This window comes from Trachypithecus francoisi, unplaced genomic scaffold, assembly GCF_009764315.1.
Source record: "Trachypithecus francoisi isolate TF-2019V2 unplaced genomic scaffold, Tfra_2.0 Lachesis_group11, whole genome shotgun sequence".
NCBI lineage: Eukaryota > Metazoa > Chordata > Mammalia > Primates > Cercopithecidae > Trachypithecus > Trachypithecus francoisi.
The window spans coordinates 126,586,967-126,659,055 of record NW_022681456.1 but is presented as its reverse complement, the minus strand read 5'-3'; the positions used below and the strand labels follow the sequence as shown (position 1 = coordinate 126,659,055).

General features: G+C 40.4%; 1 long non-coding RNA gene across 1 annotated transcript; it reads left to right on the top strand.

The window, feature by feature from the left end:
• Positions 1 to 17,033: 17,033 nt before the first annotated feature.
• On the top strand, positions 17,034 to 45,676 carry LOC117091119. The gene is made up of 4 exons (XR_004440243.1): positions 17,034 to 18,440; positions 43,809 to 43,918; positions 44,888 to 45,137; positions 45,564 to 45,676. It is a non-coding gene; the product is annotated as an uncharacterized LOC117091119 (long non-coding RNA).
• The last annotated feature ends 26,413 nt before the right edge of the window (positions 45,677 to 72,089 follow it).

The following is a 72,089-nucleotide window of genomic DNA, read 5'->3' as shown; positions in this document are numbered from 1 at the left end:
GAAATAATGATTCTGAGCAGAGATAGATATTTTCAGGAATTTCTCAGACTTCTGATTAAAGTTAAAGACGTTTACAGAACTTTCTTCCGGATCAAGCAGGGAATAAAAGCATCCCCAGGTAAGAACAGCAGACATACTTGTCTACTTGGAAGGGATACTCAAGGTTTTGCATGGATGTATTTGTTAGCAGTAGGTGCAAAAATAGCCAAAACTGTAGACCTATAGTTAGTGAGGGCTGTGTAGGACATGCAGAAAGAGAGAGGGATGTTGAGATCGCTTTGCATTTATGCAAGTAGCTTTATAAAAGGCAACAACCAATAGACAAGCCCCAATATGGACCAATCTGAGATGCATAAACAGATTGAACTAAGCACTCAAAAAGAAGACAAGACTGGAGCCAGGAGACCCCCGGTTGTCTTAGCCATACCAGAAAGGCAGGTTTGCCATGTATTGCCGTAAACTTGCTAGATTTCAAACTGTGTATTGCTGCATATAAGCATACGCCCTGTTTGAAAAGTACCTTGCAAAGGGACAGATGCAGAGTCAAAATTAGACAAGAATTTCTTCCCTTTTCCCTAGTTCCTTTTTGGGAATGAAATTGTTAAAGGTAGTAAAAAGAGAAATAAAACAAAACAAAAACAACCTTTGAAGACCCAGCGGTGAAGTGGGAACCAATTCAGAGAGTGGCTAAAAATTGGCGATGCATAGTGAGTGTGTGAGCTGTTTTCGCTATCCAAATGTAGCTGATAACACGTGTTTCCAGGACTCTGCATATCTTCTAAAGCCGGAGTCTGGCAGACGAGCGAGCTTGAAGAATCGTCTTTATGCAGAATGACATTGCTTTGTTCTCCTTCCATGTTTTTTGTCTAATTCATCAACCATAACAAGCTGTGCAAATGCAGACTAATGTGAACTCTTAACTTGCTTGCCGTTATGCAGGCACATGATTGGCTTTCCATTTCAGTGTTTTGAGTGGTTCCAAAAGAAAGCTGCCTGAGCTGCTACCTCTTCAGGAAGAGACTCCAGACCATCAACACTGTTAGGGAGTTTGGAGAAACTCCATCTTAGGCATGTGTGTAAACTGGGAAACTTGCTCCTACAACCACAGGCTTGCAAACATCAGCTTCATTTGTTGCAAGTGTAAATTATTCTCAAGCCACTTCTTTGATCCGACCTTGTTTCCCAAGTCCCACAAATTAAATTGTGGAAAAAGCTATTTGTCAACAATACCAGAGACTCTGTGGTGATTAATTAATTGTCTTTTCCTTCCAAGTGCTACAAATTCTGTAACAACAACCGCAATAACAAAGACGACGATGATGACAGTGAGTAATAGTAATGTCATCTGCAGAAACCCACAATCAACTTGGACTGATGAAAGACAAACAAACAGCAAGTGCCATAATTTCAGAGGAAGAGGAGAAAAATACTGAAAGGGTGTTGAAAATGAGCCAGGAAATTTCCTATTTGTTATTTTCACTACTGTCGCCAAAGCATGGCAAGGTAGCTATTATTGATCTCATTTTACAGTGGAGAAAACTGAAAACAGAATGGTTAGCTAAATTGCTGAAGATGCTACAGCTATTCATTGGCACATCCAGGGATTCAGACCCAATTCATCACTATTAGATCTTTTTACCTGTGTGCCAGTTTCTGTCTTGTTCATCTGCCTTGCACCTTAGCTGCCCTGTAGACTGGAACCATAGCATGCATTTGGTCATTCCTTCCCAGAAAGCAGAGTGACTGAGGAGTCACTAATTGGGGCCTGGAGTTTTATTGGCTGTAGTCAGGCTACCCCTAACAGCAGCTGCCTGCAGCAGGCTAACCTGGACAACACACTGCTGGGGTGATGTGGATTACAACATGCTATGATTTGCTAATTACCTCGTGGGCTAGATTGCAGAGTTGTTACTGTATTGTTGAGACTTTGGGCTGGGTCTGTCAATAACTTGGTCTTCAATGCCTGCTTTATCCAAAATTCTAGACCTAATTCTGTTCTCTGTAATATTGTAGGCAAGACTGATATCGGCAGGTAGGCACTGGTATGTACATCAACATATAGATGGTATATAAAGCCATAAGACTGGATGATTCCATTCATCAGGGGAGTGAATACTACAAATTTATGTTTTATTTTTGCCTGTAATCAAATATGCACAAATAATGTGCAGAAATACTAAGGGGAATATATGAGAAGAATAAAAATGTTAGATTGAGGCATTTATACAGAGCTTCCTGGAAGAGACTTTAGAGATAGGAGGGTCAATGACCTGGATGAACTCTGAGAGAGAGCAAAGGTAGGTGTTAGGCAGAGTAAGTTCATGGAACCAAACCTGTTAGCCAATCACCAGGCTCATTCCCTAGGCCTTTCTCACCACAGTCCAGGTGAGTGAATTCTAAACCTCACTCACTAAAGCACACGTTTTCCATAAGACTTCCCGGGGGAGGGAGCATATCCCATCTCTTAGAAGACAGTGTGGGTTGCAAGTACTTAACTGGAGTGAGATTATGGAAGAAAGGGAATCTTAGGGAAGATAAAGAATGAGTGAGACTCCACATGATCCCCACATAAGCATTTGCCTGATAAAGCAAATTGTTCCAGCCTGCAAAGACCTTAGAATGTTTATTGAATGCGGGGATCTGTGTTTTGGTTTCTCTGTGGCTCTTGCTTTAGCCACAGTGGAACACAGCCATTTTTTAGTGTGAACTTTAGAGGATGAACAAGAAGACTGTATGTGGGACTGTGTCTTGTCACACATAGAAAGTGACAAGAGACTGAGATCCCATCCTAACAATGAGAACAAGCCTAATAAGGTGAAAAACATAGCTATTTGCGTACACCATCAGAGAGCTGAAATGCAAATTGTCTAAATGAACTAACTCCAGAAAGGATGAAGACTTCCTAGGAGAGAAGAGACCCATGGCTGATTTTACCTCTGGCAGAGCAATGGGAGAAAGAGGAATGTACCATAGATGGGGTAAGAAGAAATCAGCCAAGCTTGCAATGAACGAAAATTTCAGTGGCCATGGACTGGATCAAGGGATGAGAATGTAAAGGAGCCCCAGCCACAAAACGAGTCTACCTAGCCCCTAACTCTTTTGCATAGACATTTACCAAGTGCTTTGGGGGTAATTCTCTGCAGGCTGTGGATAAGGAAGAAGAGTTGAGAGAGATTCCTCCAAAGTATTTCAGACATCCACTGAGTATAATGCAGAGACCGTCCAAAGTTGAGGGTAGGGCATGAGAACTGAGAGACATCTCCGGAAGTTTCTCATGGCCATTACCAAGTGAAAATTGCAGTTGCCAAAGCCTGGAGGTAAGATGAGATAATTGAGAGAAATCCTAAGGCACCAGACCTTCACCAAATGTACCGCACTAGCCCTCTAAAAGCTAGAATGGGGACAGATCTCAGTCATCAGAATGGGGACAGATCTCCTGAGGTGCAGAAAGCTGGTAGAGAGACTAGAAAACATCTCGCCAGCCTGAAAAAATTGGCAGCTGAACTGCAAAGCAAAAGAAGCACTCCAGAAACTTGTAGGATCTCAGATCCCAGCCCTGATAAGGGAAAAGTCTGCATCCCATTCCCAGAAAATTGCAGAAAGACAAGCTTTTTAAAAAGTAAAACTATAACATAATATTTTGAAATGAACTAAGAGACGTTAATGTGATACAAGATATGAGACAGCAACGTAAATCAGACTTCAAAAAACTCAAGAAAAAGGTGACAGAAAAAAATGGATATAAATTTAAAAAATCATTTTAGAAATGAAAACTAAACTAGAAGATACACAAGAGCAAATCAATACAACAAATGATGACTTAAAAGAAATATAAAGGAAAAAAGGAAAAAAAGTTCAAATCAGAAAGAAATGAAGAGATTAAAAGTGTTTGAGAGAAAGTGACAAATATTAAAGATAGCTAAAGAAGACCCAACACACCAACGTTAGGTGTTTCTGAAGAAGCAAACCAAAGCAAGAGAAAAGAACAAATATTTTCTTGAAAATTCCTAAAATAAAAAAGCATTTGAAACCATATATTGAAAAAACACACAATGCACCTGAGAATATCAACACAGAATGATGATCACAAAGATGTATTCTAATAATATTACTAAAGTTTTTTTTTTTTTTAAATTATACGAGCATCTAGGCAAAAAGAGCATATTACTGAGAGGGATTAAAATATTATTTTATCATCAGACTTTTTATCAGACTTATACACCAGAAAAAAATAGAGTCATTTTACTTAGTGAAAGAAAATTGTTTTCTATGTTTATAAACTAACGTTTAAGTATAAATGCGCAAATACACTATTGTCGACATCAAGAATCAGAGATTTCTGTTCCCATGGCCCCTTCTTAAGGAAGTTACTAGAGAATAAGCTTCAGGCCATCAAAACGAGTAGAGAGAAATAGGAGAATTGGTAGTGATCATTAAATATATTTGCACTTGTAGAAAAGAGGTTAAATAAGCATAAAGCAGGAGAGATCTTAGTATGGAATGCACATATGCTTTGACAATGTAAATATAGTGCATTAATTAAAAAGTGGGACACTGAGGACAACATATATAAAAAATTTTTATCTACCTTGAGTAATAACAATCCGTGGAGGTAGTATAATACTGTTATTCTGAGACTCTTGTATGTGTAGTAAGCAAATAAATAATTAAGGGATATTCTAATTCCACCATTCCTGGTATCCTTGAGAACCAAGATTGTAAATATAAATGGGAGGAGATACATATGTAATTTAGAAGAAGTTAAGAGAATACCATGTAGTTATGAGTTTGAACTGAAAATATCAGTATGAATACAAAAATTCATTATATGTGTTTATAGGAGATTACAGCTATCTATCATCTATCTATTTACCTATAACACATGAATATGCACATATTCTGTATATACAACCCAGTAGCAATCAGTATCTCTGATGCCCTTGTGGTTTTGATAATACAGTTTCTCATTTTAAAATAAGCAAACAAAAGCAGGGATTCTCAAGAAAATATGCAAAATGGGTCTGAAATATCTTGCTGTACCAGACACTGTGAGAGAGTATTAGAGACACGTGAAAAGGACTTGGGAACCAACTTGAAAAGGTTCTCAGTTACCAAAGAGGGGACAATTTGAGATTCAATAAGGCAAAGGACTGCAATGAATTAAAACCCATCAAATATCTGTAAATCCACAGATGTATAATGATACTTGCAATTGATACTTGCAATGATACTTCAGAGGGTGACAGGAAACCAATTCATAATCTTGATTCAAGCATTTATCCTGTGTTTCCTATATAAGCTGTACTACTGAGTAACAAAATATTGGATGAGGAAAAGTGTTTCCTTACACAATTAGTGCAGCTATTAGATGAAACATGAAATAATAGGTTAAGATGTCACCAACTCCCTATGAATTGATGAATCTAAGAATCGAGCATCAATAGCTACTGACATCAAAAAAAGAAGAGTGAAAAACCAGACATAATGCTTTGAAAAAAGAACACACCACCACTGTCTTGCCAGGGGGATCACGTCTGAGTCTGGTCAAGATTCACATTCTAGCTGCTAATTTGCAGGAAACACAGAGGAGAAAGAGCATTGAGCAAAAGCTAGATGGCAGGTCAAATGCAAGGTGCATCAACAGATACGTTGCGAGAAAAAGAGCAAGACAGAAAGAAACGTAATGTAAAAGACAAGTCATGCTTTTAAAATATGCGAGATTAGGCCGGGCGCGGTGGCTCAAGCCTGTAATCCCAGCACTTTGGGAGGCCGAGACGGGCGGATCACGAGGTCAGGAGATCGAGACCATCCTGGCTGACACGGTGAAACCCCGTCTCTACTAAAAATACAAAAACTAGCCGGGCGAGGTGGCGGGCGCCTGTAGTCCCAGCTACTCGGGAGGCTGAGGCAGGAGAATGGCGTAAACCCGGGAGGCGGAGCTTGCAGTGAGCTGAGATCTGGCCACTGCACTCCAGTCCGGGCGACAGAGCGAGACTCCGCCTCAAAAAAAAAAATAAAATAAAATATGCGAGATTAAACTATAACATAGAGGAATGCACACTTGGGTGATAAAGCTATAAAGAAACACGAGTGCTAGAGCGAGAAATGGTGCTGTGACTGCAATGAGGCGTGTGGAGGGGGCCCCTCAGGTGGCTGCCAAGGCTCTCTTTCTTGATCTGGGTGGATTTAGGAGTGTTTGCGTTACAATAATTCGCTAAGCTACACATTTGTCTTGCACTCTTCTGTTTCTCTGCTTTATTTTACAATAAAATGTGTATCTAGGTAGGTGTATATATAGTAAACTGTATGCTTATTTTTCTGTATTTATATTTGTGTGTGCATCTGTACGTATTACGTATCTATCATCTATCTGTCTATTATGCTTTAAGTGAGATGTCTTGCAAGAAAAATATCTCCAACATTGAGAAATGGTCCCTAAATGATCAAAATAAACTTTTACATGCTGGGGTACAATGGCAGCCTCTACATCGATAAAATGAGAATGAAAACAAAGGCAGCCTAGAAGCTTAGACCAGAACCCTTGATAGTAATCTGTGACCATAGAAGCCATGCCTTGCTTCTGGTACTCCACCCTAATGTATTCCACTGGGGCCTGGCTCTCCCTTTGTCCCCAGCAATTAGCACAGTTTACACTTGAGTGATCATTGTTTTGACCCGCCCTAAGTCTCGGCATCCGGACTCCATCACCCACCATCTGTGCCCTGGCCAGGAGGACTTCTCAGCAGCTCTCCAGCAAGCACCGGAAGTGGGGCTTGGCTACAGGCCTATGGTGTGACGGCGGCCAAGGACAGAGTCTTCTGTCACTCATGGTCATGAGGACCAGAGCAGACCCAAACCAGGCACAGATTTAGTTGTCTGAATACTCTCTTTTATAATGAGAGAAGAGGAGACAGATTAGAAGAAAAGGAAAGAAGAGGAGAGAGACAAGAGGATGGTGAGAGGACAAATAAGAAAGAGAAAATGTAAAGAGAAAAAGAACAAAGGAAAAATAAGAGAAAGTAATTGGGAAGGAGGAGGGAAGGAAAGGAGAAGTTAGGAATGGAGAGTGGATGGTAAAGGAACATACACGGTCGGAGAGAACAAACATTCCTTCTGGAGAGGCGTGGCCATTGCCGGTTAACTTGTACTCTGTACTATAGCTAAAGACTTTCGGCACTAAATAAAATATACACAGTTTTTGAGGGGTTTGTTCCTCATCCTTATCTAAATATTTATTTGTGGAAGTGGTTTCCATAATAACCAAGAAACAACAGAAATTCCTACCAGCTCCACAAAAGACCAGAACAGAGTCACACTATCATTTTGAGATTCTGGGGAGCCAGCGGTCAGACTGAGGCAGCAGTGACATCACCATGCTGAGAAGGCAGCTCCAAACTTGGGGAGAAAAGCGCTCGGTCAGCACCTGGGCAGATGGGCTGGCTTTGGGCCTCTCAGCACAGGCACCAGCCATGGGGAAAAGCTGCTTTGGAATGAGTCTTTGGTTAGTGCCCAGGATGGGGAGAAGAGATACCTCAAACCTCCACAATTCTGCAGGGCCCTTAACTTCTCCAAAGCTAAATGCAGGGTCTCTATCACCTGAGATATCTTTACCGGGTCTCTAATCTTTCAGAATCTGCCAAGAGCAGTGAGAAGCTACATCAAAAGACCTAAGACCCTGCCTCCAAACTCACCCCCTAGTGGGAGGAGATTGGAGACTGGTGAAGATACAATTCTGTTACTAATAAGAACGCACTCATCTTTACAAGTGAGTTGTTTATTTCAGGTATAAATTGGAAATGATCCAAGATTATGCCTAAATAATGTCCCATTCCAATATTTAGTCTTGGGTGAGACAGAATACATTGACTGGGGTGAGGGTGTGCGGCTGAGGTAAATTAAACATTAACCCACTGCCTTTCTTCTTTAGAATTCAGCCTTTATTCAGAGTTTACCCTTGGAAATTTATGCGACATGTGCAAGTAACTTATTTTAAAAATTGACTGGAATATAAACTCCATGAGAACAAGGAGTTTTGCCTTCTTGACCCACTGCTAAATGTCCTGTCCTTAAAACAGTGCCTGGCTCACAGCAAGTGCTAAGCATGTATTTATTAGAAAACATGAATGCATACGCTCCATCTCTTATGCATGGATATAGAGCTGCTTTTTGGGACCTTGGCCTGGAAAATCTCTAAAAACAGAACTTGCCCAAAAACGCTTTCTTCCTTGGGTGGCTATGCCTCAGTCTCAAGGCTTTCAGATGTCCTGCCTGGTGTGTCTGCTTTTGTCCCCTTGAGTGTTTATCTGAAACCTCTCTTGACTTCTGGGTGTTGCCTCATCCTGCATTCTGACTCTGCCTTGACCCCCTGGCTTCTGTGTATTGCATGGATCTGAGACTGTGTCCTTTGTACTCTTTCCATCTTTCCTGACCTTTGCCGTGGCTCATGGATAGGTCTTCTCAGTACACAGAGGTTAATAGCAGGAGCCTGCAAAGACGAGAAGCACACGTTGGAGGAAGATTCCCTGGTGTTTCAGAAAGTGAGAGAAAATGAGAATTAGCTAACATTTACTTGGGTAGAGAGGGAGACTACTGTGTGTCAAGCATGGCCCCCAAGTTTTATGTGTGCTGATTAATCTTATCCTTATGTAAGAGTGTGAAGTAGATTTTCCTATCCTACCTATCTTTAGTTAAGGAAACTGAGGCACAGAGAAGGTAAATGAATTGCCCAAGGCCTCATAGTAAACTCTGGAGGTTTGCTGTACAGTTGAGACTCATACCTACTACACTATGCCAATGCAGATTGCAAGAGTGAGTTTTGCCTAGTTAGGGTGGGTAGAGGAGCAAAAGCACACTAGGATGGGATGTAGGTAGAGCAATGAGAAAGAACAGAAAACCTGACCTCTCTTCCATCATTAAAAACTACCACCAGTATAACACCCATCATGGACTGTTCACTATATGCCAGGTATAGACTAGGATTTTAATTTATTTTCAGAATAAGCCCATGAGATATAAGATTGGGCTTTATAGTTGTTCAACAATTTTTCCAAAGTCATAGGTCTAGAACTGGCAAAAGTAAGATTTGACTCTGGTCTTGCTCCAGGCCTGTGTTATAAAGCACCGTGTTTTACCACATCCCTCACCTCCAACCCTCCATACTCATTGTGAGGGTGTCGGTATATCCCTCAGCCCTCACCCACACTCTCCATGGCTGACTGTTGTCCAGAAACAGGGCACTAAGCTCTGAGATCTGCATGTTTTAGCATTTGTGTAATAGCGGCCAAGGAATAGGATGACTTCATTTCATGTCGCAAATATGGTTGATCTTGATCCGAGAAAATTTTTCTCAAATTGACCTAAAATACAATAAATGTGGTCTGAGCTCAAAATAAGCCACGTATAAAATTACTGAAAGTGGAAATACAGTGCAATGCTACAAACTCTCATCGTTCAGTCACATTATAGCTTCCCAAATGTTGCCTCTTATACTCATCCCTTGAGACTTAACAGAGTTTAACTAGATTTTCCTTGACATTTCTGACTTTCCCTGTAAGGCAAGTGTTTCCAACTGTGTCTATCTCACACCACTGGCTTTTCTGAGTTCTTTCCACATATTGTGACCGATGCCATTCAAGTAAATAAAATTTTATTAAGTACCTGCTGTGTGCAAGACCTGGGCTCAAAGCCTAGCAAAGGTAGGCAGCCACATAGAGTGAGAAGTTTTGTAAAAGCGATGTTGAGGTGGGGTTTGTGGCGGAATCTACAAAGTTCATATTGCTCTGTTCTTTGCACAATGAGAAGATGTTATGGAAGAGAAAAAATACAGTTTGTTGCAAAATTAGAGGGCACCATGATGAGGCCTCCCCTGGGGTATTGGGGAAACTCCCATGCTGAGAGCCTTGGCCCTGGTACCAACAAACATGCAATTCTGGGTAAGCCATTCCCTGGGCCTTTATTTTCTCATCTATACAATGAGGAGGTTACTGAATTGCCTTCCATGTCCCATATAACTTAACATCCTCTGAATGCGGTCTGAAGTAGCACTTTCTAAATCAGTTGGCCCATCCAGCCCATTATTCTGCCTCTAAATGTGTCATCCAGGAATACTTCGTGGTGATGACCAATTCATGGCATGGACCCCAGAAGGAAAGGACCCTGGGATGGAAGCTTACCCTGTTGTCTGCCCAGAGAGGTTTGACCAGTGACCAAAGTCTGGCAGCCGTCAGCAGGCAGATTAGGTCGATCACTCCTGTGCTGCCTTTTCAGTTCCTGGATTAATGGATGGTTTCTTTAGCTCACGACTCGTTCCCATTTCAGGTTGTCTTAGGACATCCAGTTGTGAATCCTGGCCTAATCACAGACATTTGCTTAAGGCTAAAGTAAAGACAGGTAGATGTAGGGTCATGGTGGCAACCGAAGGACATGATGATTCCCTTCAGTTTCCTATGCTTTGTAAATTCAAGAAGGGGGGGGTGGTGGTTTCTTAAAATGTTCTGACTATTCAGCAACACCTCCAGTTTGAAATTTGTTGATGAGTTTCTGCTGAATAACAGGCACATGGAATAGGCAGAGCCCAACAGGAACTTGCTGACAGCTCAGGTACACCAAAGAAGTCCACCATAAGCCAGAGAGGCTGAGTCAGGAAGTTGTGCTCACTTAGCTCCCAGGCTTGGCTGGGGTCTGACCCATCCTCTCACCCTTTGACTCCTCCTTGCCCCCTCCAGTCTCTAAATTCCACTAATGGGGGCCATCCCCATGCAAAGTGCCAAGGGAGTCTCCAAAGTCAGGGATCTGAATCAGGAAGAAGTGTTGTTCCCTTGTTCAGGCCTCATGGGCCTTTGCCATGGACGTGTCTCTGCACTGCAAACAAATACCAGGCAGCAGAGCGAGACAGCACCATGGAGGCTGCCAACGCTCAGGGCAGTGCATCCTTGGCTGTGCGTCTGCAGTAGTATAATGGATGAAATATTAATTATGATTTATCACCAGGAGAAAGGAAACTCGTAGGCGATTCTCTCCAAAGACAAGAGTGCAAAAGACTGTGCCTGAGGCTCAGGCTTTTATTAGTGGCAGATGAACATTGGACTACAGTAATAGAGATGATGTTTGATAGTTTTCACATCACCTTTCAGTCAAGCACTTAATAAGCAGTAATTCATTAATTTTCAAAACAACCTGTAAGGAAGGAAATATTATTTTTACTTCTTTTCCTTCCCACTATTTTAAAGGTTGAGAAGGGTAGACATTAAAGATCTATCTATCCCATTTCTTTAAAAAAAAATTCTAAATAAAATGTCTGCTGTCTCAAGTGCTGTTTAATTTAAGCATAATGTCACAGTTCAAACTATTTTATTTTCTAAATAAAAGGAAATGTTCATCATACCAGGAAATGTTTAAGACATCGAAGCATTTGTTTTGCTTCTGATTGTCAGAGCAAGAATGTTTGGTGACTCTTAGGAACTCGAATACTCCAACAGCTTCCCGTTTATCATTTTTCTAAAAACCCAACTTGTTAGAGATAATTTCATCATCTCCACAGCCCCAAATGTTGGTAAATGTTATCAATATGCTTTCTGGGAACTACCTACTGTATTTCCTAGAATTGAAAATTAATGAGCATTTGAACTCTGTAGAGATACTCAAGTTTTAGCTACTTCATTTTAAAGGCATTCGCCACTTACCTGACATCATGTTGGCTGGTGTAGAGCTGTGGAGGAGATGAGAGGAATTAAGGACCAAGATGACAAGTTCATATTTCAGTTTATAGTTGTCATCATCATCATCATCATCAGTATTACTTGTTTACATCAGTTTATTACATCATAATTTAGAACTACCTTCATAAAAATTGATTAATTAAATCTTTGAGAACCCTACAAGGTAAGTTTTGTGATCGTATCACAGACCTTGCCTCCAGAGAGGCAATGTAAAAAACAGTGACTTACTTAGGGACTTGAGGGGGTCAATCTGTAACACTCTTCTTTTCTCAGTCTGAATCCTGAACAAATCAAGATTTTTAAAAATATTTATGGGATAAAATGTTTTCATTGTTATTGATAAGTTGTTAAGGAACATGGCTTAGAAGTGTGGCAACAGTGGGGTTCCTAACACTGAACTCCTAGTCGGGCATTCACCTTCACCTAGGCACACACAGGATGGGACGGTCACAGTCCACCACCTCAGGGTAGGGGCTTTACTGCACGGCTCAGAATAGCTCAAGACGTAAACTGCAAGCATATCCCAAAGACGGATGAGATGAGCCACACAGGTTCAATTCTCCATCTTAAGCTCACCAACCAGAAAAGTCACTTCTCTTCTCTCAGGGAGGATGTTGGAAGAAAACCAGATGTGTTCTGCTAATGGACGTCTTTCCAGATGGAAGGACATTTCAAGAGAAGGGAACACCACCTTCCGCCAATCATGTGACTCCATCCATCTGAATTTTCCACTCTTTTGTTTTAGTGATGATGCTTAGAGATAGTTTTGTTTTCCGTGTGTGTGTGTTTTGTTATTTTTATTTTTGCCTACGCTCTGTGTTATGTTGACTGTTGTATTGGCTGGTGGGAGATAATTGGTCAGCCTGGGTCAGTAGAGACTGATGCAGGAAACTCTACCAATGCAAGGGGTTCTGGAAGGTTGTCCTGTAGTTTCACCCATGAAGCACACTGCTGTCCTTCTGTTACCAACAAAGTCACCTTTCCATGCCTCATTTTTAGAAATAACTAGTTAGATCTCAAAGCAGTTATCACTTGTCCTATCTCAGAGCAGTTCTCCATTCAAGTCAGTTGTTCATAGTAAAGAAGATAAAAACTGACTTTTTTTTTGGTCTCTATTCCTCCAAATCACCCTCCCCTGATATCAGGAGGAACCCCGTGCTGAATAACTCCTCTGCAGACAAATTTTCTTTATCTGTGTCTCAACCTTGACATTTAGATGTCTTTTCATCCCCATGTCCTCCTTTCTTAGGATCAACCATTCACATTCTTTTTCTCCTAGGAACATGAAGCTGAACCTTTTATATTCTAACGAGGTAGGGGGAAATTGGGGTTCCTTTCTAATATCAGGGATCTGGGTATCCTAAAAGTCCGGAAGTCTACCACGCTAAGAATTCCAAGTCAGGTAAGCAGTGAAGCAGTGGACCAACTGCAGAGAGGTGAATAGGCTGGAAGGAGCAGGTGTTGTCAAAGCCAACTGGAAAGGTGTCAAAAAGGTAGGGTCAACACGTAGGCAGAAGATGGAAGCCAGGCTAGCCCACATGATGTCAAGATGGACACTGATACCATGCTGCAGGTGCTTGCTTCCTGTCTTCATTTAAGGTCTCGGTTACCTCTGGATATATCACGAATTGAAAGGAATGTTAAAAGGCCAATAGGGGTAGCTAAGCCCAGTTTGTAGGCAGAGAAGATTCTTTTTTCTTATATTTGAAATAAATAAATTATAAAAGCCAATCTTGGGTTTTTCTTGTTTTGCTTCTTTGAGTGAAGCCTAATCTCATAGGTAGTGTTTTGCTAAAAATATTGTCCTTTGGGTCATGAAAAAAAGCAAAACATGCATTACAAGGCGAGGGCAGGTGAGGCATGAGATAGTCTACCTTAGGAAGGATGTAGGAGGAGGGTAATGCTGCCTGGTGGTAGTGCTGACATGTGGTCCATCCACCAACTCTGTGCTCCCTATCTAAAGTGAAATAACTACAGAATTTTCTGTGGTAAACTGTTGGAAGCCTTCTGAGAGTAAGTGCTTTAAATCCTTGTCAGAATATTGACAGATTGATTTTATGACTGTTGACTCTAATGACAAAATATTTGGTTCATATTTTTGTGGGACTGTTTTTCATTTTTCTAGTAACTTTTTTAATAGTATTTTTATTAATAAATAGAGGTATCAGCCCATGAAATGTTGTACATTTTAAAAAGGCTTTCTCTTGCTAGAGATAAATAAGGACTCTTCTACGGCACACTTTTCCAAACTGTTTTCTGATGAACAGCAGCATTTATTGACATGCTGGAAAACGTGTTGGTCAAATAACTATATGCACTAGCTTTTACAAAGTTAAGTTTCTTTACTGCAGGGCATCACTTAGCCTGGAATATATTATAGTTATTATTAATCTCCAAGAGTATACTACACTAAATTTTCTCAATTTTATTTGATGGGCTCTTGGGTTTTAAAAGACCGGAAAGTCATCTAGGCAAAAACAGTATTTTGCTGAATATCTTAATTCTCTTACTCCAAAACCACTGACTAGGGAGTATAAAAGGATGTCTTAACTAGTTCTTGAAACAAGACCTTCTTGCAACTTGAGAGTAAGATTTTGTTTTTAGCACAGGATTTGTTCCATTTTGGATCCTGGACCATCATTGATATTGTTCCCAGTTGATGGCCATCCTTTTGTGCAGTCTGTGTCTTTACCCTATGCCAACTTTGATGTTGATCTCAGTATCTCTTTACTCTTCCACCACCAGCTATCCAATCATATAATGGGAGAGACTGCCAGTTGCCTACCCAAATATCCATTATTTCCGTCTTCCTGTTGTCCCCAGTTGTAAGCTGAGCCTAAGGCCTCTTATATTAAAACCGACAGTTTTCATCCCCTCTTGCAGCTAGATGTAGTCACGTGATGAACCATTCCAACCTACACTCATGAACCATTCCAACACTCGGTCTAAGGTTTCACTTCTGGGAAACCTTAAAAGATAGCTAAGGCCAAGGTGGGCAGATCACAAGGTCAAGAGATTGAGACCATCCTGGCCGACATGGTGAAATCCCATCTCTACTAAAAATACAAAAATTAGCTGGGCATGGTGGCACATGCCTGTAGTCCAGCTACTTGGGAGGCTGAGGCAGGGCTTGAACCCAGGAGGCGGGGGTTGCAGCGAGCTGAGATCATGCCACTGCACTCCAGACTGGTGACAGAGCGAGGCTCTGTCTCAAAAAATAAAAATTAAAGAAAAAAAAAAAACAATAGCGATGAGTATCATTTGTTCCTTTCTTATTTGCTCCTTAGTCCATCCTGCCCTTGGAATGCCAATATAATAGCTGAAGTCTAGCAGCCATCTTAAGCTCAGAGGACATGGGCTACCCTAGGTATGTTACATGGAAAACTAGAAGGAGCCTGGATCTTATGTCCAGAGCTGTAATTCCAGTCCTGAAGTGTTTACCTCTGGCTTTCATTACATTGGAGAGAAATAAACTATCTTGTTTAAGTCCCTGTGTTGTTGGTTTTCTTTTGTTTTGTTTTCTATTGTCTGCTTTATTTTATTTAGATTTTCTGTCAGTTGCAGCAAAACGTAATTCTTTTCGATAAATCTACCAACAAGACTTTGCCAAGACTGGGATGTTGTATGTTTTAAGGCAGTCTTTAACACCCAACCAGGCATTTTACAGCTCTGTCTTAGCCTTCACTTCCTGCTTGTGTAGAGCCTCAAAGTCAGTCAGAGGTTAAAGCTTAAGGACTTCTCACATTTTCTCTATGCATGTACAGAAGCCTGTGCATGCATACGACCTTTTAGATTTTCAGGAGTATCTTTTGAAAGCCCTATTGATATTTCATTTCCCAGCTCCTCCCTTTAAGCTTCTGGTTAGTCTATACTTTATCCTAACTGTTAGCCATCACCTCATGCAGCTACAAAGTTAAAACACTTGCCTATAATTGTTCCAACAAGTGCTTTCTCTCTGTCCTGCCAAGGAAAAGGCTTTGCACATTCTGAATGAGCTCTGAGTCAATCTCATAAGTGGAATGTTCTAAGGAACCACCAAACAGGTAAAATAATAACAATTATTTGGGAGTGAATTGAAAAAGTTCTAGGTCTCTTCTGCTCCTACCAGTGGCTGCCATACTGCACTGGACATGTGGGCTACCATTTTTTTGAGGCTACAGTGGAGCTGCAGAGTGGAAGATGGCACTAAAAAACATTAAATGCCACAGGTCTTGCTGTTCTTACTGAGTTTCTGCTGGTTTATTTCCAGAGTTCTGAAAAACTCTGATTGATTTGGACCATTTTGCTAATTTTTAGTTACTTTGGAAAATGTTTACAAGTTCTTACTCTGTTATTTTTGCTGACATCCTTCCTCTTTCCCTTTTTAAAAATAAGGCAAATGAAGCCCTACCTGTTAAATGCCCAGGACAGCGAAATTTGCAACAATCTTCAGTTTTGAAGTTCTTCTCACCCCAATTTAAATCAGCCTCCCATAGCCTACATTGGAGGTCCATCATGGGAGGCTGAGTTTGCTATAGTAAAGAGGGTATTGGGTTAGAAGACTACAAATAGAGATTATTTAGGCTGGGGTGAAAGAATCTTCTAACTTGATGAAGATCCAAGATTGGCTATCCTGTGCAAAGCAACTCCATCCTCCTGTTACTCTTTAGGTACCACCTTCATCTCTTCTTGGAAACCACCATCATCACCATATAATCATCCTCTAGAAGCCAGACCAAAATTAGACCAGGTGTGGGAGAGGGGAGAAAAGGTGTGTGTGGTGGGTAATCATTATCTGTTTGATTTGCTGTATTGCCCCTCCAATAAACCAGAGACCACACTGAGTTGAGTACTATTCCCTCATAATATTTAATAATACCCTTCTCTGCCTGCATTAATTTCCTGGATAACCTTATTTAGTTCCATGGTCTTGAATCCCAATCTGAATGATGATGACTACCAAATCTGTATTGACAGACATAACCCTCCTCTGAACTCCAAACTAGGTGTTCAATCATCTGCTTAGAAGGTTCTTTTGGATGCTTAATGAGCAATGAAAACTTAACATGTCCAAATTCAAACTTTTGGTTTCAAGCCTGATACTCCTTCTTAGTGTTCTCCATCTGCATAGTGACATCTAATTCATCCTCATGATCTAGCAAAAAAAAAAAAAAAAAAAAAGTGTGGAGTCATCTTGGAGTCTTCTCTTTCTTTCATCCCCTTAGCAAGTCCTATTGAATTCAACTCCAAAATATGTACTGTGTTTCCCAAGGTAAACAATGTTAGATGCCAAAATAAACACTTTATCTCTGAGTTTAGCGTAAGAAAAAGTTGCCCAATATGGGTCAGGAGACCCTCATCCATCTTTTGGCATGCATGTATTGGCATCATGCCCAAGACTGCTGTGTAAAGGGAGGAAAGAAATGAGGAGACACAACATCTATTAACTCCCATATTCTGGAAAGTGACATGTATCAGTTCTACTCATTGGCCAGAAATAGTCAGCTGGCCCTAAGCTAATGTAGAAAGATTTGGAAAATTAGGGGAGTAAATGAAATATTTGGAACATTCTCAATCCAAGCAGTTTTTAATGTTTCCCCCAGTATCATGCTAGCCCATTCCACCACCTTTGCCTGAAATACTGCAAGTATCCTAACCAAACTTCTCGGTCCTAATCATGACCCAATGTGATCTATTCCTTTTTCCGTTCTTGCTACCTCCAGCTTTTTCTTTTCCAACTATCAGTTCAGATGGTTTTGTTAAATATGAAACAGATTTGCTCTAAACCTTCAAAAGTCAAGTTACTTCCCACAGCCTTTAGGCCTCTGCACAGTCTGGGCCCTGAATATTTCCCTGATCTCCTTGTCTACCACTTCCTACATAGGTCACTTTGCATTAGCTACACTGGCCTTCAGGCTTTTCTTGAGCATGACAACTTTATTTCTACTTAAAGCATCCCAGCTGTGTTTCCCTCTGCCTACAATGCCCTTTCCTCAAATGGTCATACAGCTCATCCCTTCATTTATGCCTCTGCTTGGCTATCACCCTCTTAGAGAGGCTGTCTTTGACCACTCTCTATAAAAGAGTCTACTTCTAACCCCATCTCATCACCCACTAATCCTTTTCCCTGATTTTTCTTTCATGGGACTTGTCTGTTCCCAACATTTTATTTATTTACTTGCTTAGTTGTTTATTGTCTGTCTCCCTTACTTTAATGCAAGCTAAAAAAGTTCAAGGACCTTGACTTGAACCTTTCTGCTGTTTTCCCAGTATCAAAAGCAGTGCCTAGCACAGAGTAGGTTCTCTATAAATATTTGTTCAATAAATGAGTGAATTATTTAGTAAATTAGCTTAAATATGCCAAAATTGAGATGACGGGCTCCTGGCCCCTGTTCCCAGCTGGCCACTCCCAGGTCACAGGTCTGGCCTCTCCCCAGAACTGTCTGGACAGTCTTTCTGGTGACTCCTTGAGGTTTCCTTGAAGCCCCTGAAAATATTTTGTTGAGAACACCTTTCATAGTGGCCCTAGTTCTAGTCAACTTTTTAAATCAGATCAGCCAACACCAGTCACAGGAGAAGTTGGAAACTGGAACAGAACCAACTTGTGTGGCAGAATTTTAACGAAAATGTAATGGCAACCAAGAGAATCTGTTCTAGACCTTCAAGACCATCTCTGCAAATGAAGCTGTGAACTCCATGGCTGAGCTGTGTATCTTGGAATAGGGCCCATGTTTAGATGGAGAGGTAAGACCTGAAAAAGTAAAATTCAATCTTCAATGGTAATGAAATATTAAATTAGTGTGGACACAGGGGAGAGACTTTTACTCTTCTGCTGTGGCTGCTTCAGCAAGCTTGGCCTGTTAAATCCAAATGAAGTGTGGAGACCAGACATGCTCCATTGCTCCATTTCATTCTTGCATTTTTCTAGCTAAAGCATACCATTTAGCTTTCCCACCTAAACCTTCTTACTCTTACTCTTCTTTCCTGCAGGGGAATTGCTTGTAGACAGATTGAAAAAGTATATAACAGCCAGAGTTTTCTTATATTGGACTCTCTAACAATAACAACAATTATTATTATATGTTGTCTCTTAGACAATGGGTTGCTCTGCACTGGCATGAAGTTGTGGTAACATGGAATGCATAAGCTTGTGGTTCACACTGAGTGTACAAAATCAGTTTCCCTGGGACATAAATCTGCTCTTTATTGATGTATCCAAGCTCCATCCCAAGTAAGAACTGGGTTAAGGGAAAAATAGACCCATTCATGGTGTACATTCACATAAAAGGTTTGAAGAAATCCCACTCTAAAGAAGTCTATTCAACTTTGCTTAATCTGATGTCTCATAAAACTATGATCACTGCATCCATTTTATTTTTGCCTGACAAAGTGATACTCAACCTAGGTCATAGTGCCTACCTCATTGTGTCTGAAAATCTGTGGGGACATTTTGGTCACAATGTCTGGAGGCTCTATTGGCATTTAGAAGGTGGGGACCAGGGATACTAAACATCATCTAGTATGAGGACCAGTTCTTCTACATAATGAAAAATTATCCCACCCAAAATGCCAGTAGCATCCCTGTTGGGTACATACTAATTCACACTAGGAATTCTAATATACACCACTTTTTTATTGTACAGATGGAGAAACAGGCTCAGATAGAGGAAACAGTATGTGTAAGTCTCACAACTGTGTCCATGGTCCAAGTCAGTACTGGAACTCGCTCTCTTTTTCCCTATTCTGTACTCACACCACAACACCATGTTGTCTCTATTGTGCATATACCAGCATACTTGAAGAATGAGCAAAAGCTAAGTTGTTCAAGAGCCTTAAAGAAAAACCTCCTTAGAGCCTCCAGAGTATCTACATGCTTGTGGAAACACTGGCTGATGAATGAATGAAAAATTGAAACAACACAGGAGGAAAAATTCAGAACTAGCTTTCACTTGGCAATTACTACATGCCAGGCCTTTTGCCTATATTGGCTCTTTTATTCCCCACAATGGACCAATAACAGAAAGATTACTAACTCCTTTTTTCAGATGAAGAAACTGTGTCTTGGAGAACTTGGATAAGATTCTCAAGGTCACAGAGCTCATAGAAAGTGATAGAACTGGGATTCAACCTGATTTTAGTGTGACTTTTAAGCCTGAGCACTTTCCTTCGGGCCTCTCAATGACCAGCCAAGGCTCTTGCTCTCAGAAATGGGAAACACAATGAAGAAGAAAAGGAGGACTTTTTTTCCCCAACAAAATTTGTTTTTCTGTTAATTACATTTCTATTGTTAAAAATAACAGAAATCAATTCAAGTATGTTTAAGCAAAAGTGAGCATTTTTGGAAGCATTGTGGAGCTCATGAAATCTAGAAGTTGAACAATCCAGCTCTACAAGCGCATGCCACAGCTGCAGCATGTGGACACACCCTCCAGAATAGCACTGTTGAGGCTGACTCACTCCCAGCTCCCAATCCCTGTCTCAGGTCAATGCTTGAGAGAGATAATAGCTCTGATTCAACTTCAATCAGATATTCACCTCTGTTCCAACCACTTGTGGCTGTGAAGTTAGAGTCACATAGCAGGAACACAGTTGCTGATAAGCCATTTTTGTGGACAGAGTGGGTATCTTTAAGAGTTACCTATGATCAATTATTGGTCATGTTGCGAGGCAGTTGAAGTTTCTTTTGTGTCCTTTATATCCCCCTAACAACAGGGAAGTTTTAGCAGTAAATGCAAAAAAAAAAAAAAAAAGAGAGAGAGAAAGAGAGAGAGAGAAAAATTTCAAATCAACAACCTAATGAGGCTGGGCATGGTGGCTCACGCCTATAATCCCAACTCTTTGAGAGGCCAAGGTGGGTGGATCACTTGAGGTCAGGAGTTTGAGACCAGCCTGGTCAACATGGCAAAACCCTGTCTCCATCCAAAAATACAAAAATGAGCTTGGTGTGGTGGGGCACAACTATAGTCCCAACTACTCAGGAGGCTGAGGCACAAGAATTGCCTGAACCCAGGCACAAGAATTGCAGTGAGCCAGGACTGCCCCACTGTCTTCCAGCCTGGGCAACAGAGCAAGACTCTGTCAAAAAAAACAAAAAACAAACAAAACAAACAAAGAAACAAACAAAACTCTAATGATGCACCTCTTGCAAAAAATAAAATAAAAGGAAGAACAAACTAAGCCCAAAATTAGTAGGAGAAAAAATAAACATCAGAGTACAAATTAACAAAATAGAGACTAAAAAATATGCAAAAGATCAACAAAACAAAAAGTTGGACTTTTTTTTTGGAAAAGATAAGCAAAATTGACAAGCCATTAGCTAGATTAACCAAAAAAAAAAAAAAAGAGAAAAGACTCAAAAGAGTTAGAAACAAAAAAGAAGGCATTACAACTGATATCACAGATACAAAGGGTGATTGGAGACTATTATGAACAACTGTATACAAACAAATGGGAAAACCTAGAGGAAATAAGCAAATTCTGGACACATACAACCCACCAAGATTGAAACAGGAATAAATAGAAAACCTGAACAGACCAATAACAAGTAACATCACTGAAGCTATAATAAAAAGTATCCCAAACAAAGAAAAGCCCACGACCGGATGACTTCATGCCTGAATTCTATCAAATATTTAAAGAAGTAACACTAATTATCTTCAAACTATTCCAAAAAATTGAAAGAGAGGAAATTCTACCAAACTCAGTGAGGCCAGCATTATCCAAATACTAAAATGAGGCAAGAACACTACAGAAAAAAACTACAGGCCAATACCCCTGATGAACATAGATGCAAACATCCTCAACAATATACTAGCAAATCAAATCAAAGTCAACAACACATCAAAAAGATTATACAACATAATCAAGTGGAATTTATCCCAGGGCTGCAAGCATAGTTCACCATTCACAAATGAATAAATGTGATACATCACATCAACAGAATGAGGGGTAAAAACTGTGATCATCTCAATAGATGCAGAAAAATCATTTGATAAAATTCAACATCAATCATAAAAGATGCCCAATAGCCGAAACAACCCTGAGGGGAATAAAAAACCTGGAGGAATCATACTACCTGACCTCAAAATATACTGCAAAGCTATAGTAACCATAACTGCATGGTGCTGGCATAAAAACAGACATAGAGACCAATGGAAAAGAATAAAGAACCCAGAAATAAATTCGTGTGTTTACAGCCAACTGATTTTCAACAAAGGCACCAAGAACATACATTGGAGGAAAGGATAGTCTTTTCAGTAATTGGTGCTGGAAAAACTGAATATCCATATGCAGAAGAATGAAACTAGATACCTATCTCTCACCATATGAAAAACCAATTCCAAATGGATTATGGTCCTGAAACTATGAAAGTACTAGAAGAAAACACAGGAAAAATACTTCAGGACATTGGTTTGGGCAAAGGTTTTATAAAAACCTCAAAAGCATAGGCAACAAAAGAAAAAAATAGATAAATGAGATTATATCTGATGAAAACACTTCTTAAAAAAGCAAAGGAAACAACTAATAGAAACAACTCACAGAATGGGAGAAAACATTCGAAAACTACTTATCCAACAAAGAATAAATATGCAGAATATATAAGAAATTCAAACAACTGAACAGCAGAAAAATTGATTTAAAAATGGAAAAATGATCTAAACGACAGTTTTTTAAAGAAGGCATACAAGTGGCCAACAAGTATATGAGAAAATGTTCAACATTACTAATCATCAGGGAAATGCAAATAAAAGCCATAGTAAGACGTCATCTCACCCCAATTAGAGTGGCTATTACCAAAAAGACAAAAAAATAACAAACGCTGGCAAGGATGTGGAGAAAAGGAAACAGATATACTGTTGATGGAAATGTAAATTAGTACAGCCAATTTGGAAAACAGTATGGAAGTTTCTCAAAAAAACTAAAATTGGAACTAGCATACGATCCAAAAATCCCACTGCTGGGTGGATAGCTAAAGGAAATGAAATCAGTGTGCCAAAGGTATATCTGCACTACTCTGTTTACTGTAGCACTGTTCATAATAGCCAAGATACAGAATCAACCTGTGTCCCTCAACATATGATTAGATTAAAAATGTGGTATATATACACAGTGAAATACTATTTAGCCATAAAAAAGAATGCAATCTTGTCATTTGCAACAACATGAATGAACCGGGAGTACATTATATTAAATGAAATAAGCCAGGCACAGAAAGACAGATACCACATGTTCTTACACATTTGGAAGCTAAATAAGCTGATGTTATAGAAGTAGAGATTAGAATATTGATAATAGAAGCTGGTTAAAGGGGAGGAAAGTGGGGGATAAGGAGAGGCTAGATAATGAATAGAAAATTACAGCTACATAGGAGGAATAAGTAAGTTCTTTTTTTTTCTTCTTCTTCAACATTTAAGTTCAGGGGTTCATGTGCAGGATGTGCAGGTTTGTTACATAGGTAAATGTGTGCCACGGTGGTTTGCTGCACAAATCATCCCATCACCCAGGTTTTAAGCCCAGCATCCATTAGCTATTCTTCCTGATGCTCTCCCTCCCTTCACGTCCCCCTCCGACAGGCCCCTGTGTCTGTTTTCTCCCCCAACCTATGTGGCCACGTGTTCTCAGCATTCAGCTCCACTTATAGGTAAGAATATGTGGTATTCGGTTTTCTGTCCCTGCATGAGTTTGCCAAGGATAATGGCTTCCAATTCCATCCATGTTCATTCAAAGGACATGATTTCATTCCTTTTTATGACTGCATAGTATCCCATAGTGTATATGTACCACATTTTCTTTATCCATTCTATCATTAATAGGCATTTAGGTTGATTCCATGTCTTTGCTATTGTGAATGGTGCTGCAATGAACATATGTGTGCATGTATCTTTATAATAGAATGATTTCTATTCTTTTGGGTGTATGCCCAGTAACGGCATTTCTGGGTCAAATGGTATTTCTGCCTCTAGGTCTTTGAGGAGTTGCCACACTGTCTTCCACAATGGTTGAACTAATTTACACTCCCACCAACAGTATAAAAGCATCGATAGGAGGAATAAGTTCTAATGCTCTATTGCACCTTGTGTGACTTCTTCAAAATGTTATCTACTATCTCTATTCTTTCCTTCCCATCATAATTTCCTTGGGAGAGAATTCTCCATATTTACTGTAACACACATCTTACTGATTAGGTTTAATGCTATACTCCTTAAAGAGATTGCATTCTAACAGAGGAAAATGCAGTGTAATCCAACAAATATTGGTAAATCCCACCTGCATATGAGAAGCCCTAAATGAAGGCTTCTCTTTATTTTTAATGAAGGCTCCCCCCTAAACAGGCAGAGAAAAGTGAGAAAGGAAATCTTTACTCTGATCAGATCTGCAACAACACCTACAGTGGAGGCCAGAACCAGTTTTCTGGCACTAGTGGTCTTGCCCTTCCATTACACAAGTGACCATAAGAAAGTCATAAATTGCCCTGGGTCTGCAAGATTTGCATGGTATATATTTTTCATCATTTTATTTTACCTTCTTTCCTGCACTGTATCTGGATTTTTGCCATCTTGCTCTTTCTTTAATGCTCACTACTGTGAGCTTCTTCAGGGCATGTGCAGAAGCATCCCATCCAGGCTTGTTCTACTTCGATAGAACCATAATGTATATACTTGGATTTTTTTCTCATGATCTCCATAAAAAACACATTGGTATACTAATGGCCTGACTTGTTTACATCTGACAAAGTGGTTTACTCTGAAATGTTTATGACTGATGTTCACATCTCTTTTGGGGTTTAAGTGTTGCATAATTACATTCCTCAACAAAATGCCCCCACAAGTTTAACAGCAGTCACCATGACAGGCAATAGGGATGATATTGGGAGATGGAAGCTTTTCAATGGACACTTCAAAACACACCTCATGAGCAACTGCCTACTTTGTTTCTGTGACAAGGGAATTCTGGATCTTAGATGATAAGTCTTGAAAGGGTCTGTGGCCTTGAAGGAGTAAAAAGAGTGAGACAATCAGTCTTGCTTTGTTTCACTTTAAAAGTCAGGAAGACAGTTCAGTTCAACACTTAATGACTTCAAGCAAATTTATTTCTGGAGACTCTCAACCCCTCCAATACATCTATAATTAGCTTTTTAAAAATTCTTAAAAGCCATTTTAAAATTTAATGTCATTGTGGTTGAAATCATGCTTTGTGTGATTTGAACTCTCTTACATGTATTGAGACTCATTTTATGGCCCAAAACATAATTTATTCTGGTGGATGTGCACTGAATGTGTATTCTACTGTTGTTGGATACAGTGTGCTAAAAATGTTAATTAGAACAAGTTGGCTGATAGTGTTGTTTAAGTCTTCAATTGACATTTTGTCTACTCGTTCTGTCAATTACTGAGAGAAGAGTGTTGAAATATCTAGCTATAATTACTGATTTTTTATTTCTCCCTTAAATTCTATCAGTTTTTGCTTTGTGTATCTTGAAATGTTATTACGAGATGCACACACATTTAGGACTGTTATAAATTATTGAGGAAGTTACTCAAGTATATCATTATTAAATATACTTATTTGCCCTTGGTTATGCTCTTCTTTCTAAAGTCTACTTTTTGATATTAATATGGCCATTCTAGCTATCTCATGATGAATATTTGCATGGTATATATTTTTCATCATTTTATTTTACCTTTTATTTTACCTTATCTGTGTCTTGATATTTAAATTGAATTTCTTATAGAATATATTTAGCTGAGTCTTGCTTTCTTTTCCAATCTGATAATCTCTGCTTTTTAATTGTGGTGTTTATACCATTTAGATTTAATGTGTTTAACGTTTGGGTTTAAATTGATCAGCTTGCTATTTCTTTTATCTTTGTTCCATCTATTTTTTGTTTCCTTTTTTCTTTTTGGTCTTTTCTTTTCTTGGTTAATTGAGTACTTTGATGATTCCATTTCATCTATATTATTGGCTTATTAGCTTTACCTCTTTGTTGTAATTTTTAAGGGGTGCTCTAGAGTTCACAGTAATCTCTAAATTATTAAGCCTACCCTGAAATATATCATTAAAAGTAGAGTCTAAGAACCTCTGGACAGTATATTTCCATTCTCCATATCCTCCATCCAGTTGTGCTATTATTGTCATGTATTTTGTTATATACACAATAAATTATCAGTTTTGATTTAAAAGTCAATCTTCTTTAAAAGAATAAATCTATACTTTAATGTAAAATTTATCCATTTGAAATGTTAGCCACCAATTCAGAAAAATTAAAAGCAAAGTACAGGGCTCATTATGTGTAGGTCAAATGACATTTATCTGTGGTTGGAAATATTGTGTTGAATATGTTGTTCTACAACTTGTTTATATCCCTCACTCCTATGATATGTAGATTTTTACAATGCTACCCTCTCATTAACTGCTACTTAGTGTTTTTTTGGATAGACATATCATGGCTTATTCAACCATGCTGATGGACATTTAGGTGTTAGTTCATTTTCACACTGCTATAAGCAATTAGTGGGCTGCCTGCCTTCTTAGATAGCCCTGTCAGGGTCTGAGACAGGGGAATGAATAAATAACTTCTTCAAGTAGGCCTAGAAATTTATGCTTTGTAAGATAAGATCCCAAAGAGTCTAGTTTCACCTAATTAATGATAATTTATCTAATTCAATTATTTTTAAAATTTCAAAAAATATATAAGAAATGGAATATTCCTTTAGGAGTAAGCCTAGATGTCATATAATTCACCCCTCTCACTTTCTGAATGGAAGGGAAAAAAAAATCTGAAGCCAGAGAGAAGTGACTTGCACAGCTAGTTCTTACAAAATCGGATTTGAAATCCAGGTCTCCTGATTCTCAGAGCAGGGTATTGATTTGGAGAGACAATTAGGCTAAATACAAAACCTTTGAGTGGGAAGTAGTCTTAGAAAGGAACTGGAAGTCAAATTCATCTTAATTTATACTACCATATCACACAGAAATCCTCTTGCTAGAATAGCTGATGTTTCTGAAAGTTTGAGCTTAAGCATTTTCTTTAAAAGGCAGTTAGTTCAATAACTTGTGAATAGACATTATTATTGGGCAGCTTTAATTATTAGAAATTCTTACTTTTGGCCAGTTACGGTGGCTCACACCTGAAATCCCAGCACTTTGGGGGGCCGAGGTGGGTGGATCACAAGATCAGGAGATCGAGACTGTCCTGGCTAACACGGTGAAACCCCATCTCTACCACAAATGCAAAAAATTAGCCGGGCGTGGTGGTGGGCGCCTGTGGTCCCAGCTACTCGGGAGGCTCAGGCAGGAGAATGGCTTGAATCCAGGAGGCAGAGCTTGCGGTGAGCCGAGATAGCGCCACTGCACTCCAGCCTGGGCGACAGAGCAAGACTCTGTTTCAAAAAAAAAAAAAAAAAAAACTCTTACTTTTATTTCCCTGAAATCTGCCTTACAATTTTTACCTCTTGAAATTTCACATTTTTTGCAGCATAAATGAATCAGAATCCAGGCTTCTCACCATTTCACCTTCTGCCACCTGAATACTCTCCTATTTGTCTCCCTTTTAGAATGAGGTTTGCAGAAGAAGACAAAGTGATAGTCCAGCTATAGTCCACCCAGTGCAGGGTGCAATGGGGCCATCATCTCCCTTGATCTGCTCTCTATACTTCTCTAACAGAGCCTCTACATGTTTAACTTTCTTGGCAGCTGCATTCCTGAGCAAAGGGAATGCCAAGTCTCACTCTCTTTTTTTTTTTTCTAACTGACAACTATAAAGCCAGGTCTCTTTCCTCTTCTGTTCATGTAATTGATTGCAGGAATTTATATGTTAAAAATTCTACCTTTTAGCTTTTAGTTAAACATTCCTGTTTTTTGAGAATATTTGAATCCTTACGCTATTGTCTTTCTCTGTAACATACCTCACACAAATTTGTTAAATAACCCTTGTATGATGTTATAGAAATCACTGAAGAAGGTTGGGAGTAGTGGCTCACACATGTATTCCAGCAGTTTGGGAGGTCAAGGCAGGAGAATCACTTGAAGCCAGGAGCTGCAGACCAGACAGAGCAACGTAGTAAGATCCCATCACTACGAAAAAAAAAAAAAAATTAACTGTGCATGGTGGCAGGTGTCTGTAGTCACAGCTACTCAAGAGGCTAAGGTAGGACGGGCGCGGTGGCTCAAGCCTGTAATCCCAGCACTTTGGGAGGCCGAGATGGGCGGATCACGAGGTCAGGAGATCGAGATCATCCTGGCTAATACGGTGAAACCCCGTCTCTACTAAAAAAAAAAAATACAAAAAACTAGCCGGGCGAGGTGGCGGGCGTCCGTAGTCCCAGCTACCGGGGAGGCTGAGGCAGGAGAATGGCGTAAACCCGGGAGGTGGAGCTTGCAGTGAGCTGAGATCTGGCCACTGCACTCCAGCCTGGGCGACAGAGCGAGACTCCATCTCAAAAAAAAAAAAAAAAAAGAGGCTAAGGTGGTATGATGGCTTGAGCTCAGGAGTTCAAGTCTGCAGTGAGGTATATGACTGTGCCACTGTACTCCAGGCTCTGTGACAGAGCAAGACTCCATCTCTTAAAGAAAAAACAGGCGGAGGCGGGTAGATCACGAGGTCAGGAGCTCGAGACCATCCTGGCCAACATGGTGAAACCCCGTCTCTACTAAAAAATACAAAAATTAGCTGTATGTGGTGGCACGTGCCTATAATCCCAGCTACTCAGGAGGTTGAGGCAGAAGAATCGCTTGAACCAGGGAGTCGGAGGTTGCAGTGAGCCGAGATTGCGCCACTGCACTCCAGCCTGGCGACAGAGCAAGACTCCATCAAAAAAAAAAAAAGAAGAAAGAAAAAAAAAGACAGAAAAGAAAAGAAATCACTGAAGAATAAGCAGGGCATCAGATAAATACACAAATGACATTTTCCAAGTTGACTCTGTGAAGCCACATGCGGTACCCAAGTACAACGCTATTTCTTCAGGTTTTTTGTTTGTTTAAATATAGCTATCATGACAGGCTATTAAATGCCTTTCTGAAATGAAGATACTTTATATAGCTATGGCATTCTTCCGATTTACTGCCTGGGAACAATTTTAAAATGGGGAAATGGGGTTAGTTCCACATGGCTAGTTCTCAGTGAACCCATAAAGATTTTTAATGATCATCTCTCTATAAATATTAACTTACAGATCTCCTGAAGGCAAATAACTAGGGCATCCAATGCCAAAAATATAATGCCAAAGTCAGAAAAAAAAAATATATATATATATATATTTTGGAAGCAGAAGGAACCAATATTCTTCCAACAACTTGCTGTTTAAATCTCTGTTGATAGAGAGTAATACACAGAACTGTGTTTGGGGGAGAGAAGATGGGCAGATTGTGTAAGTCAAAGGCTTTTGAAGGTCTTTGGAAGAGAGAGTCAGTGGAGTCTTTGTGAATGATGCAGGCAACCTCCAGGAGGGCCTGAGACCTGCTGGGACTTGCACCAGCTCTGTCCTTCCCAAAGCACCAAACTCTTCCTCCCTCTCACTTGTCACCATTCTGCCTGCAGCAGTTGGAGTCAACTCTAGCCTTTTTAATAAGACAGTTTGGAAGAGAGACAAGCCTTTTCAGTCTGAGAGATAAAAATAAAAATGTCAGTGATCAGAATTTCCACATATGGTCTCAAATGATAGATGAAATTTAAAGCTGGCAATTGTCCTGAGCTGGAAAGACGTAAGCAACAAAGGCTGGAAGGAGGTTTAGGGTTTTGGTTGCCTTTCTCCTCCCCCCCCGGCTAAGTGATAATGGACTGTCCCCAAACACAGCAAGTTCTTTCCTTTTTAAGGGCAGTGAAGGTTGCCAGGACTTGTCCATTTGCAACCGACCTGCTCAGAAACATTTTGCTGCCCTTCCCCCACCTCTGTGAATAGGTTTTCCCAAAATTCCAGGAGGGAGTCCTCTACAGACTGCCCATCTGTTCTTAGGCATGTAGGGAATCTGGGTAACAATTACATTTGGGAATCACCTGTTGGAGCTCCGGAAGAGAGACCAAACTTCTGCACCAAGCCCTTGGCAATTTCTTTTTCTCCAAGACAGTTTTGCTTTTGGGTGCAGTTAGAGATTAGGAGGAAAGATTAGAAGGGGAAAGGAGAGATACATATCTCAGCTGAGAAGGGTCAAAGTCTAAGAAAGGTTGGCTTTTGCCCTGACACAAACAAGTGAACACATTTTCAAGGCCAAAGTTGATGAGAGTGGTTGATCAGCACTCTAGAGCTCTTAACGTGAATCCAGGAGCCCCGGGCTCAGCTGGGATTGTACCACAAATTTTTCCAGCCTCAACTTATTCACCTAAAAAATGAGAAGGGACAAAATAATCTTTAAAAAATAATTTCTTGTTGGACAATTCCATTCCAACATCTTGTAGGAAGAATTCTGAGACTAAACTATAGCCTTGGCCAGTGGTTCTCAAACTAGAAGGTGAATCAGAAACATCTGGAAATCTTATTAAGAGCCAGATTTGGGGTCCCACCACCAGTTTCTGATTTATTGGTTGGTGGTGGGGCCTGAGAATTTGCATTTCTGACAGGTTCTTAGGTGATACTGTTGCTGCTGGTTCAGGTACCCATACTTTAAGAATCTCTGGTCTAGACCACAAAACATTCAGATGAACACCCAGCAGGTTAATGATCATGCTTAGTAAAAACAGGTTGAGTATCCCAAATATGTGAAATCAGAAATACTCCAAAAGCGGAAACTTTCTGAGTGTGAGCATGATGCCACCTGTGGAAAATTCCACACCGGACCTCATGTGACCAATGGCAGCCAAAATGCAGGCACACAGCAAACCATCAATTCAGTTTCCCTAAGGGAAAAAAGGCCCTCCCAGCCCACTTCAGCTGCGGTCTTTTTCACCCACAACCAAATTCTCACAAAGGGTAACAAGATAAAAACTTTGCTTCATGCTCAAAATTATTTAAAATATCATATAAAATCACCTTAAGGCTATGTGTATAAAGTGTATATGAAGCACAATGAATTTCATGTTTAGATGGGTTCCATTCCCAAGATATCTCACTATATATATACACACACACACACACACACACACACACACATATATATATATATATGCAAACAGTCCAAAATCTGAAAACATCCCAAATCTGAAACACTTTTGGTCTCCAGCATTTCAAATGAGGGATACTCAACCTGTAATTATCTACAGGCCTGACTAAAGAACCTGTTTAGCGAAAGATGACTTCAGGGACTGAGCCCAGACTCACACATGCTCAAGGCCATGAGGGTGAGGGACTTGGGAAGAGGAGCATTCAGGAGTCACAATCTGCACCTTGAAAGATGCCACTGGAATTTAAGAAAATCCAGCAGCTAGTAGGAGCAGTTGATAATGTTTATAACCTATCTCTGGCCTTACAAAAGACCTGTTAAAGGGCTTCCACAGCCGTGATCTCAGATTCTTAAAACAAGCCTGCAACATAGAGCACAAGGATAATTGTCCTGCTTGGGAGTTGGATTGGGAATCACCTGCCTTTGTTGATCCAGCAAAGACCCTAGTGAGGAGTTGTTTTGCCAGCGAGGCAGATGAGTATACGTACAGCCATGTAGAGTCCCTTTCCAGAGGCCTTGTATAAGCAGTAAATTGATGAGATTCAAGATACAGTCTATTTCCCTTTTTAACTTCACTCTCATATTGTAGCATAAGTTACTGAACTAACTGGGTCACAAAAAGTGTTAACAAGTTGAGAAGGGCCACAGGGCTCTTAGATCCTTGAGTCAGGGTTAGCAACTAAATTCACCAACAGAATTACTATACAGCCAGGAAGCACAAACCTTTCAAGAATTTGTGCTTTCTAACCACTCTGCCTCCTGATTTCAATAGCATAGAGTCCAAGTTACTACTCTAGAAGGAAAAACAAATCCAAACTCAAAATAGGGGAAAAAGAGCAAATTCTGGTTTACTGAGAAAGATCTTAAGGTCATTTAACAAGTATTTGCTGAGCAACCATCATGCACTAGGCAGTGGAGATATGTTGACAAATAAGACAGGCATGACCGCTGCTTGGAGAGAGCTTACAGTCGAGGAAAGGAGACATAATTTAAACACATCAGCCTCCAAATCTATAATTACAGTTGTGTTGAGTGTCATGGCTGAGAACAAGGAAAGCAGTAGTAATAGACACCATGCTATAGTTTCCAAAGCCGATCTACCTCTGGGATACAGAAGTAGAAATCAAGGTTTTAACCTTTATCTTCCGTAACATATCATACGGGCCTTCCCTCATTGCAGAATCATATGCAAGGAGCAACATTTTGTGCCTCAGTATGGGAGGGCTCGTGTCCCTATTGAAAATGGAAACTTGGTGATCCAACATTCGCCTTCTATCTTAGGAAAATCTACGTCAAACTCTGCGTTCCATGATCATCCAAGGAGAATTTGCAGTGAGGTCAGGAAGGGCCATGGAGAAGTTGAAATAGTTGGGAAAAGAGGGGAAAGAAACTTAAGACAGCTCAAGAAGTTGAGCCCACTGACGTGCCCCTTCCAACTACGTGCCTCTTATTAGAAGATAGTGACTGACTGGAGTGCCCTGGTCTGTGACGATAGGAGATTTCAGGGGTTAAAACAACAATGCACACACACTTCTAAAGTGTGGTTCTCTTTCTAGGGGACCTTAATTCAATTGGAGGGAAATACTAAATCTTGAAAAGGTAGATGTCTTTAGTATGGAGAGTTCCAGCCATATTTAAAAACATGACATAAGATTGAGCTCTTAGGTAGGAAGGACACTGAGGAGGCTTACCTGGCTAACTGATCACCTCCATGCCAGGCCACCCTGACATTCCAGGCAAGGAGATGACACCACCTGCCACCCAGTGCACTGGGAGAATTTCCAGGGGAGCAGGGGTTCTGGGAAGGTCTCCACCCCAACTTAGGTACTCTGAATGCCATAAAGAGAATCACAGGCTTATTCTTTTGGTTCAGGGTTTTGTCTAAAGTTAAAATGCAAGGGTTTCCAGAGGGGTGGCAGTTATGACTATGTCTTAAAACAATACGAGGAAGTACCTTATTAGATCTTTCTCAATCAGAGCTAGTGGAGAGCAAAAGAGAAAGGCCACAGACCTAGTAAAGTGTCATGTGGGATAGAAAAGAAAGAAAAAGCCTTGGTAGGCTGCATGGAGGAGCAGAATTCCCGGGTGATGTGCTGTGGCGTGCTGTTTTAGAGAGGCAGTGGTGTGCTGTTTTAAAGCATTTGCTGATTTTAATGGTATAAATACTCCCACCGTGGAAATTTCAAGCTGCCATTTTGATGTCAACTGGCCCACAGAATTCCTAGAAATGAGCAATTGGCTCATGTATGCTGCTGGGGAAATGCTGGCTCCTGCCCACTACAGAGGGCTCCACGAGTGGGCAGAGAGACACTGAAAGGAGGTGGTAGGAAGTCCCCACATGCAGGCCTGGCCCTCAGTGCTGGTCTGAGGTTCTCACAGACTGTGTGAAAATTCTCCAGTGTGGAGGGCAGGTGTACTGGGGCCTGGGTGGCCCAGGTAAACATGGGTGGGACTGAAACTACAGACAAGGGAGAAGTTTGGTGGGCCCCTAATTAGAATGAATCTCCCATCTGCCTTTTGAAACCATCACGTAGAAAGGCAATCCCTGCAACAATAGCATTAAAGAAATTATTAAATGATGACTGCTCACATCCCCAAAGTATGCATCTTAGCATGGGGACACCCATTGGAAGACAATACCCTGGAATCACAGAGGAGAAAGTGACAATGAGCAGAAGGGAGGGTGAGGCCAGCTGTTCCCCTTTGTGGGGGAGGCAGGGACAGGCAGAGTTATTAAAAGCTCCATGACATACTTTGGCTTTGGTGGTGAGGTTATGTCTCAGCCTGCGGGATCACTCCCTTCAGAGCACATCGGGAAGACATCAGTGCTGGCCTGGTTGAGTTATTCACGTCCATGGGGCCTAATCCTGCTCCATGTGTTCTCTTTGATAAGGCCCTGCCTTCTGTCTCCAAGCTTGCCTTTTCAGTTCCAGTTCCAGACAGGGCAAAAGGAATGATTCCCCAGCATCTAGGCAGAATCATGAAGGGGGTCAAAGCTTTGTCCTTGCTCTCCCTTCTCCCTTTCAGTAGACTTCTCCAGGCAACCTGAGGCCGGTATCCTTAAAGCAGGGCCCAGGGCTTCCATCTCCAGACCCCAGCTGTGCCACAGGACCTCTGCTCTTCCACCCAATGCTTCTGTGTTGTTTCTTATAGCCCCGTAATTCTTTCTTTCCTAATTTCTCTGATGAATTAAATTCCTGTGAACTATTTCACATGAAGGAGTTAATGACTGCTTTTGACTTAAGCGTCACTCTTTGCCAGTATTTGTAGTTTTACAAGGCTTTGACACTGAAGGACCACTCTGGTATGGGATAACTTCTGCTTTCACAGTAGATAAATAGCAAGATGATCTGGGCAAGGTTTTTGATGCCCTCTGAAGTCATCCCCTGTGAGTGAACATCTAATCCACTCATGTCAGTCCAACTCAGATGTGCCTGGACAGCCCCTGATGTGGAACAGCATCTGTCACTCACCAGATGGATACATCATGCATAGGCTATGCTGGCTCCTTTAATGGGATGAAGTGAGACCCCTAAAATGGCCCCAGCTCTTCTATTCAGTCCAAAGACCAAGAAGAGACAGAGAGAAAGAGAGAGGAAATTAAAATGTGTGACTGATACTCCCATTGTCTAGTGTTCCTATCTTTATGTCAGTGTGTAACCAGTGCTTAGCTCCCACTTACAAGTGAGAACATGCAGTATTTGGTTTTCTGTTCCTGCATTAATTCACTTAGGATTATGGCCTCCAGCTGCATCCACAGTGCTACAAAAGACACAATTTCATTCTTTTGTGTGACTGCATAGCATTTCATGGTGTATATGTACCACATTTTCTTTACCCAATCCATTGTGGATGGGCACCTGGGTTGATTCCATGTCTTTGCTATTGTGAATAGTGCTTTATTACATACAAGTACGTGGGTCTTTTTGGTAGAATGACTTGCTTTCCTTTGGGTATATTCCCAGTACTGGGATTGCTGGATTAAATGGTAGTCCTAATTTTAGTTCTTTGAGAAATCTCCAAACTGCTTTCCGCAGGGGCTGAGCTAATTTGTACTCCCACCAAAAGTGTATAAGCATTCTATTTGTACTGCAGCCTTGCCAACGTTCGTTACTTTTTGACTTTTTAATAAGAGCCGTTCTGACTGATGCTATCTCATCATGGTTTTGATTGGCATTTCTCTGAGAGTGATGTTAAGCATTTTTTCACATGTTTTTGGGCTGCTTGTATGTTTTCTTTTGAGAAGAGAGAGGGAGGAGGACAAGGGTTGAAAAATGATCTATTGGCCGGGCGTGGTGGCTCAAGCCTGTAATCCCAGCACTTTGGGAGGCCGAGTCGGGCGGATCACGAGGTCAGGAGATCGAGACCATCCTGGCTAACGCAGTGAAACCCCGTCTCTACTAAAAAATACAAAAAATTAGCCGGGCGAGGTGGCAGGCGCCTATAGTCCCAGCTACTCGGGAGGCTGAGGCAGGAGAATGGCGTAAACCTGGGAGGCGGAGCTTGCAGTGAGCTGAGATCCGGCCACTGCACTCCAGCCTGGGTGACAGAGCGAGACTCCGTCTCAAAAAAAAAAAAAAAAAAATGATATATTGGGTACTATGTTCACTATTTGGGTGACAAGTTCAATAGAAGTCCAACCTCAACATCACATAGTGTAACAAGTAACAAACTTGCACATGTGTCCCCTGAATCTAAAATTTTCTTAAAAATTTAAATTTAAAAAATTAAAGTGAATTTTACAATTTTTAAAAAAGAGACAGTCTCAAGCCACCATTCAGACCAGAGTGCAGTGATTTTACGATTGTTTAAAGAATTCTTTTCTGCTAGCCTTATTTTTGCTGGTAAGAGTGACGATCATATTCATTACATGAAAAGTTCTGTCATACTCTTGCTATTTAAAAATAAATAATGCTACATATATAAAAGAAAAATGTGTGACTGGTGAATCCTTTCCTGAGAGCAGCACACTGCGCAGAGTGGAAAGCAGGGTTTGTCCAGGCTATGAACAACCCGGGCAGCTCTGACTCGTGACTCGTCTTTGTCAGATATTCTCCAACATGCTTTGGGGCTGCGGCACACCCATGAAACTGCAGTTTTCTCAGGCTGTACATACCCCCTCTTAATCAACACAGGACGCCAGCCACACTCGCAGACCTACCAACTCCTCTCTCCTCTCCCCGAACCCTATTCAAGACAGAACTTCTTGGGCAGGGCTGAGTAGGGTATGATGCTCCAGATGCAGTGAGTGATAATAATTGCAGTAGCTATCATTTGTCACATGCTTACTCTGCCCAGCTGCTATGCTCAGGCTTTATACAAATATATGTGATCGCATTTAATCCCTGCAACCTCCCATTCAGTTTCACATTATTATTATTTTCAGTTTACAGATGAGGAAACGGAGACTCAAGCTAAATAATTTGCCCAAGGGCACACAGCTCATAAGTCACACAGTGAGGACAGAATATACCATGAATCCAAAAAAAGCTGGTTTCCCTCCATAATCCATGCCCTGAAAGCTAGTTCCACTTCTCCATCTCAACTGAGCTGGGGCATCACCTGTGCTTCCAGGGGCTGGGTCCACGTGGCCATTGTGATCTGTAGCCAGATACACAGTAGAATCAAATTAGTCTGAAATCCAGAAGATAAATGAAGACCAGCAGATGATTTTTCCAGGCTTTACCATAATACTCCAGATGTTTCCATATCTGGAGGTAAATGCATTTGAAACATCTGGCTCCCTTCTTACCTAAAAATTTCATTTGCAAAAGGCATAGGAAGACCATCAACACAGATGTGATGGAGCAATCTAAATCCTGCCTGAAGGACTCAGAACAGCTCTGAAGTCCTTTTGGGTGCAATTATTCCAGGCACCAGCTGTACTCTCTATCACACACTTGGCATCTTCATGCAGGTGCGCCAGCAGACGATAGGAGAAACAGGGGTCCTTCCTTCCTATTTTAATGTAAATCTTTACCTGCTTCCTGACTTCTTATGAACTGTGCCTAATTTCTACTCAAGGTCTGAGTGCTCACCTAGCAGGAACAGAGATGAGATGGTTCCTACAACCATAACAAGAGACGCAGTCTCTGGAGGAACCTGGGCTTTCTTTTCACTCTTTCACATGCCCACCAACTGACTTCAACCTTCAGCAAAGTCTTGGAATGAAAAGCTAAAAATTTAAAAGGCAGTGGCTCTCAGAAAGGTGAGAACAAAAAATGGTATTCAGATTCCACCTGGTTCATTTAATAAATGCCCATGTAGAACTTGACATGCAACATATTGCACTGGCTCTGAGTGAGTGCTAAAACATACTGGGCACAGTCCTTGTCTTTGAGGAGCTTATCACCCTATTGGAAAGATTTTAAAAAATTAATAATGTGATATAAACATTGGTAGTACCAAGTAACTAAAATTCTACAAGGCACATGCAAGAGTAAGGAAAATGTGTTAAGATTTCCATGAGTTCTAAGGTAGGAGGGATTTCATGAAACAGCAGGGCCAAAGTACGACCAGAGATAAAGGGGATTGCTGGGGTAGAGAAGAGGAACAAAGAGAAGACCATAGGCGAAAGCAGTCTTTAGCCAAGCTCATTTCCTTGTGCCAGCCATGCTATTTCCTTTGTCTTTTGGCATACACCACACCTCTCCTAAATGGTCCTTCCTTTCTTCTCATCTTCCTCCTTTCCTCTTTCTCTTACTATCCTTTTATCATTCGAGTTACTGAAATCTTTTCCATCCTGTCTTACTTTAGCTCAAGTCCAAACTTGTTCTTCAAGCCTTTCCCAACAATTCCAGAGTAAGCTAAATTTTCCACTCACTTCTTTCTTACAATAAGTACCACGCCTTGGGAAAATTAATATGCTGCCTTCTATTGTTTGCTAATGATTTTGTTCTATGTCCCTAATGATACTTCAAGCTTCTTATGGGCAGGGTTGTGTATAGCATTTCTTGTGTACCCAGCATATTGCCAGATGTGTAATAAAGGCTCAGAGAATGTTGTTAGAATGCCTCACCATTCAGTTATTAGTTGACTGGCCTCATTTGAAGTTCTGCAGAAGCAAAAGTTCAGATATTTAATGATCTAGGGAACGCCTTTGTGCTCTTCCAAAATTTATCCTGTTTTGTTAAAGCAACTGCCTTTTACTTTTCATTAAAAACTTTCTGTTCTTGGAAATACTGCTTTTCCTCTCATCTCTATACTTAATGTCTTTGGATCCCCTTGCCCATTATTTAAGTCATTGGGACACCTTCAAACTTCTGCATTGTGGTCGGACATGGTGGCTCACACCTGTAATTCTAGCACTTTGGGAGGCTGAGGCGGGAGGGATCACCTGAGGTCAAGAGTTTGAGACCAGCCTGGCCAACATGGTGAAACATCACCTCCACTAAAAATACAAAAATTAGCAGGGTGTGGTGGTGGGCACTTGTAATCCCAGCTACTCGGGAGGCTGAGGCAGGAGAATCACTTGAACGCAGGAGGCGGAGATTGCAGTGAACCAAGTTGGTGTCATTATACTCCAGCCTGGGTGACAGAGTGAAAAAAACTCCTTCTCAAAAAAACAAAAGCAAAAACAAACAAAAACTTCTGCATTGCTTCAGTGAGTGTTGAATAGTTTCAAACAATTGATTTCATATGTCTTGGCCTCAGATTCCACATTGGTTAAGATCCTGAGCGTAATTATGGCTCTGTCCTTAGATTCTGTAGGATGGGAAGACTACTTCATGCAAGAGAAACCACATTGATTTAGAATATGCAAAAAATAAATAAATAAGTAAAACAAAGAAATACATAAAGCAGAAGAAATTATAAGAATGTGAGGGGAAGCCTGGTGAGGTGGCTCAAATCTGTAATTCCAGTGCTTTGGGAGGGCAAGGTGGGAGCCTGGCTAGAGGCCAGGAGTTCAAAACCAGCCTGAGCAGTATACTGAAACCCTATCTCTACAACAATAATAGTAATAATAATTAGGCATGGTGGTGTACCTGTGGTCCTAACTACTGGGGAGGCTGAGGTGGGAGGCAGTAGAGCCTAGGAACTCAAAGCTGCAGTGAGCTATAATTGTGCCACTGCACTCCAGTCTGGGTGACAGAGTGAGGCCCTGTCTCTGAAAAAGAAAAAAGAATACAGAAGTGTCCCGTAGAACTTAGGGACAAGAACGTAACCTAAACCAAGAAGACATTTCAGCGAGTCATCCACTATACCTCACTCTGTCTCCACCCCCCTTTACTCCTCTTCTCCTTTCTTCTCTTCTGCCCGCTTCTCTTGCTGAACCCCTCTACTTTGGCCCAAATGACCACTGTATGATTTCTGACTCAAGATCTGAAGATGAGATAACCAGAAAACAATTGTCCTAGAGTGGGCAGAGCCTGGGCTTGGATGGGTAGAGTGCGTCTGTGTGCACACTTCTAGTGGCTCTGGGGTTAGACTTGGAGATACCGATTTCCTCACAGAGACCCTTGAAAGCAGAACTGGCATCTCCATTCTACTCCGTGCCATTCCTTTTCATCACTGCATTATCAAATGTTCCTGACCAAATATTCATCTGCAGTACAGGAAATGGACTGGAATAATTGAACCCAATGAGAAAAATGTAAAATCTGACATCTTAGTCCAAAAAAAAAAAAAAAAAAGAAGGGCACAAGAGAAAAGATTGAAGGAAATTCAGCTAAAGGATCTCATGGAGAAAAGAGCATGTGGGTTTCCTAGATTGTAATAAGAATGTGAATCTCCTGTGAATGTGGTTGCCAAGAAGATGAAGGCAAATGTATACTAATTCATAGGAATTTACTGTCGAGAGCAACGAAAGTAAAACCCCACTCTATTCTGATGACTTTTCAGTATTGCTTTTAGTATGTAGAGAAGCAGGCAGTCTGGAATGTGTTCAGCGAGTAACCAGGATGTCAAAGAACTTGAAACCAGGCTACACAAGGTTTTGATAGCAGAGCAGGAAAGATCTAACCTGGAAAAGGGAAGCTGTCAATGGTGCTGGGTCTTGGTCTTCAGACTTCTATCATGTGGAAGCTATAGTCAGAGCACCCAAGGATCCCAGTGAAGACTTGGCAACCTAACAAGTTCACCTTAATGTAAGCACACTTTTTAGGACTGGCCAACTCATGTAGAGAATGGCCAATCATTTGTTAAAACTCTAAGTGGGTGCATAGAAGTCAGGGGTGGGATCCAAGAGAGAGAAGGATTTGAAACAGACTGTGCTAGATGATTTCTAACAACTTTTGTGGTTATGAAATTCAAGCAGGAAGGGAATCATTATTCCCATTTTATAGCTGAGGAAATCAAAGCCCAGAGTAATTAGGTGACTGTTTCAAGGCATGCAGATGGTCAAGATGATGAACTGAAGAGTGACTCATGATGCCAAGTGGGGTGCTCTGTACACCCCACCTTGTGGCTGCTATTGTTAATCTTCCCTATGAATAGTGCCTCCTCACTCAATTCCAGAATAGTCTCTCATTGCCTAACACATTCACAGAGGAGAATCAGTGACTTTCATTGGGAGTCAGAGACCTAGATTCCCATTCCATAGCCAACACTTCTCACACCGCATCCTATCTTTGAAGGACACAATAAAAGAAAATCAATCTCACCCACAACCTGCAGCTGAGAAAATCTCCAACATTAACTCATGTTACTGGCTCACTGCACCAGATTGTGCAGGAGGGATTCAGTGTGAGTTTTCTGTCAGATTAAGAGAGAGGCAGAGGTGAAAAGAGAAAGATGTGACAAAGACCTTAAAAAAGTGTCATGCTCATGGATAGGAAGAATCAATATTGTGAAAATGACTATACTGTTCAAAGTAATTTATAGATTCAATGTTATCCCCATCAAGCTACCATTGACTTTCTTCACAGAATTAGAAAAAACTACTTTAAATTTCAAATGGAACCAAAAAACAGACATCGCCAAGACAATCTTAAGCAAAAAGAACAAAGCTGGAGGCATCACATTACCTGACTTCAAACCATACTACAAGGCTACAGTAACCAAAACAGCATGGTACTGGTACCAAAACAGATATATAGATCAATGGAACAGAACAGAGGCCTCAGAAATAATATCACACATCTACAACTATCTCATCTTTGACAAACGTGACAAAAACAAGCAATGGGGAAAGGATTCCCTATTTAATAAATGGTGTTGGGAAAACTGGCTAGCCATATGCAGAAAACACCCCTTCCTTACACCTTATACAAAAATTAACTCAAGATGGATTAAAGACTTAAACATAAGACTTAAAATCATAAAAACCCTAGAAGAAAACCTAGGCAATACCATTCAGGACATAGGCATGGGCAAAGACTTCATGACTGAAACACCAAAAGCAATGGCAACAAAAGCCAAAATTAACAAATAAGATCTAATTAAACTAAAGAGCTTCTGCACAGCAAGAGAAACTATCATCAGAATGAACAGGCAATCTACAGAACGGGAGAAAAGTTTTGCAATCTATCCATCTGACAAAGGTCTAATATCCAGAATCTACAAGGAACTTAAACAAATGTACAAAAAAAAAAATCAAAAAGTGGGCTAAGGATATGAACAGACACTTCTCAAAAGAAGACATTTATGTGGCCAACAGACAGATGAAAAAAAGCTCATCATCACTAGTCACTAGAGAAATGCAAATCAAAACCGCAATGAGAACAATGAGATACCATCTCATGCCATTAGCCGTCCCTCTCCTTCATCACTCATTCCTCCCAGCCCTTGGCAACCACCAGTCTATTCTGTATTTCTATAAACTTACCTATTCTAGACGTTTTTTATAAGTGGAACCTTACAATATATGTTCTTTTGTGACAAACTTCTTTCACTTAGAATAATGTTTTCAGATTCATTTTAATGATGATCAGTAAAAAGTTAGGAAACAGATGCTGGAGAGGATGTGGAGAAATAGGAATGCTTTTACACTGTTGGTGGGAGGGTAAATTAGTTCAACCATTGTGGAAGACAGTGTGGCGATTCCTCAAGGTTCTACAACCGGAAATGCTATTTGACCCATCAATCCCTTCACTGGGTACATACCCAAATAATTACAAATCATTCTATTATAAAGACACACGCACATGTATGTTTATTGCAGCACTATTCACAAAAGCAAAGACTTAGAACCAACCCAAATGTCCATCAATGATAGACTAGATAAAGAAAATGTGGCACATATACACCATGGAATACTATGCAGTCATGGAAATGGATGAGTTCATGTCCTTTGCAGGGACATGGATGAAGCTGGAAACCATCATTATCAGCAAACTAACACAGGAACAGAAAACCAAACACAGCATATTTTCATTCACAAATGGGAGTTGAACAATGAGAACACATGGACACAGGGAGGGGAATATTACATAACAGGGCCTGTTCGGGGATGGGGGGTTAGGGGAAGGATAACATTAGGAGAAATAGCTAATGTAGATGATGGGTTGATGGGTTCAGCAAACCACCGTGGCACGTGCGTATCTATGTAATAAACCTGCAGGTTCTGCACATGTATCCCAGAGCTTAAAGTATAATAAAAATAAAAATAAAAAAGTGCTAGTTGTGCCGCCCCTGTCAGAAGGGCCTTCAGAAGCTCATATTAGCAACGGCTCTTGGATGGGCCTCAGTTTCAGAAAACCACATATTTTCAAATCACAATATTGCAGAATGCATCAATTTGGTGAGAAACATATTCATTCGCACTAAAAAAAGAAAGTGTTTTATGATGAATTCATTGTCTGGTTCCCTTAAATTGCCCACTGTTCTTCTCTTGTGTGTGTTTGCCTATGATGGCTATTTAAAAATAGTAGCTTTATTGAGATATAATTCATATACCATAAAATTCACTTCTTTAAAGTATACAATTCAGTGGACTTTAGTATATTCACAGAGTCATACAGCCATCACCACTATCTAATTCTAGAATATTTTCATCACCTCAAAAAGAAACTCTGCACCCATTAGCAGTCTCTGTCCTTCATCACCCATTCCACCCAGCCCTGGGCAACCACCAGTCTACTCTCTATCTCTATGAACTTGCCTATTCTAGACATTTTTTATAAGTGGAACCATACAATGTATGCCCTTTTGTGACAAACTTCTTTGACTTAGAATAATGTTTTCAGCTTCATTTGTGTTGTAATATGTGTTAGTGCTTCATTCTTTTTTAGGATCAAATAATATTCTATTTATGGCTATACTACATTTTGTTTATTCATTCATCAGTTGATGGACATATCAGTTCCCACTTTTTGGCTATAATAAATAATACTGCGCTGAACCTTTATGTACAAGTGTTTGTATGAACATATATTTTCATTTATCTGTATATACCTGGGAGTGTGATGGCCAGGGTGTATGGCAACTCTCTGTTTAATCTTTTGAGAAACTGCCAAACTGTTTTCCTAACTGGCTACATTATTTTACGATACTTTCAGCAATGTATAGGGGTTCCAATATCTCTACATCCTTGACAACACTTGTTGTTTTCTCTATTTTTTGTTGTTATAGCCATCTTTGTGGGTATGAAGTGGTATCTTTTTTTTTTTTTTTTTTGAGACGGAGTCTCGCTCTGTCACCCAGGCTGGAGTGCAGTGGCCGGATCTCAGCTCACTGCAAGCTCCGCCTCCCGGGTTTACGCCATTCTCCTGCCTCAGCCTCCCGAGTGGCTGGGACTACAGGCGCCAGCCACCTCGCCCGGCTAGTTTTTTGTATTTTTTAGTAGAGACGGGGTATCACCGTGTTAGCCAGGATGGTCTCGATCTCCTGACCTCGTGATCCGCCCATCTCGGCCTCCCAAAGTGCTGGGATTACAGGCTTGAGCCACCGCGCCCGGCCTGAAGTGGTATCTCTTTGGGCTTTTGATTTACATTTTTCTAATGGCTACTGCTGTTGAGTGTCTTTTCTTGTGCTATTGGCCATTTGTAGAACTTCTGTAGAGAAATGTCTAATCAAATCCTGTGCCAATATTTTAATCTGGTGACTTGTCTCTTTATTCTCCCCGTGCTTCTGAAATCAAAGTCAGATGATGTAACTCTTTTACGGAACGGATTCCCTGTAACAACACTATTCTCTGATCCAAACATGTTGGAATCATGAAGAGGATGATCACTGGATGAACTGTGACCTTAGTGAGAGATGGGGGAATGAACTGTAGGTGACTTCCTAAGTGACTTTTCAGCCAAAGAGATCATGAGAGATTTATTTGCTTAAGACAAAAATGGATATTTATGGAGAGGAAGCAGAGTAAGTCCAAAGGAAAGGGAACCAAGAACAGAGGGCTCTTGAGTGACGTAGTTGAGGATCCTCTAGGCCCACTAGGGCCCTCTGACACGAACTCAGGGTTGTAGGTTAGCTCCTTAAGTTCCACATTCCTGCACGCAGGATGGAGCCTTGAAAAGGAGTTAGTCCTTTGTCCTGGGCCCTCACCTTGCTGAGGGAGCCACATCATTTACTCTTCAGGGGCCTCAGCTTCCTTATCAATATGATAACATCCAGTGCCAAGGTTCTCTCCATAGGGGTAAGAATATTTTATCTCTCCAAGCTCTTAAAGCAGCACAGCAGAACAGCCTGAAAGCTCCATCTTTAGAACTCTTGAAGAAAGCTGGAGAAAGCTATCTTCCTGACACGGCTTATCCTCAGGTAACCCGGAAGGCTCATAAACCCTGCAGGTCAAGTTCTGGACTAGGGAGCTTTGAATGGGCATGTCCTACACCAGGACCCTGGGAAAGCCTGGTCTCTGCTCCAAGGCAAATTTCCACACTAAATGGGTTGCATGTTTTAAAGTGTCCAATGTGCAAGCACATTCTGCTTCCTATTACATACTGACCAACACGGAGCATTGGGTGCCAAAATGGAAAGAAGGAAAAAAGTTGGGTGAACCAAAAAATAACTTGATCACAGCAAACTGTCTTGAGATAAAAAGAGTCATCTCCCCAACCAGTGTCCTATGTACAAGTACAGAAAAAAAATCCATGGCATGTGAGTTCTGATCAGGTCTGTACATTCCTCCCAACCCCAATCCTGGTGAACATTAGCTAGGCATGTGTGTTTGAAGTGGGTTTACTGTGGGAAATACTTCCTTGTGGTTTTGCCTGCAGTTAACATATTAGAGAAGTGGATAGAATCCAAGGCTCAGACACATGCATTCCAGGCAGTCAGGCTGAAGAAGGACAGCTTTGGAGCTGAAGAGGTGGAAGAAAGATTGCCTGGAGCCACGAGTAAAGATGTGCATCTATCAAGCCCACGAAAGGCTGTGCCTGCATCTGCTCCTGTAGGGAGCTGGGATGGCATCTACTCAGTTCATGGGTCATGTCAAAGGCCAAAAGGAATATGAGGTCAGATTCTCAGGTGCGTGTGCCCTTGTGCACTGAGAATAAAAGATTTGTAAACAAATAGAAGGTCATAAATCATCAATGGTATATCAGTAATGGTATATCTAATCAATACCTCCCTTTAAAGATAAAGGCTCTTTTGCCCCGGGATAAACCATTCAGGGAATTTTGCATTTGAACTGCTCCCAGAGAGGACTGGTAAAGCTTTTCTCTTTGGAGGTCATGGGAGTGTGAGCAGCAGCAGGTTGGGGCAGGTTCTTACTGACCAAGGGATTGAAGGAACACAGGGGATGGTGTAGGAGCTCCCAGTCCCAGACTAGCTGTTTGACTTTCTTCCCTATTTCCTAATCTTTAAAATATGAAGGTGAAATTTAATGGTTTCAAAGTTCGCTTCCAGTGGTACCATTCTGATTACTTTATGAAATCTACTTTCCTCTCACAGCTGGGTACAGAGAAAGGAAACATGTAAATGGTCATGAGAAGAATTAAAATTAAATCAAAGGAAGAACTCTCCAACCTTTGGGATCGTGAATGAAAAAGGCAGGACCTTGAGAAAAGCTGTAGGTCTAATTTCCCTAATATTTTAAATAATTAAATCTGCTTAACAAAGGTGGATTATATACATATTTTTAAAAAATTTTTAGAGTCAGCTTCTCACTCTGTCACCCAGGCTGGATGCAGTGTTGCAATAATAGCTCACTGCAGCCTCAATGTCCTGGGCTCAAGTAACCCTCCTGCCTCAGCATTTTGTGTAGCTGGGACTACAGGGGCATACCACCATGCCCAACTAATTATTTCATACGTTTTAAGTTTTCGTAGAGATCAGAGTCTCTCTATGTTGCCCAGGTTGGTCTCAAACCACTCAGCTCAAGCAATCCTCCCTCCTCAGCCTCCCAAAGTACTGGGATTACAGGCATGAGCCACTGTACTCGGCCATGTAGAATATATGTGAGTAGGCTGGAGGCTGCGTGCCTCAAGTGCAGAGACGTGGCTTTCATCTTTAATTGAGCACTTTCCTCCCTAGCTCAGCCTTCTCCATGGCTTTTTCTGCCTGCAATGATCTCTTCCCTTTCCCTTCAAACCAACCCATATGAACTTCTTAGCACCTTCCTTCCACCACGCTACTTTTTTGCTCTTCTTACAAGAGCATCTGTCCCTTAGAGCATCATGTCTGAATTCCTCTTTCTCACTTCTAACTCCCCAAAACACGCCTCTGCTATTTAAAATATTCCACTCCTGCAAACACTTTTTTTCTTTTTGGTAGAACCTGACCTGTCCAGTAAATAGACCTGGAATCCAGGTCCTAGATCATTCCCACTGCCATGACTTTGTTCATTTTTGCCCAAATTTTGAATGTGCCTCCTGTCTAGGAACCCTATCTATCCTTCAAGGTTATGTGGAATTACTACCTCTTCTCTGAAACCTTCAACCTTCTCTGACTCATCCAGCCCTTCCTGAATGTTCTTTTCCATATACACAGTTGAGCCTCAAAGGTTTGGCTTTTGCACTTAATGATAGCTTTTAATCTCATCTCTACAAATAAATTGAAAGCTAGTGTTAGGCACATAGTAGCCCTCAATAAAGACTAGATGGATTTGAATTCACCTGGGCCTTTACTCTTCCATGATGAGTTAGACTTACTAACCCTGGGACAGGTTGTCAGAACAGTTACCTGGCTGACTGGTGGCTCCTTTGTATGTATCGACCTATATAACGCCTGGGGTGTTCATAATATTTTTGGATACCTCCACCAAGAAAGGATCATTTATCAGTCTTCTGATTGCTTGATAAGAGGATCCTGATACCACGGAATTTCCTTGTATCTGGATCAATGTTTATTACTAGTAGGTCCATGTTAGGAACACAGCCTGAGTATGGCTTTGGTTCAATAGAGTAGATTAAAAGCCGTTCTGGACCATAAAAACTAATTGCCAACTGTATGACTAAAAAAGAAAAGAAAAAGCTCTGATCGAAAGTATGGGTCTGCTCTGTACCTTAGAGGGAATAAATCTTCCGTCACTCAAGTGGGCAGGGTCAATAATGCAGATTGAAAGAGCACTAGGATGAACATCAGACAGTCTGGATTCTGATTAGCTTTCCCACTAGTTTATGAACTTGTGAGGTGATCTAGGAAAAACTACAGCACCCCTCATGGTCTTAGTTTCTGCCCATGTAAATAAGTTTGCATAAGATGGTCACTAATGTCCTACAAGCTCTGACATGGTATGAATCCATGAAAGCAGTTGTTAGAACACTGCTCTCTATTCTTTGACAACATACGTAAAGAACAGAGCAATGCCATGTTATAGACATGAGGAGGAGGAGCTGGAAACATAGTCTTAGGTCCTGTCCATCTACTCACCCATCCACTTAAGACATACTGATGAATACCTACTATGTGCCAAGCTTCGTTCTAAGCACTGGGAATACAGTGAGCAGCAACAATAACAATAACACAAGAATCTTTACAACAAAGCCTAGATTCTAGTGGTGAGACACAGACAATGAAGACATCAAGCAATATATACATAATATGTCAACTAAAGATGGATTACCTCACGTGGCTACACAGGCCACACACTGCAAATGCCCAGGCGGTACCTTCACATAGACTATGGTGGCCCTAGGTGGTGGTGAGTGCTATGAAGAAAAGTAAGCATCTTGGGAGATACAGAGCACAGGGCACGTGCTAGAAAAGTACAACAGAAAGGAGAGTGGTGCGGGGCCCATCACACACATTCAGGAAGTCCATTTGTCACTTGGCCTCAGCTCTCAGTGTGGAGGGCATTTTCAGATGAGGTGCTACACCAGCTTCTACCTTTAGTTTTACCACATAGAATTTTGCTTTTTATTTTGTAAAATGCTACATTCACTTATGCAAGACATAGTTCATGACTTATGCAAGACATAGTTCATGGGTGAGGATGGTGAAGCAGCTTAAAATGAGGGAAGGTTCAATAACAATAAATTAATCAATATATGAATATTAGACCCCGAAGGAGAGATGAGTAGAATAGGGCCCTTTCCCCAGGTAGGAAGGCAAGGCATGTACCTCATTGTGTTCAGTGAAAGTGGAAAATAATAAATGCTAAATGACTAGGGCTGCAAGAACATGCTGCAGGAATTGAGGGGAAGAAAATCACTGTGGTCTGAGATGATTAGAAGAATATTCAGAAAACCTGGGGCTTAAGGATCTGCAGGATTTTGCCAAATAGAGTCAAGAAGATGAAAAGATGGGGATAAAACACACAGATGAGAACACTGATGGCAAGTTCAAGGGGCTGGAAGAGGAATAGGCAGTCACACAGCGTGAGAGGACGAGGGAGGTAGATTGGGGATCAAATTCCAATTTTAAAAGCTTAGGTGTTTCTATTAGGCCTGGGAAAGTTCCAGCCACCCCATTTAGAGGTTCAACTTGGGCAAAGGTGGGACACCACCCTCTACTCCCTCATCGTCAGCCCCATTAAGCTCTTCCATTCAAGGGTTTTGCTGTCAGCATCTCTCACAATAAGAATATTAACAACAACGCCTCATAATCGTATAGTCCTCTGCACATCACCAAGTGCTATATTTGAAATCTCATAAAGGCAGGGGTCATATGGTACTCCATTCAACTGTTCAAACTTGGCACAGTGCTTGTCACATAAGAGTCACTCAGTAAATTCTTCATTAATAAAAAAAATAAGAGATCCATGCATCTTCTCATTTGAACATCAGAATAATCCTCTAAGGCAGTAAAGCCAAATATGCATATCCTAATTTTACGAATAAAAGAAGCAAAGACCAGAGTAGGTGTATGATTTGTCTAAGTTTTCTTAAGTACTGTGCTACAAATTTTGTATTAAGAATTGCACTGAGCTAGGAACCAGACGACTAGGAACGAGTGAAGTAAGAACTTGGTTTTGGCACTTAGCTGGATCTTGAGGAACTTTTCTTTGTTTGTTTTGTTTTGTTTGCCCATTAAATATGTATGGAACTAAATTTCATTGGTTCCAAGGTACACACACACACACACACATATTTATATCATCACATTGTCATGTCACTGAAGTCAGGATGTGTCTTGCAATCAGTGCCATGCATATCTTAATTTGCAGAATTTCTCTTAGAGTCTGAAATGTGGTAACCTCTGCCCTGCCTGCCTACCTGCTAGAATATAAATGTGATAGTGCTTTGTAAACTGGGAAGTACTGTACAAATAAGTAAGAACTAGTGAAACAGAAGTTGCCGCTGCCTTCCTTAATACCTGGTCGCACAATTCTGACTGCTCTAGAGCAGCCAGCTCCCAAGTAAGTTCTGCTTAGAGTCCCTGAGCAGTCTTGGCTAGAGAGAGGATTAAATGGCATTAACCTGACAAGCAAATGTTGGCATTTCTGAAACACCTGGTACAAATCTTTGCTATTGATTAAAGGAATTAGTGGTCTGCGAATGTATGAATAGACAAAAAGAAAGGAAATGCAATCCTTTTCCACAAGCCCAGACACAGATCAGACATGCGCTGATTTCTTTTTTCCCTGTTTGCACATACCTGTGGTTCCATGGGGCTGAATTCCCGGAAGGAGCTCCTTTGACACAGAGATCCTGCTCTAGCAAGCGAATCCCTCCCCAGTAGAACTTCTCCCCCAAGCACTCCACATCCTCCTTTGACCACAGCAGCCAGTGCCAGGGAGACAGCGTGCAAGGGACTGATAAGAGGGCTAGTAATCTCTGCCCTGGGTCTGTTGGGGCATATTGCAATCTAGAGCCACTAAATTGCCAGATTATCTGCATCTGGCCTCCACCACCCACACTTGTAAAAAACAAACAAAAATGTCAGTATTTGGGGAAGAGATGGGGGAGGATAAAATGATCAACAGGGATAAGACTGGGATAAGGCAAATTAGGTAACTGGGGAGCAAAATTTAAGGAGGAACACGCTTTCACTGTAAAAAGCACGTAAGTTGCTTTCTAATATTCCTGGTTTGTCACTCGTTCCTACTAGGTGTTGGACAAATTATTGAATAATCCTGGGCTCTAACACTTCCAAGCACATAAAATAAAGTAGTTAATCAGTTTCACACTGAATTATAAAAGTTTTTGCAGCACTTAATTATAAATCTTTCACACATTCTTTGTTATTTGCTCTTCACTACAAATGGGAGTTTATTTTTATAATTATTATGATATGCTATAAACAATCTAAAGCTAAGAGTGTAACTTGATCAAGAGGCTAGAGACTGGTAAGCAACAGGATGCCACTACTTAGCATTAAGTTGCTATGGAAATTTAGTTTTCTTTTTTATTCCTATTACCCGTATTAATGCACAAAGTTTTGAAACAGAGATGACACTCTTGTCACATTACCTGGGTATTAGAATGGTAGCAATGACTGTGCAGAATGCTAGCTGGGAATTGCATGTCTCCATCCATGGACTATTGGTTTAAGAAGGAATAATTCAGTTAAGTCGAGATGGACCTTCAGTTCTCAGGAACATTTAAGTTAAAAATAGAGTGTCCCAACATGGCGGGGAGAAGAAAACAAAGAAGATGGTTTGTCATTATGTCAGAGTCAGATTGAAAGGGGGCAGGAACTGATTTGAAAAGGGTTACATTTACCAGCTTCTGTACATAAGTAAATTGGAAAATAACAACACTCATCATGATCCTTTGCAACGAAGAATAGATGAGTTTAGAAAACACTTCTGGAATGGTGGAGTAAGGACCTCTGAAAATATGCTCCTCCATAAAAGGAAAGAGAACACTTTCAACTTTCAAAAGGATGAAAATCAATTTTTTAAACTCAGGAAATTAACCAAAGGCTTGCAACAACCCAAGGAGTATTTATTCAGGAAAATGGCTAAATCTTGGTATCAACAGTGAAACTGATGGTGTTTAAATCTGCCCTGTTTTCATCCCCTCTCCCTAGCATTGTGGTCATCTTGAAAACCAATAGCTTCCCAGCCATAGCGTCTATGAAGACCAGCAGCCTAGCAGCTGCTGCTGAAAAAAAAAGGGTACAATGGGCTTGGGGCTACCCCCAAAGCCCCATACCTAGACAATTGTCACTATTTGATCTGTCTGGCAGTTTCCTGGAAAAGCCCCATTAACAGGTCTTATTTTTACTTTACCTGACTCAGGACTAACAACCCTATCCCCAGAGTCTTTTTTGAAAAAAAAAAAAAAAAATCAATGACAATTTTTTAACATTACAGCTGTTATAAGATGAGGCAAAGAGGTTTACAAAAAAGCTTCAAAGGAAATACTGGGGAATTAGATACCATAGAAGACATTGAAAAGATCTGATTAGTTCTAGAATTGAATGCCACACTCATGTGCAGAGTTGTGCATATGCCAAGAAAAGACTTGAAAAGGCCCTAATCTCTCATTTCTGGCTGACACTGTGGCTCTCTACAAGCAGGAGGTGAAGGCTAAAGCAGAGTAATAAACTACCAAAGTACAAAATCCATCCCCCAACACACAATGAAAGCTGATGAAAGGCATTTAAGCATTACTTTGTCTAATTACCAACTGACCACGAAACTAACCAATAGAAACTTCAACAGCCACATAAAACAAAGATACAGAATTTACAGAAACAGTGCAAGAGAAACACTAAGCAAAGAAAAAAAAAAAACAGAAAGAATAACATAATTTAGACAGGAGGGGAACCTGATTTCCAAAGTTACCACACTCTACTATTTGAAATTTCCAGTTTTCAACAAAAATTATGAGACATGCAAAGAAATTGGAAAGCATCACCCACATACAGGGAAAAGGCATTCAACAGAACTTGTGTCTGAGGGAGCTGCGATTGGTGACCACTAGAAATATACTTTAAATCAGCTACTGTAAGAGTGTTTAAAGAACTAAAGGAAATCACTCTAAAAAACTAATGCAAAGTATGAGAACAGTGTCTTACCAAATAGAGAATACCAATAAAGAGATAGAAAATATTTTTAAATACACACACACATAAACAGGCACACACAGACAACTAAATAGAGATTCTGGAGTTGAAAAGCCCGTGAAATTTAAAAATTAATAAAGAAACTAAACAGCAAGTTTGATCTGGCAGAAGGAAGAATCGGTGAACTTGAAATTGACAGAGCCTCAAAGACCTGAGGGACACCATCAACATACACATAATAAGAGTGTCAGAAGGAGATGAGAGGAAGAAAGGAGTGTAATGGTCAAAGTTTTCTCAAATTCAGTGAAAAATTAATCTATATACCTGGAATTCTCAACAAACCTCAAGGAAGATAAAATTAAAGAGATCTAAAACTAGACCTATCATAGTCAAACTGTTGAAAGTCCGAAACAAAGAATCTTGAAAAAGCAAGAAAAAAGTGACTTACTATGTACAATGGACCTTCAATAAGATAAAAACTGACTTTTTGTCGGAAGCCACAGGAGCCAGAAGGCAGTGAGATGATACATTAAAATGTTGAAAGAAAGGGACTGTGAACCAAGATTTCAATACTGAGAAAAACAATCTTTCACAAGTAAAGGAACAATTAAAACAATCCCAGATATACAAAAACAGTGAATTCATTACTAGCAGAAATACTAGAGGCCTTCAGACTGAAAGAACATTAGATAGTGACCAAAGTCAAGGAAAAGAAATAAAGAGCACTTATAAGGTGCTCTAACTTCATAAGGTAAATATAAAACAGTGTATAAATGTAGTTTTTGTTTGTAACTCCTTTTTCTAGTATCTCACTTTAAAACACTACATAAAATAGGCTAGGCGCAGTGGCTCAAGCCTGTAATCCCAGCACCTTGGGAGGCCGAGGTGGGCAGATCACGAGGTCAGGAGATTGAGATCATCCTGTCTAACACGGTGAAACCCCATCTCTACTAAAAACGCAAAAAATTAGCCAGGCGTGGTGGTGGGCGCCTGTAGTCCCAGCTACTCTGGAGGCTGAGACAGGAGAATGGCGTGAATCTGGGAGGTAGAGCTGGCAGCGAGCCAAGATTGCACCACTGCACTCCTGCCTGGGCGACAGAGTGAGACTCTGTCTCAAAAAAAAAAAAAAAAAAAAAAAATACACAAAGATGTCATTATGACAACAGCATAAGGGGGAGATTGTAACTATACAGGAGACTCATTTTTGTATACTATTAAAATTAAGATGATGTTCTAGATTTTTATAACCAAAGATGTTAATTCTAACCCACAGAGCATCCAAGAAAATAACTCAAAAATAAATACTAAAAGAAACAACAAAGGAATTAAAATTGCACATTAGAAAATATCTATTTAACACAAAAAAGGGAATGATGGAGAAATGAAGAAACAAAAGGACACAAGAAATGCAAAATACAAATAGCAAACTGACAGATAGAAATCCTACCTTAATAGTAGTTAGATTTAATGTAAATAAACTAAATACTTCAATAAAAAGAAGAAGCTGACAAAATGCATGTTTAAAAAAGTATCTAACTATACGCTGCCTACCGGTACACACTTCAAATTCAAAGACACAAATAGGTTGAGAGTAAACAGGTAGAAATGATATACCAGGCAATCAGTGACCAAAAGAAAACTGGAGTAGCTATACTCATATTACGAAAATAGAATTTAAGACAAAAGTTGCTACTAGAGACAATGAAAGATATCTTATAATAATAATAATAAAGATTAACTAAGCAGGAAGAAATAGCAATTATAAGCATATATACGCCTAACAACAAAGCCCAAAATACATGAAGCAAAATATGTCAGAAATGAAGGGAGAAATTGACAATGCAATGTTACTTGGTAGAGTTCAATACTCCACTTTCAATAATAGATTGAAGAGCTAGGCAGAAGACAGTTAAGAAAATATAATACTTCAACAATAGTATAAACCAGTTCATCTATAAAACACTCCACCTAACAACAGCATAATACACATCCTTCCCAAGTGCATATAGAACATTCTGCAGGATAAAACATATATTAGGCCATAAAACAAGCCTCAGTAAATTTAAAAGTGTTCAGAAAAATAAGGAAATTTCAGGAAGTCACAAATATATGGAAATAAAATAACACATTTTAAATAGCCAGTAAGTCTTTTATGGACTCAATTCTGTTCTCAAAATTGTATGTGTTATACCTCTAACACCCAAAGTAACTGTATTTGGAAAAAGAATTTTTCAGGAGACAATTAAAGTTAATTGAGGTTATAAAAGTGGGACCTTAATCTGATAGGACTGGCATATTTATAAAAGAGGGATAGACGCCAGAACTCCCTCTCTCTCCACATGAATACAGAGGGAAGACCATGTTTGCAAGCCAGGAAGACATTCTCTCACCAGAAATCAACCTTGAGAGCACCTTAACCTTGGGCTTGTAGCCTCCAGAACTGTGAGAAAATAAAATTCTGCTGTTCAAGCCACCCAATATGTGGTATTTTGTTGTGGTAACCCTGGAAAACTAATATAGGGTCGGAGGAAAAAATGCAAGGGAAATAAGCTGACTGAAAACAGATATAAAACATAACAAAATTTACAGAATGTAGCTAAAGCAATAAAGAAGAAAGATCTCAAATCAACATCCTAACCTTTTACCTTGAAAACCTAGAAAAAGAAGAGTAAATGAAACATAAAATGAGCAGAAGAAAGGAAATAATAGAAATTTGAGAACAAATCCATTAAATAGAAAATAGAAATAATAATAGAGAAAATAAACAAACTTAAAGACGTTTCTTTGAAAATATTTTAAAAATTGACAAACCTTTAGCTAGCTAAACTTCCAGAAAGAAAGAAAGAAAGAAAGAAAGAAAGAAAGAAAGAAGGAAGGAAGGAAGGAAGGAAGGAGGGAGGGAGGGAGGGAGGGAGGGAGGGAGGGAGGGAGGGAGGAAGGAAGGAAGGAAAGAGGGAGGGAGGGAGGGAGGGAGGAAGAGAGAGAGGAAAGAAAGAAAGAAAGAAAGAAAGAAAGAAAGAAAGAAAGAAAGAAAGAAAGAAAGAAAGGAAGGAAGAAGGAAGGAAGGAAGGACGGGAGAGAAAGGGAAAGAAAGAAGAGAGGGGGCAGGGTAAAGAGATCACTCAATTACAAAAATCAGTAATGAAAGATAGTCACTTCCAAACTAACAGAAATAAATAGTATTATACTACTATCAGTAGTATGCCAAAAATATTTCTAGATAACCTAGAAAAAATGGACATTTCTAGAAAAACACAAACTACCAAAACTGACTCAAAAGAAAACAGAAAATCTAAATAGACCTATAACAAGGAAAGAGCTAGAATTAATTATTTTGAGACTTCCCATAAAAATCCCAGACTTAATGGCTTTACTGGTGAATTCTATCGAACATGTAAAGATAAATTAACATCAACCCTTCACACACTCAAAATAAATAAATAAATAAAAGTGGAGAGAATGAGAAAATGCTTCCTAACTCATGATGCACAGCTAATATTGTCCTGATACCAAATCCAGACAAAGATATCACAAAAGAAAGTAAAGATCAATTTTCTTTATCAATATAGATAAAAAGAATCCTCAATAAAATGCTAAAAAAAAAAACACATAATGTATTAAAAGGATTATGCATCATAACTAAATAGGATTTATCCCGGGAATGCAAGGTTGATTTAATATGTGAAAATCAATCAGTATAATAAATCGTATTAACAGGTTGAGGGACAAAAACCACATGATTACATCAAAAGACTAATAAAAAGCATTTTGCAAAATTCAACACTTTCATGATGCAACATATAACAAGTTAAGACTAAAAGGGAACTTCCTTAGTAAAATAAAAAGCATATACAAAATTCCAGAGCTACCATTATATTTAATGGTAAAATATGAAATATTTTCCCTGAGATCAGATACCAAAAGAAGATTCCCATTATCACCATTTACATTTGATGTTGTAGCAGAGGGTCTGGTCAGAGAAGTTAGTCAAGAAAAATAAATATAATACATTCATATTGAAAAAAGTAAAAGTATCTCTATTTCAGATCACATGATCTTGAATATTGAAAAAGCCTAAGGAAACTATGATAACTACTGATATGATAACTATAACAAGACTGATATGGTATGATATGATATCTACTGATATGATAACTATGATAATAAGAAACTATGATAACTACTGAGTTCAGCAAGGTTTCAGAATACAAGGTCAGTACACAAAAATCAATTGGATTTCTGCACATTAGCAATGAACAATCACAAATAAAATTAAGAAAACGATTATATCTATAATGGCATCAAAAAGGATAAAATAATAAGAAATGCATTTAACAAAACATGAGCAAGACTTGTTCAATGAAAAATATAAAACACTGTTGAAATAAATTTTCAAAAACCCAAATAAATGGAAGGACATGACCCATATTCATGGATCAGAAAATTTAACGTTGTTAAAATAGCAGTATTCCCCAACTTGACCTATAGATTCAACACAAATCAAAATGCCATCTGCCTTTTGTGTTTTTTTTTTTTTTTTTTTTTTGTTTTTTTGTAGAAATTGACAAGCTGATTCTAAAATTCCTACAAAAATGTAAGGAAACTTGAATAGCTGAAATAATTTTAAAAGAACAAAGTTGGTGGACTTGCATGACCTAGTTTTAATACTTCCCTCAAAGCAACAACGATCAAGACGGTGTAGTATCAGCATCAATGGAATAGAATTGAGAGCCCAGAAATAAACATGTATATCTATGATCAATTAATCTTCAATAAAAGTGCCAAGACAATTCAATGGAGAAATAATAGTCTTTTCAAAAAATGATGCTGGAATAACTAGATATCAACATGCAAAATAATGAACTTGAACCCCTTGCTTGTATCATATTCAAAGCAGACCATAATTATAAATGTAAGAGCTAAGACATTAAAACTCTTGGAATCTTGGAAGAAAACAAGTGAGTACGTCTTTATGACCCGGGATTGGGCCTTGAATGGTTTCTTAGATATGACACCAACAGCACAAGCAAACAAGAAAAAAAAATAGATAAATTGGTCTTCATTAAAATTAAAAACTTTTGTACTTCAAGGAACACCACCAAAAAAGTGGAAGGGCAGCTCACAGATGATTGAGAGAAAATACTTGCCAATTATGCATCTGCTAATAAACTTGTATTCAGAATATATGAAGAACTCTTGCAAATCAAAAACAAAATGATAAATAACCGTGTTTTTTAATGGGCAAACGATTTAAATAGTCATTTCTCCAAAAGACATATAAAGTGGTCAAAATGAACATGTAAAGATATTCAACATCCTTATTCATTAAGGAAATGCAAGTCACAACCATGATGAGACATCAGTTCACATACTCCAGGATGACTTTGATCAAAAAGAGATACAATAACCAATGTTTGGTGAGGATGTAGAAAAACTGGAAGCCTCATATATTTCTGGCATGATTGTAAAATGGTACAGCCAGTTTTAAAATGTGTTTGGCAGTTCTTTCAAAGGTTAAACATAGAATTACCATATGATTTAGAAATTTCTCTTCTATATATATACCTAACAGAAATGAAAACATATGTCCACACAAAAACTTACATACAAATATTCATAACAGCGTTATTCATAATAGCTGAAAAGTGGAAATAACTCCAGTGTCCACCAACTGAAGAATGGATAAACAAAATGTACTCTATCCACACCATAAAATATTTTTCAGCAATAACAGGAATAAAGTACTGATACTTGATACATAGAGGAAACTTGAAGGTATTATGCTAGGTGAAAGAAGTCAGACAAAAAAGGCCACACACTGGTTGATTCTATTTATACGAATTGTCTAGGATAGGCAAGTCCATGGAGACAGAAAGTGGATTACTGGTCATCAGGATCTGGGAGCCAGAGCAGAGTGGGGAGTGAATGCTATTGAGTATAGGGATTCATTTTGTGATGACGAAAATGTACCAGAATTAGTGCACAACTCTGTGAATACACCAAAAACCACTTAATTGTACAAAATTATTCTTAAAATACCTGAAGTGTTTAACATACATTTGTTGTGTTTGGAAAGACTGGTGTATCAAGTAGGACTCTCTTGATTGCAAGTAACAGAAAATCCAATGTCAATTTGCTTAAGCAACAAAAGGAAATTTGTGGGCTTATATAACAAAAGTGTGTGCTTCAAAAGTGACTCATCATAAAGGCTCAAATGATGTTGGCAGGCTTTGTTCTACTCCTTATTGTGTTGATTTCAACCTCAGATCTTCTCAGGTTCAAATCTGGGGGCAAAGTTTCCCTGTCTCTCTCAGAAATCCTGGCAAAAATCTCATTCACTGAGATTGGGTCATGTGTTCATCCCTGAACCAATCACTTTGGCTAAGGAAGGCCTACTTCATATATGTTGCAGGATCACAAAAATTTAGTGACTAAGAGAAGAAATTCCCAGTGCTGTTACCAAATGGGAGAAAGTAGAGGAAATGGATGCTGAGGAGCCATACGATAGCAAATATCCATAATCAACAGGAAAAGTTTGCCAAAATAGGAAATCAATACAGCACAGCTTAGAATCTTGGCATATGGAGTACTACTAAATACACAGCTTCTTCTCTCAATTTGAGCTCTTAATCCTTTGATTTCAAATAATGTTTGAAAAACAATTCACATTTAATGCTTATACAGGCACACCTTGGAGATATTTCCGGTTTGGTTCCTGACCACGACAATAAGGGGAGTATCATGATAAAGTGAGTCACATGATTTTTAGATTTCCTAGTGCATATAAAAGTTATTTTACACTATATTGTGGTCTTTTAGGTGTGTAATAGCATGTGTCTACAAAATGATGAATATACCTTAACTTAAAAATACTTCATTGCTAAAAAATGCTAATGATCATCTGAGCCTTCAGTGAGCCATAATCTTTTTGCTGGTGGAGGGTCTTGCCTTGATGTTGACAGCTGCTGATTGATCAGTGTGGTGGTTGCTAAAGGCAGAGGTGGCTGCTGAAGGCTGAGGTGGCTGTGGCAACTTCTCAGAATAACACAACAATGAAGGCTGCCTCATTGATGGACTCTCCCTTTCACAAAAGATTTCTTTGCAGCATGCAATACTGTTTGATAACATTTCTCCCACAGCAGAACTTCCTTCAAAATTGGACTTAATCCTCTCAAATTCTGGCATTGCTTCATCAACTAATTTTATGTAATATTCTAAGATATTTGTTGTTATTTCAACAACATTCCTAGCATCTTCACCAGGAGCAGATTCCATGTCAAGAAAGCACTTTCTTTGCTCATCCAAAGGAAGCAGCTCCTCCTCTGTTCAGGTTTTATCATGAGATTGCAGCAATTCAGTCACATCTTCAGACCCCATCCCCCACTTTTTTTTTTTTTTTTTTAAAGAAGCAGGGTCTCCCTTCATCACCCAGGCTGGAGCAGTGTCGCTGTGGTGGGATCATAGCTCACTGCAATCACAAACTCCTGGACTCAAATAATCCTTCTGCCTCAGCCTTCCAAGTAACTGGGACTACAGGGGCACAGCAACATGCTTGGCTAATTTTTATTTAATATTATTTTGTAGACACAGGGTTTTGCTATGTTGCCTGGGCTGGTTTCAAACTCTGGGCCTCAAAAATCCTCCCACCTCAGCCTCCCAAAGCATTGGGATTACAGGTGTGAGCCACCGTGTCCAGCCAGGCTCCACTCCTAATTCTAGTTCTCTTACCATTTCCACCACATCTGCAGTTACTTCCTCCACTGAAGTTCTGAATTCCTCAAAGTCACCCAGGAGGGCTGGAACCAACTTCTTCCAAACTCCTGTTAATGTTGATATTTTCACCTCCTCTTGTGAATCACAAATGTTCTGAATGGTGTCTAGAATAGTGAATTATTTCTAGAAGGCTTTCTATTTACTTTGCTCAAATCCATCAGAGAAATCACTATCTGTGGCAGCTATAGCCACAATACAGCCATAGCTACAGTCCTTTGAAATATATTTCTTAAATAATAAGACTTGTAATCAAAATTACTTCTTGATCTATGGGCTTCAGAATGGATGCTGTGATAATAGGCATAAAAACAATGTTAATCTCTTTGTAAGTCTCCATCAGAGCTCTTGCATGACTAGGTGCACTACTGTCACTGAGCAGTAATATTTTGAATCTTTTTTTCTAAGCAGTAGGTCTCAATAGTGAGCCTAAAATATTCAGTAAACCTTGCTGTAATCAGATGTGCTGTCATCCAGGCTTTACTGTTCTATTTGGAGATCACAGGCAGGGTAGATTTAACATAGTTCTTAAGGGCCTTAAAATTTTCAGAATGATAAATGATTGGCTTCAACTTAAAGTCACCAGCTGCCTTAGCTCCTAACAACAGAGTCAGCTTGTCCTTTGAAACTCTGAAGCCAGGCATTGATTTCTATGGGTGACAGAGCCAGGCTCCATCTCAAAAAAAAAAAAAACAGAATAGGAGAAAGTCATGGAAGGGAATGACCTGTGAAGGTAGAAGCAAGAAACTGAGGTGATGCCACCACGATGAATGCTCACAGCAGGCAGAAGTTGAAAAAGGCAAGGAATAGATTTGACCCTCGAGTACCCAGTATGAATGCCGCCCTGCAGACACCTTGATTTTGGACTTCTGCACAGCACGGCTGTGAAATAATACATTTCAGTTGTTTTAGACCGCCAAGTTTGTGGTGATTTGTTAGGGCAGCCCTAGGAAACCGATACACTCTACTATTACACTCTGATATTGATACAGACATTAGAGTTTGAAAGAACTGTGTCGGCCAGGCACGGTGGCTCACCCCTGTAATCCCAGCACTTTGGGAGGCTGAGGCAGGCAGAGCATGAGGCCAGGAGCTCGAGACCATCCTGGCTACTATGATGAAACCCCGTCTCTACTAAAAAATACAAAAAAATTTAGCTGGGTGTGGTGGTGTGCACCTGTGGTCCCAGCTACTCGGGAGGCCGAGGAAGGAGAATGACGTGAACCCAGGAGGCAGAGCTTGCAGTGAGGCGAGAGTGCGCCACTACACTCCAGCCTGGGTGACAGAGCAAGACTCTGTCTCAAAAAAAAAAAAAAAAAGGAAAGAAAGAAAGGATTGTGTCTATTTTACAAACTTTGATTTTCAAAACATTTGAATAGAACTTAAGGATATTTTAAATCAGGTATCATACTTTTTTTTTTTTTTACAGGAGAAGGTAGATTAAAAGTCATTTTTCTTTACTCTTCCATATTCTTTCCTATCTCTAAAACATAACAAGAAAAAATGGCAAATAAAAGTCTAGGGGGAAAAACTTCTCAAACTTGGGCTAATGTGAAATTAAAATGGGAAAATGTACACTAATATTTCAAGAAGCTTGTGAGAGAAGAGGAGAACGATCTGTAGATAAAGGGGTATGAAAGATAAAAAAAAAGTCCTGTTTTATTTTTGTTTTTGGAATTGGAAAGAATTAAGCAAGTTTCAGACTTGACTAAGGGAATCTATAATTAGAGAAGGAGTTCAGTTACAGCCTGAGTATCTCTCATTCTAAATACTTGGGACCAGAAGTGTTTCAGATTTCATATTTTTTCTCAGATTTTGGAATATTTGCAAATACATAATGAGATATCCTGGAGATATACCAGTTAAAGTTTAGACCAAGTCTAAACAAGAAATTTACTTATGTTACATATACACCTTATGCACAAAACCTGAAGGTAATTTTATACAATAGTTTAAATAATTCTGTTTATGAAATAAGGTTTGTATTAAGTACTTATGTGTGGAATTTTCCACTTGTGGCACATGTCAGTACTCAAAAAGTTTTCGATTCTGCAGTATTTTTGATTTTGGATTTTCAGATTAGGGATGCTCAACCTGTATGGAACACAAAGAGGGGGACTGATACAGTCAGGTTTGTTAAGGAGGCTGGAGGAAAAGAGTTACTGGCATGGGGAGCCACAGGTATTGTGAATGAAAAGATGGAGACCTCATCATTAAGTACTGTAAGAACGGTGGTTAAGATGGCTATGGTTGTGAAGAGATTTTAGATAAAGGTTAAACGGATAAAGACAATCTCACCTAATGTGATGATCTTATGTTTTTCTCTATGAAAATCTGTATCTTTAAAGTTGAGGGGTGAGGAGTGAGTAGGGTGCTTGGGGGGAGACAGAGAGCTCTTCAGCATTGCTGAGGAGAATGGCAGAAGAAGCTCACCTAGCACGGGTAGAGACTTTGAAGAGCACATCAGGCTGAGGGGCTGGCTGGACCCGAAGGTCCTATTTGATGGTACCCATGTTCAGTTTTGAGATTGCTCCAGGATGGTGAAGCAAGATCAGAGGAGGAGTCTAGGGCACTGACTTAGGGTTGGATTTCCAGTGTGTGCAGTCAGGAAAGAGAAGGAATGGAAGTACTGAGGTCCTCTTGGGATTACAAGGCAAGCGCAGTGAGGGAGGACTTGAGTTGGAAGGTGACCACTGAGATTAAGAGGCAGGGTTAAAAATCTCAGAGACTGCTAGAGAAATCCAAATAAAATCTGTCATTTGGTTAATAGTTTTCCCCCAAGGTGAGTTTTGATAAATGTACCATGGCTATATAAGATGTTAGTATTAGAAGAAGCTAGGTAAAGAATATGCTAGAACTCTGTACTATCTTTGCAACCCTTTTGTAAATCTAAAATCATTTCAGAATAAAAAATGTTAAAAGTCATGGGTTTGTGTTTTGTTGTTGTCTTGTTTTGCTTTGGTTGCTCACTGAACTGTTGAAGAAACATCATGGTCAATATTCTTCTTTCCATTGCACAGGTAAGTTTTCTTTAACTACATGTAATGGCCATAAAGATGTACACTATAAAATTCACCAAGTCTGCACTAGAACAGAGAAAGTAACCTAGAGACTTTGATCCCAGCCTAACACTGTAGCCCGATCTCCTCCATCATCCCTTTCCTCCCAACCCAGGGTGGCCAACCACACCTCTCCCCATCTGGTCCCCATTTCTCAGCAGGCTTAGCATTTTCAGAAGGTTCTGGAAAACCAAACAAGTGGCAAGATTCTGGTAGCCCCAGATCAGAGGGGCTGAGGTCCTGCTGGGGACAGGGCAGGCCAAAGCTGGAGGTTGCTGTGGGAAAGATGAGGGAGACTGTGCTGTAAGCCTCTCCTTCTGGGACTCTCACCTGTGGCTAATCCCTGCTCTGTGTTCGAACGTGTGGATTACACCAGGAAAATTACCTCCCTCTAGTCACGAGGCAACAAAACCGTGTCATCTCAACCCATTACCGCTAAGGCAAAGCTCGTTCAGTTCCTTTCACAGGTCTCAAACCTTTCTTTTGTGGTGCAGCCTCATATTCAGTGTCAGTGAAAAAGTGAAGCACCTGGAAGGGAATACGCTCCAAGAGGCAGCGGTGCGTTTTTTTGGTTCCCTGACCTGCGTGGGAAATTGCAGAGTCAGATTTTCCTCAGTGGAAAGGTTACTTTGCCCTGGTACTAATTTCTGTAAAAAACAAAACAAAACAAAACAAAAAACGTATCTTCACAGCAACCTCATGAAGTAGGCATTGTTTTATTTTATTTTACCTAGTTTATAGATGAGGAGCCTAAAATGCAGAGAATTTAAGCATATGCCCAAGGTGAAATAGCTGGTATATGAAAGAACAAAAGAAGAGAAGTCCCCTTAGAACCCTGGAGGGAGGCTTGCCTTTTCAGGGTTCCTTCTCAAGGTGATTGGGGGTCCCCAGGGCCAGTGTGGTCCTCTCCCCCACGAGGTGTTCAGCCAGTGTCTGTTTCAGTCCGGAGCAGCATGAGAACTCCTACGTCCATCCCTCACATCTGGGTGTCCAAGGCTTGTAGCAATGAACTCATGAGTTAACAAATTCGAGGTGAATTTCACACAAATGAGAAATATTTCTTTCTGACCATTGTCTGCCAGTAAATGCCCAATGAATGTGAAATAAGTCAGCATCAATATCAACATCATAGATCCACGGGAAGGGCTTCAGTGAGGGGTCCACTCCCCATTTTTAAATGCATAGGCACATGGACAATAAATAACTTGCTTAAGATGATGCAGACATGCTGTGTGGAGCCAGGCCTAGAACCCAGGGCTATCTGTCTCCTACTCTGGTGACTTTCAGCCATACTATGATGCTGCTTACATGTGATTTTATATCTGCTGATGGTGCAAAGGACTGAACTTTAAGCATCACTGCAGGATATACAAACAAAAGTAAAAGACTACCTCTCAGCAGTTCAAGAGTCGGGGGCTAGAATGAATGAATAAATGAAGAGTAAATGGACAAATGAATGAATCCAGATTCCAGGGAATTGGAATCGCTGCCTCCCCCCAGACCTACTGTATGGTCTAATCAGGGCCTTCGCAGCATCACTGATCAATTTCACACCCTCTAGATAATATAAGACTTGATTCTCAATGTGCCCCGACTGGTTCCAACACAGACCAGAAATCAGGAGGCCTGGATCCTGGTCCCAGCCCTGCCATTGTCATACTGGGAGATGTGTGCCTTTATCACTGTGGCCCTGGGTTTCTTCAGCTGTAAGGAGGGCAGATTTGGCTGATGATTGCTTCCCAGCTGTTTTGAGCCACCCTACTGTACCTACAGGGAGCATCCCCTAGTGTATTGCAAGGAGAAATGTCAAGGTGGGGAAGGGAAGCCAGGAACTTGCCAGAAATGAAGGTCAGGCAAGTGCTGCCTCCACTGGGGGCCCCCATTTTCACTCTCTTTTGTATCATTCCATTTGATGGGAGGCCAGGACCAAAGCAGAGGTTCTGCCATTACCTGTTTCATTCTTCATTCACAGCCTGGAGCCTTTGGAGTTCAGTATCAAGTCAGCTGCATACTAGGCTGGTGGGCCTAGGCTAAAATTGAGAAGTGGCTTATCTCAAAGCCAGATGCAGAGCAATGCAGTTAAAATCATTAAACACATACATGTGCGGGCTTGCTGACAAAATAAGACAGTATCACTACTTCCAAACAGCTGAAAAAAACATGTAACAAGGAAGCATACAAAATAAGTGGCTAAGGATCCTTCCTAGGGTAGTTCAAAGAGCTGGGAGGAGTTTTGTAAGAAATAACCGACCAAGCCTGTGGTAGAGGCCAGAGTCTGGGGCTTGTTCTGAGAGTCTGAGTGACCACAGCCAAGTCACTATCACATTCTGAGCACTTTTCCCAGGTAACTTCAGCGGGAGCCGGGGCACATTTTCCAAGATTATCAAAAGGGATATCTGTAAAAGAAATGGAAAAATAACTGGCCAAACATGAGAAATTTTACTGATAAGCCGGGAGAGAACATGGATGGCTACTCCCACCTAAATGCTACTACCTGCTCCTCCCTTCTGGCCCATCCCTCCGCAGCGGCACCTGCAAGAGCTCGCACAGAGGGCCAGGCTTAACTCTCATGGAGAACCCAGCAGAATTGATGCAATTCCTTGCAAACCTGTTCTCTAAGCAGGCTAATTTTCATGAGCCGGAATAAATCCTTCCTATGACAATGAGTAATTTTTATGGTCTTTCTGCGCTCATCTAACTAATTGCACATCTCACATTTTACAATTTCCCCTCCCCCATCAGTACAAGAGTAGTGGTTAGCAATGACCTTGGCTGCTTCTCCCTCAGAACCTATTCAAAATGGTTAGAGGGAGAAAATATACACGGCTAGGGTCTACCCAGTACAGTTACCCTCTTATCTGTTTCTCCTGTTGTTTTCCAGTCTTTGTGGTTAAGTGAGCCGGTGGTGGTTGAGAGGTCATGCATGCTCTGAAGTGATGAAGTCCTATCAATGGCACAGTTAGCTCTTTCTTCCACAGCTTTCTGTTGCATGCAGGGTGTTGGGGTGGGGGACAGAAAAGCAGCTAATGAGGCCAAGGGTGGTTGGAGATCAAAGTTCATGGAGACCTTGCAGGCCACCCAGGGGAGTTGCAGCTTTAATTGAAAGGCAGTGGGAGAAGGTCAGTGGTTTTTGTTGTATTGTTGTTGTTTAAATAATGAAGTAACATAGAATCTTGGAAGATAGCTGCCTGTAGTGTGGAGCAGGGCAAGCCAGAGGAAGGGAAAAAAGTGAAGGAGATTGTTTCATGGAAAGAGGCACAAAGGATGGAGAAGAGGAACAAACCTCAAAGAAATACAGGTGCAAGAATCAACAGAGCTTAGTGACTGGTTTATTTGAGTGGTGATGGAGAAAGGAGGACATGGAATACTCTAAAGTGCCCCAAGAGACGACGGTACCATTCCTCAAGGTAAGGAACATAGGAGGTTTGGAGTGGGAGAGAGTGAGCACAATTCAGATGTATGGAGTTGTAAAAGTCAATGAGACATCTTACTTAATTTAAAAAAAATGTTTTTTCCACTGACAACACCAAATGCTTGCAAAGATGTGGAGCAACAGAAACGCTCATTCATTGCTGGTGGGAATGCAAAATGGTGCAAACACTTTGGAAGACAGTTTGGCAGTTTCTTACGAAACTAAATATATTCTTACTATATGATCCAGCAATGACAATCTTGGCATTTATTCAAAAGAACTGAGAACTTACGTTCATGTAAAAACCTGCAAGAGTGTTTACAGCAGCTTTATTACAATTGCCAAAACTTGGAAGACACCAAGATATCCTCTGGTAGATTAATGAATAAATTAACCGTGGTGCATATAGACAATGAATATTATTCAGCAATAAAATGAGCTATCAAGCCATAAAAGGACATGGAAGAAGCTTTAAATGCATATTGCAAAGTGAAAGAATTCAATATGAAAAACTACATATTGTAAGATTCCTGCTATATGACATTCTGGAAAGGCAAAACTATGGAGATAGAAAGAATATCAGTGGTTTCCAGGGGTTTGAAAGGAAGGTGGAAGGAATAAATAGGGAGAGCACAAGGAGTTTATTTTTAAATCTTTATTTCAATAGTTTTGGGGGTCAAGTAGCTTTTGTTACGTGGATGAATTATATAGTTGTGAATGTTGAGCTTTAACTGCACCTGTTACTTGAGTAGTGCGCACTGTACCTAATGTGTAGTTTTTTATCCCTAGCCTCATCCCCTGCCCTTCCACTCCTAGAACCCTAGCACATGACCATTGGAAGAGGCTTTATACCAATTACTACATCTTAAATATGGACAAATAAGTCCTAGAGAGAATAATGATATGCCTGGTGTTGCCTAACATATCCTTAAAAATTAAAAAAAAAAAAAGTGGCACATATACACCATGGAATACTATACAGTCATAAAAAGGATGAATTCATGTCCTTTGCAGCAACATGGATGAAGCTGGAAACCATCATTCTCAGCTAACTAACACGGGAACAGAAAACCAAACACCACATGTTCTTACTCATAAGTGAGAGTTGAACAATGAGAACCCATGGACACAAGGAGAAGAACATCACACGCCAGGGCCTGCAGCGGGGTGGGGGGTTAGAGGAAGGATAGGATTAGGAGAAATGCCTAATGTAGATGACAGGTTGACGGGTGCACCAAACCACCATGGCACGTGTATACCTATGTAACAAACTTGCACATGTATGCCATGTGCATGTATCCCATGTATAATTTTTAAAGTATAATTTTTAAAAATTATACATGTATCTCATGTACAATTTTAGAAAATTCATTCATCCAATTAATTGAGTTTGGCATTGGAAATGACAGATGAGAAGTAGTGAGTAATATTAAGGTACTTATTGTCCAGTGGAGCAAACCAGCAATAATCAGGACATTACAAAGTAACATAACAGCAACAATAATGGAAGTGATGGGGTGCAAGGACAGCAAATCCAGGGTCAGGCTGGTCTCAATCATGAAGGTCCCAGTCGTGCATGGGGACCACAGCAACGTCTCTTCCCAAGGCTGCGTCAGGGCCGGACTCCACGCCACTCAGTTTCCCTTTCAGTCTTTCTCCTTTTGAGCATGAAGAGGCTGATACTGGGAGGTTTGTTGGGAAACCAAACTGGATTACCTGAGAGTTGTGAAGACAAGTGGGAAGGCCTGGCTGACCTAGGTTTTCTATTGCTGAACTGATACTAAAGCAGTATTTCCCTAGAGTGAATAAAAGCATTCCTCACCACTTGTTCACCACAGGTAATTCTGATCCAGGTAGCCACATAGTTTCAGGTGGGCTTCCTCAAATGTTCCCACAGCTTTCTTCTTTGTGGATTCTCTCCACAGTTTACCATGGAGACCAGAATCCTCTTCCCTGGGGATGCCCCAGCCTTTCCTCCTGGGAAAGTGAGCATGCTCACTGCTATCGGTCCAGCCTCATCTCCCCAGGCGATATTGACTTGGCACAATGTCACTGATGGGGCTGTGTCTTCTATAAGCCCCCACAAACATCCATCCATCCCATCTGGGGAGAGAAAGCAGTTTTATCTACTTTTCTGCTTGATTTCAAAGAATCTAGAAAATCAGATATTTTGTATCAAGTGACAGGCAACAAGTAGAAATCTGAAACCCAGTAAAAAGTCCTTCTTTTGATGAAAAATTACTTCCGTATGTTTGGAAATCAAGCTGCTTTCCAGTATTCAGTATTAATTGAATATACTGAATACACACAAAAACAAACAATGTCTTAAGATCTTTCTTTTACAATGCTGGGTTCAAAAGTTTTGGATTCCAAAATGTTTCTAACAAGCCTTTAACTGTTTTTCAGGCATGTTGTGTGCTCCCAACTCAAGCCCACTCAGTGTTTTAGGCCAACCAACACAACTCATGTAACACCCTTGTACGTTTCCACCATTTCCCGCCTCACCATGCCTCAGAGGACTACAAGCTCCCCAAGACAGTGAGTGACGTGTGGCTAAGACATAGGAGTTAAGGTGGAATCACTGGCAGATACCTGAACAGAAAGTCAGAATAACTAGATTTTTTTTTTAACACAGCCCCCAGCACTGGTCAATTTGTGACTCTGTCAGATACAAAATATCTGACCTGATCTTTAAGATTCTTTCAAGCCTTCATCACTTTGGGGCCTAAATAATGAGGTGTGAAGGCCTTGTATCCCATTGTCTGGAATCAAAGAGAACAAAGGAGTTTAAGTATTTGAGAAGAAGAAAAAAAAAATCCCACAAAGGTTTCACATGCTTTCTTGGATGCCAAACCCAATGCTAGGAGTGCAAAAAGTTGGCCAGGTGTGGTGGCTCATGTGTGTAATCCCAGTGCTTTGGCAGGCTGAGGCAGGAGGATCACTTGAGGTCAGGAGCTTGAAACTGCCTAGGCAACATAGTGAGACCCCATCTTTATAAAAATAAAAATTAGCCAGGCATGGTGGTGCACACCTGTGGTCCTAGCTGGTTGGGAGGCTGAGGCAGAAGGATCACTTGAGGCCAGGAGCTTGAGGCTGCAGTGAGCTATGATCACGCCAATGCACTCCAGCCCCAGCAACATAGCGAGACCCTGTTTCTAAAATAAATAAATAAAAGTAAAAATCGAAAAAGTTCTCGAAGGTGAAGATGCTCTTCTTTCTCTGGCTCTCTCCAGAGCCTGCACTGCAGATAAATGAGTCAGTGTTACATGCGTAAAAATTAAGATTTAGCTTCATGAAAAAGTAAATATTTTAAAAACATACACCCACGAAAAATCAGGGAGCAGTTCAGCAGTGAAATGCATGGTAATGATTATGAATCCTTTGCATCTGCTTGAACCTTCCCTCATATTCCCATCTCTGGCCATCCCTGCCACAGATCCCCTCTGCAGCCACACTAAATAACCTGATGTCCCAAGAATACACATCTTTGTACATGTGCTTCCAATTGCTTGGCATGCCTATCCTTACTCCCTGTGACCCATTCCTTGTCATCTTTCTGGATTCTAGTTAAAATCGTCTACTCTGTGCAGTTCTCCTGATTACCATCATGAGTTAATGGCCCCCTCTCCCTGGGCTTCTAGAATCCTCCATGTTCTAATTCATGCCTCCATGAAAGTACAAACACATCATCACTATCTGTAACATATCTGTCATCCCCACTGGGTCATGTGCTCCTTAAAGGCAAGGATGAAGTTATCCAGTCATCTCCAGGGCCCCACGTGATGCCTGGCCCTTCACAGTTTGCTGAGTCAAGACAGTGGTGTGGCAGCATCCACTCGCACTGACACCCTGCACTGGCTTCTGAGAATTGATTTTTACATTTTCAGGAATTTTGTCAGCTGATATGAAAACTTACAGTATGCAAATTAACAAATAAAGTCTATTTAAAACAGAAGTTAGAGATCGTCAAAATTCATTGCTCACTAATGATGTTACAACATTTTCTATCGTCTATGCACTTGGAGGAGCTATTTATGCCTGTCGTACCTGTGTGGTGGAAAAGCCGTGTGCGCACGTGCCCCTGCACGTCTCTTCCATCTCCACATTTAGTAACCTCATGTTGGGAGCTTGGAATCGGCCATGGTAGGACTATTTATACCACAGAAATTGGCAAACCCTACAAATCAGGGCTTGATTTATTGTTTTGTTGATCGTCTAGACTTTATGATAAAGAAAATATTAATGCAGACTAAATTTAGAATGTCTGTAATCATTACATTGTGAATAACACACACACACACACACACACACACACACACACACAAAACCCCTGTATTTAAAAACTATTATCCTATTCAACCAAGAAGCCTCTCTTGTCATTGATAAACCAGTGAAATTGTCCCATATATCTTTGTTGTTTTATATTCATTTTATTCATTAAAATATCAACCAACATTCATCACAAAATAATACTTGTTTGTCCATTGCAATCATAGATTGGCTACAGATACAAGAGTTTGACAAACATTGATGAAAGCATTCAGTGAAAATCATCTAGCAACATAGCACTTACAATAAAGAGTATTGCATATTTTTATTCTTATTTGTAAGTTGTGTACTACACATCCTTTACTTCAGTGACATTTAGAATAAGCAATGTATGCATATTAGTGCATACATTTCTCTCCCTGGAGAGCCCGTTGTCAAATTTCTACCAGCACATCACCAGATTCAGAGAGGAGGGACAATAGAGAGGGCTATACTAGTCAGGGAGGGCTACATTAAAAGAGGAGTTGAGACAGACTCGATGTAGGCGTGAAGGGTCAGAGAAGGAGACTCAGTAGAAGAAGCAGTGCAATATGTCCATCAGGCTGAACAGCACAAGCCCAGGCACAAAGGTAGGAAAGGCTTGGTCCATGGAAACAGTGAGAGTTCGGGCTGCTGGAACAGAGGTGGCCACTGAGAGTGGTGGGAGATCAAGCCGGACCGGACAGGCTGGGAGGGGCTGAGCTCCGGAAATCAGTGCAAGTGAGGCAGAGAAGTCGGATTTTATTTAGCAGGCAATAGGGAGCCACCTCTGATGCTTGAAAAAGAGTGATGAGAAGTGAGCAGTGATTTAGGAGGACTAATAGGGCCATGGTATTCAGGATAGATTAGAAGAGGGAGAGACTAGCTCTAGTCCCTCCGGAAAGCAAACCGAGATTATGAAGCAATTCGGGACTACAACGATGAGGTAATGCAGCCCTCTCCTCCATCCTCCAAGCACCTTCTCTCCCCCTTTCCCTCCACCAAGCTCAGACACATCCCCCTCCCCCAAGCTTCCCCTGCAGCAGCCCTGTTCTCTGGGGTCTATGATTAATTCTCTCTTAAAAGTATCTGGTGATAGATCCAAAGGGCATTTCATAAATTCTGCGTCATTATGTGAAGCCTAGTTTAAAAACTTCCTTTTGTCTAGATCAATTATGAAATAATAAAATCTGACCTGAACCCAAGCCTGCATCTATTTTTTCATTGAGAAAGGGATTCAGCGATGATCAGAAAAATCTAAGAATAAGGGAATTTGATTCTGTAGTTTCAGGACCCTAAGAAGTAAGTAGCTAAATCAGCATTAACAAATTTTCTTCAACATCGATTAGATCTATTTCTCCTCAGTACCTGTGTGCCCTCCCTTCACGCACACGCACCTGCTCACACATACACACGGGTCCCCAGTACCTAGCGATCTGTCAGTCGGCTACCTCCAGCACTGCCATTCCTAGTATCCTGGGCTACTGAGAAGAAAGGATGCTCAAAAAGGAGTTACCAAATTAAAAAAACAAACAAACAGACAAACAAAAAACG